We start from the raw sequence: 51110 nt of genomic DNA on the forward strand, positions 1-51110 counted from the left end.
GGCTTGTGCTTCTGCTCCCGGCCCTTTACGCCTTAGGAGCCTTGGCGCCTGCTAAAGCCATCTCCTCACCGGCCGCGTCTCGCTGCCGCCACTCGTGTCGCCTGGCGTTGAGTAAGCCAGGGCATCTGTGGGGGCAGAGGCAGGGAGCAGCCCTAGTGTTTCTTCTGCTGGCCCTGAGAACCCCCATGGCACTCCTTGGGCAATTCAAGTCTCCTTGTTTTGTCAGCACGCCGATGAAACTCTCGCCCAAGTAGCGGTAGTAAGGAAGTGCTCATTCCTCTAGCAGAAGGATGAGACCGTATCAGCCACAGATCTTTCTGCAGAAGAGGATAGGTGGTTTATGAAAATATTTAAAGCTGTTAATGTTTCAGGTTGTAGATAAAGTGTATTTAATAATTGATACTCCTGTAACTGCTAATTGTTGTGTTTTAGTTCTTTAGGAACCCACATAACTTTTGCATGATGGTGTTTAGTTATGAAAAGTTTGTAGAGGTTCAAAATAAAGGAAACAAAACCACATAGACGTGCTAACATCAATTATTGTGTTACATATCCACTTGAAAAAGCAGAAATATCAAATCACTTTTATTACTGTTGTGTTAATCTGGATTTTACAGCTAATTAATTTGTGGTCATGCTGAATAGAAAATGGAGTAGGAAATAGAGTGGCTGGGCCGGGTATGTGAAGTAGTATGTTAGGACCACTCTAAAAACTTTCGTTCAGATATCATTTCAGTAACTGTGGTACATCAATAACCTCTTTACTGAAAAGAGGTGAGTTAGTGAACTGTGATGGAAAGTTAAACTTTGAAATTTTGAAAAATCTAGAATTTTTCAGGTGCATTGGTATAGGACTGCCAAAGACCCAGAGAAAGTTGTACTAACAGCCACACTGTATGAGAAAGACTTGATTTGATAGAATAGAAACAGCAAAAAGAGGCTATCACTTGTGCTGTTTAACTGTTTGAGGGCTCTCAAATAGGCAATTCATATTGGAAATAAGAAAGATAAATATTTATATGTAAAAAAAAAAAAAAGTACTTTTCTCTGGCTTAAAAACTACAGGCATTTTACTGGTTTTCTGTTTCTTTTTCTTTAGAGTCATAGTCAACTGAGTTCTTAACTTAGATAAAAACTTAATATTAAGTTCTGAAAACCTCCAATCTTTCTAGGTTGTGAGTGAAGAAACCCCTCTTGATCTCTCTTGAAGAATTTATCTAAAGAATTTATCTAAAGTAGCAAGGTGTCTTATTCAGCTGACTTCATAAGGCAACATACTTAGATTCTTAAATGTTAAAAATTTTCATAGTACTTTTTGAGTTCAGTAAATCTGTGGCATATTATGTCAGATGATGAGCTCCCCATGCTCTCAGGTGGATGTATTAAGTTAAATCCCAGTGTGGTTTAAATAACTAATCTTAATCTGGATTTAAGTGAGTATATAAGGACTTCTAAATTAGCAGATGGGTGAGAAACTTCAATAAATCCTTCTAAAGTTTGTTTTAAACATTTCTTTTTGTGTGTACAATGATTGCTCTACTTACAGAGGGACAGTGGTCTCAGAGGTATTAAGTTTATTTAAGCTTTATAAAAGACCTCTCTTTTTCTGTTTGTTTGTTAATCTCCTGCAAAAACAGAGAATTAAGTGGAAAATCATATATAAAAGCAACAGATTCTAGGGGGCGGGGGAATATGAAAACTGCAGATCCCAGAAAAGTGGCAGATGCACCTTTTTGGGCACAGGAGAACCATCTCTGAATGTTTGCTGCATGCTTTTGCCTCAGCTTTGAAATAAATCTCCAACTACCTTATCTGATATTGTCTCATGGTTAAATTGGTTTTAGGCTATTAACATCATTAGCATTCTTTCTTTGTTTGCTGGTATGTACCTAAACATTGTCTAAAACCAAAACATAATCATATATATTAAAGATTTTAAATAGGTTACTATTTGAGACTGTAATACAGCACTCTGTTCTCTTCCTACCCATATCCTTCCTTCAAGTTTACGCTCACACAAGTTCTGTTGAGTTTCTTAGGCTTTGTTAAAACTCCACTCAAGAAAATGATCACCTTTTTGTTTTACTTTGTCATCTGACTTTCTGCAGTACTTTTGTACTTTTTTAGGATCAGAAGAAAATAAAACTTAAAGGGCACTTTCTTTTTGTTACAAAGGCTGCCTTCTTCGTACTTCTGATTTTTGATGAAGTTTACAAGTCTACTACAATCTTCTGTAAAGTCTAAGTTTGAAAAGACAAGAACTTTTTCATGTAGAATAATTCAAAAATTAAAATATACTGCTACAATGCTGCTTCCATATAATCAATTAGCAAAGCATGGGACCATATGTTTCTTTTCTTCTACCAGTACAGCTCATCATTCAAATATTTATCAGTGATTATTTTCTTAATCTTTAGTAACTTTTACCAAGTCTAAAATTGAGAACAAGTGTAGCCTGGTCATGTCACTTTGAATATAGTCATCATCCGTCAATGAACTAGTTAAAAATATTCAATAGATTAAAATCCCTCATTTGTTTTTGTGATCTCAAGCAATAGGATTTTTTTAGTTTAATCTATTTAGCAGCACTCAAGCAGTTAAGGGCAGTAACTCTGCAAATGAGGATAGAAGAAATATAATCTATTTAACTAGGGAGAAGTCTAGTGAAACAATCTCCATGTATGCTCTTATTATTTTCATGATCCTTTTCCTTTTTTCTTCAGTGCTACATACAAATATTTCATTTGGCAGTCAACTTACATATGTAGTCAGAACCATTTTAAAATATTAAGTGACAGTTGATTGAAAAGTCATGCCAGCATTTTTTGAGATGCTGGCAATTACTAAACCAGAAGCTTCCTTAGTTCACTTGAAATGCACAGTAATCTATTTTTAACTTTTAGTGTTTAAAAATCTAACAAAAATGTGTTGTGGCTGTGTCAGATCCCTGATGATGAAAAAAGAAAAAAAGGATTACATTTGTCATGGTATTTTTAGATTCACTGCTTGCCCATGTTATTTATCCCCTGAAATGTCTTACAGCTGAGTTTGGGGTGGCTCAAATTATATGTCTAAGGAGAAAATACTGTATTTACTGTTTGCCATGTGAATGGGTTCTGTGAGTGGTTCTGCAGAAAAAGGATCTGGGGGTCCTGGTGGACAGAAACTTGAATGTAAGTCATCAGGGTGCTCTTCAGGTGGTTACGGTTAACTGCATACTGTTTATATCTATCGTGAAGACCATAGCTAGCAGGTGTAGAACTATTCTCCTCTACTCGGCACTTGTGAGGCACTGTCTGCAGTCCTATGTCTGGCTTTAAGGCCCCCGGTAGTAAAGAGATCTAGACTGAGGCACTGAGATGGCTATGGATCTGGAGCCCTGATGTATGTGGGAAGGAAGCTAAGGAGCTATTCAGGCTAGAGGAAAAAAAAAAAACCTAAGAGAGGATCTAACTGCTGTCTTCAAGTATCTAAAGAGGATCTGTGGAAAAGATGGAGCCAATGTAAAGTGAGATGTACAGTGAAAGGACAAAAGGTAGTGGCCCTAACTATCAGCAGGGGAAATTATGATTCGGTATACGGAAAACATTTTTGATTGAGTGGTGAAACCCAAGAGCCAGGTTGCCCAGAAAAACTCCAACCTCAGGCATATTAAAACCTCACCTAAATAAGACCCTGACCAGGACTTCGAAGTTAGATCTAATAGAACAGGAGGTTGAACCTAATGACATCGATACATTGATTACTTTCCAAAAGTGGCCTGACTGTGTGTACCCATTTGGTCTATCATTGGAAGACCAATTTTAAGTCTTCCTTGAAGGGCCACACTGTTATCCACCATAGGCACTGACCTCAAAATTGGTTACCATGTGTGTACAGAGCTGGATAACCTAGTAGAAGTCTGAAGCCTCTTCTAGGTCCAGTCAGATCACGTGCTCTGTAAGTATACACATTAGGGCTAAATTAAATTAATGTTTACATTACACAATTCAGTGGTACTTGCCATATATACCTTGATCCTTTCCTTTGAAAAACTATTCATTGTTAGATGATTTACTTCTCTCTGCAAATTAATTACTCAGTCTTTTGCTGTCTTTTCTGTTCTAGAGAAGAACGAAAGAAGATACTTGGAAATCAGAAGAACTTAGGAAACATCTTAGGGTGACTTTATTTTATTTCTACTAGTTTTGATGTTAAGTTACCTTACAGCAGTGGAATTTATTGACAGTCTAAACATAGCGGGTTGAGTGCTGATTTTACTAGCCACTCTGCCTTGTGGGATCTGTAATAGGTCTTTAAGGCTTTTTGGTACACCAGACACTTTAAATCTGCATCACTGAACACCAGCAATACAGATCTTTAACGTGTAGCTGCTAACTTCCTTGCCAGAACTGACTGTTCTGGAATCTGTCGAGTCCAAATGTGTCCAGAGGCTGGCCCACTCAACTGTTTCTAGCTACAGCAGTCATATAAGATTACTCTACAGATTTCTTGATTAGGTAAATGGAAGAAATAACATTGTTATGGTAATTACACAACACACAATGGAGTCTGATTTGCTGACCGCCCAAATCCAAGTTACAGCTCTGCTTTATATATACTTACTCGCTTTCCTACATTTATATTATGTATTGTATTTGTTATCATCATCTATCATGTTTGTCAGGTGCTTTTAAACTGCTTAATTACTTTATCTGCTGGTCAAATAGGCATTCAGGCTACAGTCAGTTACACCATTGATATTCATATTAGTTTTATGCTATGTTTTTTAAAAGCTGTTTTCCAATATGTATCTTCTTTTCTATGTCTTGTGTAGATCTTCATTAGTCCTTTGATAAACTAAAGCATCCTACTTGTTATCTATTGCCTAGCTTTCTATCAATTACATTTCAAAGCTCCCCATTATTTCAGTGCCAGTGCTACAGTATAAGTACTTTGTATTTTTTAGACATTCAGTAACATTTCCGCTGCTTCCATGTGGGCTAAAGCAAACAATTTTGAGTTGAAATGCTTTAGTTCCAACAGAAGTGGTGTGGATGGACTTTCATTTCTATGAAACAGATGGTTAAAGTTTAATTCACTTTACTCATTGACTGTAATCAAAGCAAGTTCTGTTTGTTCTGCATTGAGTAAACAGCTGAAATCGTGGATGTAGTGAAATCAGTGGGAGTTGTGCTACTTGCTTCAGGTATATATAAATCTCTTATGACTTTAGAAAAATATAAGAATAGTTGCATCCTCAAGGGATCTAGGCCAAAAACTTTCTTTCACAGTTTTTATATGCTGCTTTCTGTTCAAGTAAAAGCTAATCTTCAATTCTAAAGGCTGCAGGATGCCCAGTTATCTGTCATTATTGTTTATATCTGTAACATATTTTACAGGATAGCACAGTTTCTGTCTTCATGAGCTAACAACTTCAAGGTGCTTAGTTAATTTTTCAACCCAGCTCTAAACAAAATGCATGGTTCCACAGTAAATTTTCTTTTTTTACCAAATTCTTTTCAAATACATTGAAAATGCAGCTTATTATTTATTTCATTTAATCATTCTTTTTACAACAAGTACAAACATAATGTTAGTAATTTTGCAAAGTAAGCCTGGAAATAGATCAGCATTTTAATACAGTTTGGGAAATTAAATTAAATTTTAGCAATCCACTGCTTTTTTTTTTTTCTCATGAATATACTATATCAAAATAGATTGCTGAATTATGATAATAGATTTTTAAACTTTTTTTTATTCCAGGCATCACAACCAGATAGTCAAAATGAAGACCAAAAGCATAGAGAAAAGAAACTGCAGAAAGAGAAGTCTGTTCATGACACAGATATTCTTAAACATGAACATAAAGACAGAGGGAAGAGCAAGGAAAGAACGAGAGCGAGAGAGAGATTTAAATCTGGTGAAAGAGACAGGGATAAAATGAGAGAGAGAGAAAGGGGGAAAGAGCACCAGAGAGGAGGAGACCGAGAGAGATACAAAGATAAGCTTCAAGAGTCAAGTTTGAAGAAGGAAAGATACAGTGTACCAAAGGATAAAGACAGGGAGGGCGATAGAGAACGAGACAAAAAGCATAAAAGACATGAGATAAAGCAAGTAGATACACAAAATAATCTGAAATCATTTGAAGGGAGAGATAAAGAACATCACAGAAGAAGAGAAAGCAGGCATCATTTGGGTAAGTTGCTTTGGGTTGCTGTTGTACTTTGAAATACTTGATATTTAGATGGAAATACTCTGAAACCATACCCCATCTGTACAGAGGGGATAAAGACAGGCAGGTGTGAGTACGTACTGAAATGTGTATCTTTACAGAATCTTGTGGTAACCTAGTTTTATTTTGTTGCTTTTAAAAATTTTGATGCTCGTTTCCCTTCCTCCGAAGAGAGGGTGAATGTCACTGCTTTTGTTGGTCAGTTGGTCTGTTGACTTGAAGAGAGTAAGTGCCTTCCTGCCTAGACATTCTCTACTGAGTGATCCACTTGAATCCCCAAGTTGCAGGGTTATTGCTGAAGTTAGCAGCATGTGTCATTACTCTTACCATTACACATTTAAGAACAGAGGGATTCATTAGGAAAGAAAAAGGAGTAACCAGCTTTGGAGAGAGAATTTCAACAGAATATTAAGTTGTTTTTAGGAAGCTCTTATGTTTTAGAAAAACCCATGTCACTGAAATACTATTTTCTACTTGCTAGAGTTAATTATGTACAGAGTTTGAGTATAATAAAATTTGTTCATTAATTTATACATTTTCTAGAGGAGGAGAAAACAAGAAGTGAAGAGCGAGAAAGACGACATACAGAAAAGAAGGTAAAGGAAGGGAAAGGAATGAAGTATTTCATAATGGAATAAGATAAAATTGTAGAATAATGAAGAAACTGGATCAGACTCCAGTTCCCAAGAAGTCCAAGAGATGCATAGATAGTAAGGTCCTCAGAAGTGTACAAAACACACAACATAAAAATATATCTAAGCCATTCTATTTTAAGGACATAATTAATTCATTTTTTAAAGTAAAATTAAATTAAAATTTGCGTAGGAAATAGTACTTTATTTTTGTACAGCTATATCAAAATTTTCCATCTGCTATTTATGGCTTATTACAAGGATATTGGTAAGTATACATCCTATTTTATGTTAGATCACCTAGTAAACAAAGAATTAATTTTTTGTGTGAAGAATACATAATCCGAAGAATTTTCTGTGGCAAAGTACACAATGTCCCAGAAGAAATATCAGAATCTCAAGTGATATGATAATTTGAAACTTGCCATTGTAGGAGATTAAAAAATGGCTGGAAGATCCACATGGCAGAAAGAGATTAGGTACTTACAAATCCATCATTCTAATGGTCAAAAATGGATGTATTTGTGAAAATAAAACAGTCTTGGAGGACTTTCTAACTTTTTTATGTTATTTTTCTCTTTCCAGGATAATGATACCAAAAAGAGCATTGACAAATTTTTAGCCTACAAAGTTGAAGAAGGTGAACATGTACACAAGTTGCAGAAAGATCAAGAGTTGGATAAAGAGGGAGAAAGAAGACACAGAGAAAAAAAAGAATACTCTGTTAGGCCAGGAAAAGAGAGGCTTTCAAAAGAGAGAAGTCATAAACGTTATGAAAAGGAAGAGGAAGAAAAACATAAATCAAAGAGATCTAAAGAGGGATCTTCCCATGAAGATAGAAAAGGGCAACCAGCAGAAGCTAATGAGAGAGTAAAAAGTAGAGAAGATGAAAGAAAGAAGCGTGATCTAAAGGTTAGTTTTGTTAAGACTTTAAAACATTACCTTATAACTTACTTTAATTGTTGGTGTATCATCATTGATAAGGTGAATAAAAAAAATACTAGGATTGTACGTCAACATTTTCTGAAATTTGAGGCTAAAGTGGTAGATTAAAATACTCCATCTGCATTTAAGTATCCTAACGCAGAGCTGATTCCGTCCATAAAATTTAAACTAGAAACTTGTCTATGTGTTAGAAACGTCTTTTGTTCATAAAATTCTTCGTTGCTCTGACTTTTGAAATTTTTACTAACACTTTGAAGGGGAGATGAGATTAGGCTAGAGGTCCATTAAATGTATTGGCCTTTATAGAAAAAAATAGATTTTAATAGAAGCTATTTTTGATGTTGCCTATAAAGGGAGCATGGATATCTAACTCACAAGTAGGCACGTGAGTATAGATCCCTTATATTTATGGTTTTTGCCTCTACTTCTGAAGCCATAGTATATCTTTTATATTTCTAATACAGAGCATGATGTTATATCCTAGAGACATTTTTTACTGTTTTTTATAATACAAGTACTCATTATACAAGAATGAGAGAAGCAATAAGTAATTTGTAACTCTTAAAATCAGACAAGTTTTATGGAACATAGAACCATTCAGATGGCCTAGGGTAGTTTCTTCTGCTGCCTAAAGAGTGAAGATGTATAAGCTTCTCAAAGAAAAGTTCAGAAATATATTTTCTAGTGAAAATACTAGGCATCTTCAGTGTAGGGGCCCACCACAAATGATTCCTGTAACTGACTTTCTGCAGCAGAATTCAAAAGCCTATCAGGAGCTTGCTCAATGTTTGACTTCCTTGGAAATTTACTTAAGTAGCTGTTACAGAATATACGCACTGATGCCGATGCATCTGTCTCAGTTATGTTTCTTTTTCTGATGTTCATAAGAAAAGCACCTTTATCTTAAACAACCTATTGAATACAGTTCCAAACTTAGGCAAACCTTCATAATACAGAATTTAAGAGTCAAGTCCCTATACTGGGGATTAAAAGTGCCTGAGGATATTCTCTGTCCCTGGTTCCAACTGGTGTGAATTGTTGCAGTCCATACTGTTAAAATCTCATTCTTTGAAACAGGCTGGCCGCAGCTGACTGAGGTCAGCCCTTAGTCCCTATCAGTTTTTCAGCCACGCTTACGGGTTATTTAGGAAAGTGCTGTGGGCTCACAATTTAAGCAGTATACACTGGGCCCAGAGCATTTTTTAACCATTGTTACTAATATACTAGTGTGAAGTTATCCTATAAAAAGCTGGAATTTACTCTGGTAAAGCATTATAAGGTTTTGTTAAAAAAAGGAGAAGACTCAAGATCCCTTCTTGTTTCCTTTGTGAAATGCATTGCAGAAGGGGATGTAGCCAAACTTCACTCCCAAGTACTTAGTATTTTTGGGAGAAGCTCATATTACATGTATAGCATATATTTTATGGGTATTTATTTTCTTTGCTTACCATGTCTGTAAGGAGGAGATTATTCTGACATTAGTTCATACACAGAACTTCTTACAAGCAATGACTGATAAAAAAAAAAGTATCTGTCATTGAAATAATTCTCTAGAAACCTTTCTTACTGTTTAATATCACTACTACTAATACAGGTTCATATACATATTTCCTCCCAGCATTTCTGACACATGAATATTGTGACTTCTTTTACAGAACAGTGAACACAAAAAAGAGGAGAGGATTCAAGAAGAAATGAGCCATCAGCATGTAAGGTAAATTCAGAGATTTAAAATAAGTATATACTCTATGGTATCTACTAAGATTCAGTCATCACCAAAACAATAAGCATGAATTCTTGATCTCAAATACCTAGGGTGAATATAATTTTTTTCATAGGCCCTTTGTACAATACTATAGCAAATAAAAAAAAAAAAAAAAAAAAAAATCTGTGTTTTGCCTCTAAGAGGATTCATATAAAAATGTATGCATTTGTATTCCATTTTTTTTTTTTCCTACCCCAGGATAGCAAGAGATATTTTGCAAACTACATATATATTAATCTGGGCACTTCGTTTGGGAGACAGAAATGCTGTCTTGTACCACCTGGAAATTCACTATGCAATGACATGGACACATGTAAGGTTCATGATGAACTACATAGGACTCTTTTATATTGTTGATTTTAATTTGAATATTTCCATTTAGTTTCTACTCTGAATGGTGTCTAAAACATTAGATATATATAGCAAGTTTACTGCTGTATGTGAAAGGGAAAGGTCCAGGTCATCTTCAGTAGGATCAGTAAAATTTCAGTGTGATATGTCTAAGTTTTATTACTAGCAAATATAAAAACTTACAGAAGTTCTCCATATATTCTAGTTCTCTTTGCATTCTTTAATGCTTCAGCCATGTGAAATTCTTATACAACTTTTTGAAGTATAACTCTCTGGGTATGTTGACAGTCACAATTTTCATTCTTAAACCCTAGTTTAGCTTCCTAGCTAAATAGAAGACTTGGCATGCTGGCTTATGGGGACACTGACAGAGATAGTGAAGTCACTACTGCTATTGGCTACGTATTACTACTGTTTCTTAAGCATGGGACAGATCACTTTAGTTGTAGTGAATTTGTCATTGTGGAAGTGTAATCCTGTACGAAAGAAAAAACTGAAATATTTCAGAATGCATATGTTGGGATGCTTCCTAGCAGCAGCACTCAACTGTGTCAAGCAGTGCCGAATATACAGGTTATATTTTGAAGCTGTTGCTGATGGGGTTTTGTGGGAGAGTCATTGCTTGTGCATAGCTGGGAAAAAGGAGTTAGCCATTTCTGAATGGCAAGGAAGGCAATATGGTTTATTGGCATGTCCCAAAACCCTCGTTCAGCCTCAAGCGCTGTCAGTGTTGAATCATTCTGATTTGTTATGAGAGGATCCAGCCAAATTTTTATTTTTATTGTTGCCTTTTCTTACATTCGTCAGTCCCAACAGCAGTATATATAAACACCTCTTACTCAAGAAGTCAGAACATTCTCTTCTTGAAGTCCAATACTCTACTTATAAAATAATCAAATAGATTGTTAAGGAGCAGAGCTGGTTGTTGATTTTCTCCTGCTCTGACTCTGATTGTCCTCATAAATAAAAACCCCTGAATGAAAGACCAGGTTTGAATCTCAGTCTATGATTTATAGCTTTAGAGAACATTACACCAACCTGATCTTGATCTCCAGTTTGCTGCAGATATTAATATAACTAATAGATGTGTGGGCTTAGTAGTTTTTTTCCTCCTTACTTTTTCTTCCATTTTGATGCAATTATAGGCATTAAATTTGGACAAGGTTTCTGCAGGTTTTAGCTGATTAATCACTTGGCTGTTTTATTATAATTTCGTATCATAAATAGAGATCTATGAAATATTTCTACAAATACTTTTAGTTTATTGGAAATTTTCAACTGTCTCTTCTTTTTAGGAAAAAAGACATATTTTTTTTAAAACAAACAAAAAAACCCCCAGAAAACAAAACCGAAACAGAACTAGTGCTTTCTTCTGAGTTAACCAATAAAATTGATGTTCTCTTTTTCAATAGGACTGTAAAAGATAAAGGAAAACTCAATGAAAAAGAGGAAAGGGACACAAGACAAGAGGTAAAAATATTTGGTTTTGGAACTTAGAATATTGTGTTTTTCTTGGGATTAATAACAATTACAATATGTATTTCAATATAATGCCATTCTAAGATAAGAAAAGATTTATGTATATTGGTCTTCAGGTATCTCCTAACCTCTTTTTCTGGATACAGCATTAGAAAATAGATTGATTCTGTATAAATTTGCTAAGCATTGAAGGTAGCCATCTATTTCAGTATCTTCTGTGCTTGAAAAAATAATTCTCAATAAGTGGGAAGAGTTGAGCCATGTAATACAAATCATCTACAGATACCTAAAGTATATTATTTCTTTCTATAAACAGCTGACATAGGCAAATAATATGTAGTGTAAGCCAAGTAAAATGCAGCTAGCAATGTAATTCATATATGTCTCTTAAAACAGTTGACATAAGAAAGAGGAAAGTATTTTTATATGTTTAAATGGACAGGTGCAGAGAGAACCAAGTTTTCAGCAAGTCTGAAGTGCAAGCTCTATAGACTTGGGTTTATTTGGACCAGTCTGTGCAGATACAGCCTAACTTTACCATAAAAAGTTTTAAAATATTTTGTCACATTTTCAACCGTTAGTAACTATCCCCCAAAATCAAAATTCTGATTTGGAATGTTGTAGGATTGTGGTCCTGATATAGGAAAAAGTAGTAGTACCTAACAAAGACATCTTTTTCCATATTCTTGTGTTATGGGCAGCTGTATATCTTTCATATATCTTTCAGCCATGCATCTTTCAAAACCATACTAACTTCAGTTAAAACCTGGCTGTTTTCGTGCCAGAAAAACTTCTCTTTCAAGGATGTTTTAAGACCTCTGTTATTCTTTTCTTCTAATTTCCAATACGTTTCCATTATTCTTGCTTTAGTGCTGGCATTTAGCTCAAATACTTTTTTAGGGTTTTCTTCCCCTAATGAGCTTATAGAAAGCATATTTGTCTCTTCTCTGACTTAATTTTGCTGACCTATACAAGCCAAGTTCTTCATTCCTCTCATGATTCTAGCAGCTGTCTGTCTGTTTCAATTTGCATCAATTTTTCTTGAGTATGGGTGACCAGAGTTGAACACAGTACTGAATGTGAATTTTCATCACTGCCTTGTGTAATACTGTACATGACATAAATACTTACCTGTTCCTGAAAGAAGTAGCTTTCTGACATATTCTTAGATTTAGTCTGCACTTTAGCTCTTACCACTGTGGCCAACAGTCATCCTGGATCAACTAGTATGTTCAAACTGTTCTCTTCCTCTATTGTTTCCAACAGCTGAGGTTCCAGGTGGCAGCTGGCATTGATGCTAATCTTTAAGGCCCAGATTCAGTTCACCTTTAGGTGTGAATTGTCTGTGGTGAGGACCTAAATTTCCCTCAATTTCCTTTGTAGTTTGTGGAGAGGAATAGGCAGTTCAGTCCTTTTATATTTGGTCTCCTTTTCCATTATATTTTCTGTGTTCATCGGCAATAGGAGGCAACCTATGAGGGTGAGATTCCTACTTAAGACCTGACTCAACAGGGCTAATTAAATCAAATTCCATGGGTTTGCACTTTATGCAAATATTTCTTCATATATTTGTTACTCCAAATGCCACATTCCAGCATGACTTCCTAATCCTGCTTTGTATGGTTCTTATGAGGACAGTAAGATTTTGAGAGGACGGTAAGATTTTGACAGCTACTGACAGGTGGAGGTTTTTAGTGTGTAAAAACTGCATGTGTAACAGATGCAATGTTATAAACATCTATCTGTAATTAATAAAAATGACAGTTCTATAGGCATATTCAGAGATTATTGTAGTGGGGTAATAAAGACTATAGCCATCTTCATGGGTGTATTACTACGTGTGTCTTTGACTAAACAGAATAAGGATTTTTTAAAAATTCTATATGAATTCACTACTGTTGGGTACCTGCAACCTTGCAGGCACAACAAATTGGGGAAATTTTGCCCAGTTTTGGCCAGTTTTGCCTGGATGGCCAACCTGACTAATAGAATTTATTCTTGATCCAAAGATTGATCTGAGAAATGACAAAAAGCGGCAACCAGAAAGAACGAAGTACTGTAGTCCTAGTTCTAGGAGTCTGATGACTCTGAAAAGTAAGGTATCCATAGAAGCTGTTTACTGCTACATAATGTCCTTAATACTTTTGAAAGTACTATGTTCTGTGAAACTCTAGCTCTTGAAGAGTCGTGAAAGGATCAAAAGTGTGCCTAACTTTGCGTTTGACAACCAGCTGCTATTTTTTGGTTGTAAATGTAGAAGCAGGTAATAGGTGTGCTGTTACATTGGATAATTTTCATAAAACCTGACATTTATTTCCATTTTGAAATCTGTTGAAATCCCTTACACATGGATAATTTAGTCTATGAGTTTGAAGAGGCTATTGAAGGAAAAGGCTGACTAAAGATTGGATAGATCGGTGTGTGTTGTTTTAAGCTTTATGTTTGTTTGGGGTACATGTTGGGGTGATTAAATGCATTATTTTAATCAAGTTCAAGAAGCTAGAGAAAGGCAATTTCTTTGAAGTTATTTCAGGGATGCCATAAATCTTATGCCATGTAAATACAGTAGAGGATTCAATGTTAAGAAAATCATTTATGTATAAAAATATCTTATTTTCCTGTTGAGTCTATGTCTCTGTTTTCCTGGTTCCAACATCTGCACTATTTTATTAACAGATTGAGTCCCTCAGTGTAACTTAGGTATAGGGATAATTTTGTCTAATCCTTGAAAAAGTAGAACAGTTTCATTTTGTTGTTACATCATCATAAGAGCTACTGTATACTATTGAAATTATAGGCAACCCAGCAGTTTTTATGTCTTTCCCAGTAAAAATACTGGTGGGAAAACAGTTAGTTTTCCCAAGATAGAGTTGTGTTCTGTTTTGTCTTCCTGTGTTATTATTTCAATTAAGTCATTATCACTTGTTAATACACTTTTTTGTGTTTCTAAACTGAATTTGTCATATGTTTGCTTGAAAATGTAGAAATATCTGGGAAGAACAACAATTCATCTATCTTTATGCTAAGATTTGGCAGATAAAAATTTAATTTTTTGGTAGGATTATTTAACAGTTTCATTTATTTTTCTCATTTAGGAAATGAAAGATACATGCATCTACAATTCAGACATGGAATTTGATAACTTTTCAGCAAATTATGAAGATGATTTTGAAGTAAGTAAAAAGCATACAATTGTCCTTTTGAAGTAATTCTCAAGTATCAAAATAGTGATTAACTTTATTCACAGGAATAAAAATTACAGGATGTTACATTGTTTTTACTTACTCTTTTTTGGTGACAGTGACCTTAACTTGGCTAACAGTAGATAATAAGTAACTAAAATGTTATGTAGAAACTCTTTGCTATATATTTACTTAGTTTTCATCAGTGGTTGGGAACCAACTTTTGGTTTTGAGTTGAAGTCTTCACAAGATGCTCTTTCTGTCTTCCTGGATTTCAATTATTTAAATGATTTTCTGTGAAAAATGCTGAATTTTTAAAATAATGGGAGCAAATGATGAATTTCAGGAGGAAAAAAAACCCTCGTTTTTCATTAGAAAAATATCGTAGAAAAAAGTATTGACACACAGCAGTCCCTTCACTAATTTGTTTAATTGAACTCTCTTACTTTTAGCTCTCTTTTGTTTACTTTAAAGTTATTAAGACAGAAGAGTGTGTTGAATGTGCTTTCATTGCTAGCTGAACCAGCTACATCTTTGTTCAGCGAAGCTAGAATTCATCTCCACTTACATTAGGAGTGATGTCCACTGTTGGGCTGTTCATGTAGTAGCCCTTTGCCATTCAGTGGAGGGAAATGAAGGTCTTAAAGACTTGTTCATATCATTTGTGTTAGGTGATCATTTTAGCATGAGATGAATTGTCCATGAGCCTTATGCATGCACTTGCAGACAGATAGTGTGGTAGTTTAGTAAATTTGAGCCTGCCATTGAAGGGCAGCTTGAATTAAAACTATCAAATGCTTCATAGATATATAAAGTTGTTTATTTATGCCACTGAACACTGTCATTTTATTTCTCTAAAGAACACATAATTCACCTAAACATATAGTTATTACTTTAGGATATTTTAAAAAAAAAAAAAAAGGAATCTATTTTGGGCACTGAAGAACAACACTGTGGGATTGTTTTCTCTTGATTAAAATTACTGCACAATTAAGACATGCCTTTTTTTTTCTATCAAACAGTTATTTTAAAATGCCTTTCAGTCAGAGGATTTATAGCCATCTGTATGAGAATTTTATTTTTATTTTGACAGCATTTTATAGTTTCTTAAAAGGATGTTGAAAAATACATCTATAATCCATGTTCATTAGTTACTGAAAGTCCTGTTACTTTTAAAGGATTATGAAGATGATTTTGATAGTGATGAAGACAAAAGTGGTGAAGAAAGAGGTGCAGAAGAAAACCTAGGAGAAATTCCGTTTTCCAGAACATCAGAAATTGAAGAAATTCAAAGAGCAATTAGTGCAGAAAATGATAGAATTTGTACTTCACTGCCAAAGAAAATTGAAAATGAAAAAAAGGAACCAATCATGGGTATGTGACTAGACACTGGCCTTTTTTATTAAATGTATGAGTAGCACATACAACTTATGAGTAAACAGGCTGCTTTTTCTGGAAGTCTGGCTAAAGGCAGAAATCTGGTCCTCTGGATGAGTCACTTAGGTTTGTGGGCAAGTACTGTAACTTTCACATTGCTAACGAATGATTCAGAGGCATTAGTAATCATTTAAAATGTGAAATATAAAAATTTACAGACTGACATTTAATATGTCTTATTTTGGGTAAGAGGAGGATATGAGAGTCTGGATTTTGAAAACTGGAGGAGTGCTAGAACAGTTTGGGGCTTCCGGTGACATTAATTCGCCTTTTTCTTTTAAGCAAAGTTGAAACCACTGCTCTGGGTGCGAAGGCGAGAGAAATACAGATACTACTTAAATATATAGTTCTGTATCACTTTTAAAATGCAGGTTTTTTCTGAAATATGACTATGGAATTGTTGTCTTATATTCAGTTGATCTGATGCCTGTGAGTGCCAGATCTACTTATTTAACTAACTACAGCTTTGGTTCCCCTTTGCACTCTGCATTCATGTGAATAGCACTATAGAATCATTGTGCAAAAGAATCTTAAACAGCTTTTTACTCTAGTTTGTACAAAGTTAGTACAGTCACAGAAGAATAGCATGGAGTTTCTGTAAGTCTTTACAGGATCAATAGATTTGCAGTTAAGTAGTCATTGCAAGTCAGAATCAGTATACTGATTTGAATGTAGTATGAATTTCTTCTTGCAGAAGATTTATGCAATTATTATTATTTTTCTAATAAACAATATGGAATCAATAAAAGAATTCCATTAATGCTATAGATCTGCTGAACAGGATGGAATTCTAATACAGAATCAGATTTTTAAATTCTGAATTGTAGCACTTAGTGCTTTATTGAAAATTACACAACACTCTTTTTGATGAAGTTTTGATCTCATTTGGTTAAAATGGTTGTTGATCATTCTGGTAATGATTTTTAGAAGTTTAAAAGCATTTTACAAGTATTATCTAAAAAGGCAGTCTTCCTCTGAGGAAGTGAAACACCATTGGTCCTGACTGGGAGTTGGATATTTTAAGGTCAATTAGCTACCACCTAGCCAGGAAAGGGAATAAAATCAACATGACATCAGATATTGTAGTTGTTCCGTTAACTGTGGCTTTTAAAGCAACAGTTTTCAATGTTTTGCTTATTCATCCAAGGGCATCAGTTAAGCTTGTGTTGATGAGGTTCTCCACTAGCTGTAGTGATTAATTCTTATTTAGAGGTGTAGCATGCACATTCTGCATGAATTTGATATGATTTTTAGAATTGGTCATAGAGTGTTTTACTGTACAGGGGAACAAGGGACCTGCTAACGGCAGGAGAAGGAAAGAGGCACTTAATGGCAGGAGAAAGAGAGAGGCACTTTCTGCATCATAGTCTTCTAAAATAAAAATTACAGTGGTCAGTCATTTTGAATTGATTGGTAAAGGACCATAATAAGGGAAAAATGATGGCCCATTACTGAAGTTAAGAAGCTGATTGTGCTGATGTGCTATTGTGCTAGAACACGTTGTGTAATGTGCGAACTAGTAACTTAGTAGCTGTGTCATAATAAATCTGTTGCTTTTTAGACTTACTGCTTTACATTTTAATGCACTGTAAAGTGTGAATTATAACACTAACAATGCTTTATAATATCACAGAAAGGCAATACCCTTCTATCAGAAACTCTTTTTGTGGAATATTCATGGATTTTCAAATGGCAAACCAACGACAAAGTAGCCGAAGTATGGCTAGTAAGCAGAAGTAAGTATATTTTAAATAATCCATGCAAAATGGCAACTCACTGTGTGAGATGTAGTTTTTTTCATTGTATTTGAAATATGTGAAGTTCATAAACTTGAGGCTTTTAGAATCAAATATTATTTTGTAAGCTAACAGTAATTAGTTCTTAAGTAAATATAATTTACAGGCTTTGCTACATGTCATTTTATAACAGAAAGTTATCTATATATCAGTTTATGTGTATCATTTTATTACAGAATGAGTTGCCAGGATTGTCATTTCTTTGTGTGATTCTTCAGTCACTTATTTAGATATTGACTTAGAGGACTAAAGAGCAAGCCTTTTAGCTGCTCTCAGGGCTCTGCAGAACTGTAATTTCTCTATATGCTACATACTGTGGCCAAAATAGCATGTTCCCTTTCAGGGATAACACCAGTTGGTGTAAAAACGTGTTATTATTGATCTAGATTTGACACATCTAAGACAGCTCTGTATTAAAGAAACAAATTGATGCCTGTTTCTTGTGGAACTTGCCGGGAGCTCCAGATTTATCTGAAGCACTGTATATATTTCCAATTTTCTGTTACGTCAATTGGACGCATAAAGCAAGAATATTAAATTTTATTGATAATACTAGATTCCACTGCTTCGTGGCTGCACATCAGTGGCTAATCTTCATATAAGGGAGATTTTATTGTCTAGGCTGTCTAATTCACCTTGCTTAAATTTATATGCCCAAATTTTACATGAGTTCATTGTCTAGGCTTCCTCTCTAGACAGTGGAGATAGAGTAGCAAATTCAGGAACGCGTCTCTCTGGAGAATTGCCTTCTGAAATGTTTGTCAGTCTCTACTGATTCTATACTATGACTGATTATGACTATGTATATAAGTTTGTGTACATGCTTACAACATATAAAGCCTGTGAAGATAACTAGCATTTTCGTGGAAGGAGAAAGGGTTTGTGGAATTTAATGCTGTGATAATACATTGCTACCAGTAAATAGTCTGAAAGCATCCCATAAATGAGCTGTGGCACGTTGGAGTTATAAGTATTAATATGAGACTTATTAGTTTATTTTAAGGATTTGTCTGCATGTATCATTAAGATTTGTAACTAGGAAGCAACTTTCATGCATTTGAATTAGATCTCAGCAATCTGTGCCACAATGTTTGTGAAGAGGTGGTGTATTAGGAAATAGAATAAAAATTAAAATGTGGATAAGAAAATGCAATAGATGTCATTAAGTAGCAAAAAGGAGATGTGAAAATTGTCCCTATGCATAAAGAAGAATACAGCCTAAAATATTTGAGGAGCAATTCCAGCTCATGTTGCTCTAGTCTTTTCCCTTTTCAAAGACTATCTTACTGAGAAGAAATTGCAACTAGAATATGCATCTAGAGACTGTTTAGGTATGGAATTGCTACAGACCCATAATTGTATCTGGGTTGTATTTATATTAAGTATACTAAAAAAAATCTGAAAATGCAAGAGCGAGAAAGGGGAAAGATGACAAAAATTTTCTCATTGCCAAGAAATCTGTACAATAGCAAGAGCATGGAATTAACTTGTAAACTGATATCTGCATGTAATTCAAGCAGTTAACTCTTAAAATAAAACCTTAACAGTTTTATGACATTAAAGTAGATAGATAGTTGTGTAAATTGTGACAAAGATTAACTGTGTTTTCATTATCCACACATCCATACAAGTGAAGTGGTAGGAATCTCTTTGTGGTTGATGATAACAAGTAACATCACATAAATGTTCTTAGCATCCTGTCAGAGTAAGATACAGTATATGAAGGTAGACTTGTTTTCCAATTAAGAATCAAAATATAGTTTTATTTGGGAACAAAGATGAAAAAAGTAAGAATTGAGGTAGGGAGAAAGTAAAAGGATTGAGGGAAGCTGGATAAGGCAGTTGAGTTATTTTTTTGTCGTTCCAGAAAGGGAATTTGGGAAGGTGTAAAGATTTGGCATTTCGTAGGACAAAGAGATTCAGGTATCTCAAATACAGTCCAATGTGCTAATGCTATTCTAAACAAAAAATACAACTGGAAAAATACATAGTCTACCTCAGTCCTGAGTACTCATTTTCATACAATTTAGATTGAGTGCAATAGTCCAGTAACTGATGTTTTTTCGAGGCCTACTTTTTGGGGAAGAGGTCAGTATTCATGTCCACACGTTAGGAATCAGCAATAAATTCATTTCATATATATATTTAAAATATATTTTAGGACTGCTGCTATTTTTATTTGTTTCCCTGGAAATATAGAGAGGTACAAACTCAGGCAGTCTATTACCAATGGAGGTCATTCAAAGTACATTTGAGTAAGTCTAACAAAACCAGGATATTATAGATGATCTTTATAAAGCATGTACACATATAGGTGATGTAAGATAATCAAATGGTTTAGGAGAATTAGCCACCATCCTAACTATAGGAAGAAAGTGCCATTCATCTGTTACCTCACAGAACAGCTTTTGAATACTTAGGCAAGATGGTGGTGCTAGGCTTTGAAAGTTTGGGTTTGTTTTATAATAAAGCACATAAGTTTGCCACTTGCGACCAGTATTGCATTTTCAAATCTGATAATTATTTCAGTGTAACATTAAATGAGAATTCATAACAGTATTAAATGTACTTCTATTGATATATTTTTATCTATCAATTAGTTTTGGTACAGCTTCAATTCACATAGATAATGGATTGTTAGTTCTCTGATACTGTACAAAATCAGGTTATTTTTCTTCTGGAATACCAAACACTTGGTCTTAACCATTTTTTTGTTTCTCTTTTGCAATTCATTCTAAAGAAAACGCAGTTCAGAACTTCTGCCACTAGTTGATCTGGACTTCTCAGTTAGTTTTTCTTTACTGGATTTGCCTCCTGTAAATGAGTACGACATGTATATCAGGAATTTTGGTAAAATGAACACTAAGCAGGTGCGTAACAAATATGTAGTAATATTTAAATCCTGAAAGGGCTGATTCTTGCTGTGGAAAATAATTTTCCTTCCAAAAGAAAGTTACTAAAGCTAATAGGACAGTAATGTAATAAATTAATATTTTTCATCTCTGAACCTTAACTACTATAAAGCAGTGATATCAAAACTTTTGGGCCATACAGGCCATTCTGTGTTAGAAGAGGACTGTCTTGTGTTCCTTCCCCATATTCTAAAGGACTTTCTGCATATTTGTGGCTCACTGTCCCAGGTATGCAGGGTTTAGAGTTTACGCATAATGTAAGACATTCTGTATTTTTGCAGTAAGTTTAGCACTCTTGTGCGAAATGTGGTGAAATGTGCATGCACAAAATAGTGACACTGTCTGTGTCAGTATGCTTAGGTCTGAATTTACAAACAGAAGACATTGAGCACATTAGTTTTAAAATGAGTGTTTAAGTTCTATCCAGTTATGTGCTGTCATTCTTAGCTGTGTCATCCATATATTGATCACTTTATCTTTCTACTTTAGGCATATGTTCAGTGTAACGAGGACAATCTTGAGAGAGACATTCAGACTGAGGAAGTTGAGACATTGGAGAAATGGACACAGCATCCAGGAGAAAGTGCCCTCGTATCTGGAGGTTAAGAACATCTTAATCTTACTCATTTATGGATGTATGCATGTAAACTTTCTCTTTTGAATCCATTAATTGTCAGAATTTGTAATGTGGCAGGCTGCATCAATAGCAAACTGCTACAGGTGCTCTGAATCCCCTTGTGGAGGGGATGGAGAATAAATGGCAGAAATAGTTTCTTCCTTCTGGATTGCTGTTTCTGTTGGCAGCAGATATGATTCCCCAACAGATCTTGTTCTTCAGTACTGTTATTTCTGCTGAAGAGAAGTTGATTCCTGCCACTCTCCTTTTGCTTAAAAATTACGTTGTTCTTATGGTTTTCTTAATTGATTCCCTTTTGAAGCTTCAGGTTTGGTTTTGGGTTTTGTTTTTTCTTAGGTCCCATAAACAGCCAGGATATGCCAGTGAATGGAACTCTAACACCTAAAATTGATTCACAAAGATTAGCAAATTTCCTCCGGTCTGCTTGCCAGGTACACTTATGTACTTAATATCCCTTACGAGTTGTGTGCATCAGTATACAGTGTGATAGATCATTTACACTACTTGTTCTGACTAATTTAAATAAATTACTTAAATAATACTCATTATCAGTGAGATTCATCTCTCTGCAAAGGAATGGAACCAGAGCTGTGCAACTTTTACTTCTGTAAAGTTGTACTTGCAAAGATACAAAATTAATAAGAGAGTTGATAAAGGTTTATTAAATTAATCCACATACTTTAGAAAGCTACAAATAGCAACACTGAAAGATAAGACGACCCTTTTATTTCTATAAATGTAATTATGTTTGAAAGGTGATTGCTGTTTTGCTAGAGGAAGATCAAGTTGCAACACAACCCAGGTGGAAACTAAGATCTCGACAAACCAGTCTGTCTATTAGTGATAGCTGTTTCCAGTTAAATGCTAACCAGCCATTCCTCCATGGTAAGGGAACTTTATTCTACACCTTTTAGTATACAGTGTGAACTCTTCTTCCTTATGCAAAATGCCATGCTCTTTGTCATGACTGAAGTGTAAACAGCACATATTAGGATATATAGATGATGTAAAGTCCACTTTTTTTTTAATTGTGCTAATCTTGCTCTAACTCTGTGCAGATTGCTTTCATATAGGGAACATCAGAGCATCCTAGCTGCTGTGAAACCAGAAATATAGGATTAGCATGATATAGGGGTGCCCTGGATGTAATTTCTGGCCCCTGTTGTTGAAAGGCCATCCCAAGAGTTGTCATTTCATTTAGGTTCTTTATGCTGACAGAAGAGCCAAAGTTGCAAGTAAAGCAAGGTTACTGAACAGGGAGAATATAGCTTGATATATTTGCACTGCAGTTATATCTTCCACGTATAAACAGTAGATGTCCAGATGAAGAGAAAAATGAAAAATAAAACATCTGTAATTATGTTAAGAAGACCTATTATAACACAAAACCATACATATTCTAACATGAACACGTGACATGAAGCAGAAAAAGCCTGATCTGTGCTGTTTCCTGTTTGAGACAGCTTAATTTTCAGTGTATATACTGGCGTCAGATCAGATTGGCTTGCTTATGCCCAGAACGATTATTCTATTAACTTCTTGGCTCTCTTCCTTTTTGCTTTCTACTTACTTCTAATTTTTTTGATTCCTTCTCTAGTCCCTCCTTTTTTCTTGTATAGCATCAAAAGCCACCCCCTATTAATAGAAATATTCTTCATAATTACATTTTAGCTGCTTTGGTTGTTGCTATAGCAGCTAAATAAGCTTTTTCATCTGCACTGAGTTTACTTTTTTACTTACTTCTTTTCTTTCTTGATTTTTTTTTTTTGATGGTTTAGACCGAAAACTATCCTGCCTATATGTCTCTCAAGTTCAGAGGCAGTTGCTACTTTCTGTTCATGGATTACCTAAAAAGACAGGTGGTATTTTACTGAACAGAAAGAGCATCATATGCGTTTGGAACATCTGGCAGCCCTCCAGTCCTCAGAAAGTTTTAACATGTGACTCAGAGGTATGTTTTAATAACATTGTATATTGCACATTGAATAAATGGCTTTATTATGTGTATTTTGTTTTCTTGTCTTGCTGCAAGATATGTTCTCTTTTGAGATACACGTTTGAGCCTACTGAGCAAAACACTACCCTCATTCCATTTTGTGCTCCAGTACTAGAATGTAGTGATAGTCATAGTGGTTTGGTTTTCTTCTAAATTTTGACTCTATTTCATGGCTGAAGAGTGAATGGAAGTAAAACAGCTGGTTCAGATGTTGTCAGGACTTCTCACTACCCATCACTATCATACAATTGAATCACCCCCTTCAGCTTTGTGCCAGTAGATGCAGATTACACAATTGTCTTGAAAAGGGAAGGCCTACTGAAAGTCTTGTATCCTACTTCCGTTTTAAATAAATTGTCCTTCTGCCGCAAATACCTGTAATCTGTCTTTTCTGGATTTGCATGCCTAGGAAAAACAAACATGTTTCAGGCTTATCAAATCATTGGCCTTTATCCTAATATCAACTATGCGTATTTTTACTGCTTAACAGGTAGTATGTTGCTGCTTTAGTCCCAATAAAACAACATTAGTTTTTGCTGGAACAATAGATGGTTCATTGTTGGTGTGGGATCTTCGAGAAGATTCAAGAATGCACCCTCATATGACGATCAGTGAAACTGACTGGACATTTAGAGTTCCAACATTTTCCACTGGTTAGTATCTATGCATTCTGATTAGTCATTTTGTGGGCAGTGAAACAATTCCACTACTAATTCTGCTAAGAACCCTCTTTCTCAGTGGCCTAGTTTAGCCACTTTAGAGATTATATTTAGTCTAGTAAAAATTGCCAGTCACTAATAGCTGTAAAGAAATGTAAGCCAGCTCAATATGTATCAAGCAGCGAGAATAGAGAGGTGGACCAGATGTAGAAGGAGCATTGTAATATTAAAATGGACTACTCAACTACTTCCTCATCTGAAATCATTAGCTTAGTCAATTTTCATCATTTTATCTCCCTTAATATAACCTACATTAAACACACATATTAAGATGTATTTAAAAAAAAATCTAAGTAATTTAAGACTGTAAACCACAGTTTTTCAAATGTCATTTAAAGGTCGCAATGTGTACAAATTGTCCCCTAAGTCTTGATGTTTCTATAAGGTTGCATGCAAGATACGTATCCAAGCGTATACATGCATAACCTCTGTTAGAATCAGTGCAGTGCCACTCTGTGGGATCTAGAGAGCTATTCCTCTCATTCTAATGTAGATATCTGTATATGGTTAGCTGGATTGATTGTTTTGACTAGATTTAGTTCATTTACAGATATTATACAGCTGTCTTATATGTAGATACCATTTTAAGTGTCTTAATCTTTGGTCTGAATCTCACCCTTATGCATTTCTAAAATTCCGCTTATGTAACTTTATCACTTCTGGATTCTATCTAGATACACTAAAAGTTGAGTCAGGATTGTATATTTTTATTGCCAATTTATCAATTATTGTAGTAATGTAAGATCTAGGAATTTATCATATTTTCATTAGGTATACAACTGTCTTTTTATGATACTATTGGTTCAGCATATATGAATAATTTTGGGGATCACATCATTGGAAACAAGTAGTGTATGAAGACTAAATGTCAGATGAGATCTATATAATGGAGTAGGTTGAATTCTAACTTCCATAGTCAGCAGTCAGTTACTTTTAGTCTTTGTTGAAGGGATTCTGAAGCTGTGACTAAACTTTGGGGCCCAAAAGCACTCTGGTTCGATGTCTCTAGAAAAGTATCAATTGCATGTTGGAGCAAAACCTGGACATACATTTTTCTGTTATCCAGCTTGTCACATGAGCAAAATCTTTCCAGGTTCTTAATGGCAGAAAAGCACAGCTGCAAAAAATAATGTGGAATTAATTTGTTGCATTGTTTAGATATGGCCTAAATTAGTGTTGCATATGTATTGGGAAGCCAGAAGAAAGTTTACTTTTCAAAAGTGCTTATGGGTGACCTCCTTTCATCCTTTGAGATTTTCTTGTTATTGCATTTCTCTTTTTTTTTCTACACTTCTGATCCCTTAGTATATGATCAAAATAACGTAGGCTTTTGTAAATTTTCTTATAATCCATGGACGACAAATTCAAAAAGTACAGAAGTTTATTTAGAGCATATAACTGACATACTAGAAGACGCAATCCAAAGTACTTCACTCTGCACTTGAATTGGTGTATGAGATCCTACAATTTTATGAATCTGATGGAAATGAATGGATCTTTATGCCCATTACCAATGTTTGTCATTTCAATTTTAAATAGAGGAGCAAGTCATTAATCTTATTGAAGTTTTCAATGTATGTAGTTGTATGTAGAGAGATTGGGAATGAGGTGTACATACCAGCAGTTTGACCCTTAATTCGTCTAAATCTTAATTATAAATTGGTGCTATTTTTCTTGGCACTGTATTGAACCCTAGAGTGAAAAATAACACATAGCGATACATCTTAAATAATTTTATTATTGCTAAATAAGTCCTTCTTTATGTATATTTCCTCTTTTTGTGTGTAGGTGCTACCATTTAACTTACACTGAGGTATTATTATTTTTCTAAAAAAAAACCCACCACACATGCACAAAATCCTCTTTTGTTCACAAGTGTATCTAATTGCAGTAGCAATGTTAAAGAAAACATTCATTAGTTGTTGATAGACTTTTAATTTTTCTTAGTAGATCAAAGATGCTTGGTCTTGTGTTGCACAATGGGCTAGTAGTCAAATGTATGTATACAGTTTCATGTAGTTGCTTATATAAGCAAGCATTTTTTAATGCTATATATCTTAGGAAGCTTTATGTCTTTAGTCTTAAATGAGATTAAGTTCAGTGCACAGAGCAAGTCCAGAAAACAAGAGTATCTGACAAAGAATGCATATTGAAATTGCTCTAAATATACATTTATTTTTCAATTACGTTAAAGGGTAAATACGTATTTTCTTGTGGTGAATTATTTGTTTCAGCATAGTTACTTTCTATTAAATAATACTCTGTAAGAGTAATTTTTCTTCAATTTTGTCTTTTCTATAGTATGCAGTGATTTATTTCTACCTCTACTGTTTATGGAGCTTGAAATTAACATAATTCTTTTCCTGATAACCCTGAAATGGCAGATTTTAATGAAATGTCTCGTACAATGGCACAAGTGGTGCAGCAGTCATTTGGAAAAAGAGAAGTAAATACAAATGGTGAAACATTGATTTATCTAGTAGTATTTTGTTAATTTAGGAAACAGTTTGCAGTATTGTATTTGAGACTTTTACAAAGTAATTCTTTATGAAGTTATTATTTGCCATTCTTTCTTTGTAATCATCATTCTCCCATAAGCTGAAAAGCGATTGGGGTTTTGTTGTTGTTTGTGTTTAAAATAGTATAGTGTTTACCTTTCATTATCCTTAATTACAGATGGCATTCTAAATCCAGTAAACCACACCTGTCCTATACTAGCAGTGGAACCTGTCTCAACCTCTCTCTACACTGATCAGAATTATGGGCTCTCAAGCCTCTCTTATCAGGAGGGTATGTAAGCTGCTCTTTAAAGCATCAGTACAGCTGAGTCTTTCTTTAGGTATCTAGTGAAACAAATATATCACAGCCAAAATCCAGTTTATAATTCTATTCTGCCTCTTGTCTATAATATCAATTGCATACAACATTCATGTTTATTTTCTGCTCTCATTTTTATGTAATGTTCATTCAGTGCAGTTTCACATCAGATGTAAGTGTATGCTTGTTATAATGTCTGTTTTCAAGACAATATTTTGTTCTTCCATGATAAAACAAGTTATCACTCAAAAACTGCCTTTGGAGAAGTCTTAGTGCTTCTGCAACGTCTTTAAAGAAATCAGAATGCCTGTAGAGAAGTCTTAGTGCTCCTATGATATCCAAAAAAAAACCTATCTAAAAAAGTGGAGCAACTTGCTTCTATCTGAAAGCACTTTAAATATGTGACTGTACTTGGTGGTTCTTCCTCTGCCTTTTGCCTAACTTTTTTATGACCAACCTTTGCAAAGAAACTTTAATCCTCATGCCCCCAAATTCTCAGGGAGTGTGCTAGAGGAGACATTATTACTTTCATTGCAGATTTTCACTTTGAAATCCATAGTAGTCCAAAAAAATGTGCTGCATATTGCAGGTTTTACAAGATTTCATCTATTGCACTTTTATGTTCTGTTCCAAAGTCCATGTAGAATCCAGACATTTTAAAAGATGCAGACAGAGAACATCTGCCTATCTGGTAGGACAAACTGAACATGCTAGTTTCATGCCTTTTTCTTCTTTGGTAGAATTAGGGCACTTTGCCTTTTTATGCAGCTGAGAGGATCATAAAAGTTTCAGAGAATGTATTAACCTAGGAAGTGTTTCAAATCCTTTGATATTGTTCAGGATGAAGGTCAGTGTATGAATATAAACTGTTACTATTCCTTCTATAGAAATTTCAGGCCCTCTGTTTCAGATAGCTTCAATGGATGAAAATGGAATCCTCAATATGTGGGTGAGTAATATATGTATGAAAAGAGAGAGTATCACATGTCAGAATAATAAAATACTTCTTCAAATATAGCAACCCAAATCCAGGATTTCTGATGAGAATTTCCTCTCCCTGAGAAGTACAGCAACACTAGCCATTCTGTTGGAATTCTCAAAATTTTTGACTCCCTAATGCCATAATGTTATCCTTAGGCAAAACTATTAACAGCTACATGAATTAATGAAAACAGGCTATCAGTAGTTCTGCTTCATAGGAATATGTTCACATATTTCTATTAATTGAATAATAGACCTTGGTCCTCTTTCACCCACCTACTTTATTTTCTTTGAATCACAGTAGTGTCAGAGACTGCACTGAATGTATGTGAGAAATGACATTCATAATTTATATAAAATAAATGTTCTAGAGGCAAAATGTGAAAATCTGTGCATAAGATTACCCTGCCTAAAATATGACAGGCCGGTAAGCACCAGGTCTGTTGCTCTTAATTACTGTTCTGACAACTCTTCTTTCTATCGGATGTTTTCAGTCTTTTTCTGATGCAGCTTTGGCCCAGCTGCTGAGCCTGTTGTTTGCATCTGAATTGATCTTGCTTGAGGAATTGAATGGCTCAGTGAATAATAAGGGGATAAAAGTATTTCCGTTCTGTATCACTAGTCAAGTCCCTTAAAGCTCAAAGTAACTTTAGTAGCCACAGATTCAGGCCAAATGATCTACGCTTTCTATTTCATGAATAGTGAAAAGCACAGGAAATGTGTTACAATTCCTTATTTGGGCGTTTAGGGTATTTTTTTTGTGACCGACCAAACCAACAAGATGCCAGCTAGCGATTAAGTGTAGAATGTAACTTCCCATATTCTGCTTTCCAGCAGGGAACATCCAGCAGGCATGTGAAGCTATTTTTAATATTGCACACATTGACAGGGCATAGGGAATCTACCTGTAATCGTTGTAATGTTAAACCTACCTATCTAAACCTTCCTTTAGAGTTATGTCATATATTATTACAACTAGTTAAAAAACTTTAAAGTCTGGTAAATATTTATTGCTTATTAATGTTAAATATTGAATTTTCAGGTAGTTGTTGAATTACAAAAAGTGGATTTAGCTGGTTCACAAACTGATTTAGGTGAGTACTGTACATTAGAGGTAGAATAAAGTGCTTGAGTTTTGAGATTATGAAGTTAGAAGAGAGAGGAAGAGTCAGTGATGACAAATAATTTAGAAAAAGGCAAAATTACTAAGGAAAAAATTCATTCTCAATAGGACATATATCTGATATTGGGGGTTATTGGTTAGGTATCGTGAGAGTTATTTTCACTGCTATCTGAAATACCACTGCTATCACTGCTATCTCATCTGCTAATTCTGTGTTGGTAATTGCCACCACAGACAACCGCATTTCTTATAATGTCAAAGCAGATTTCTGTGTCCTCAACAGCTTTTTTTCAAAGAATATGAGATTTTATGTCCTTGTCAGTCCTCCTGTTCTTTCTTTAGTGTTAACCAAATCTGTTATAATGCTTTTGTTGTTGCCTATATCTCCATTTTGATAATTGTCCTGAAAGTTCTCTTTTGGGTAAGGTACTTAATTCAGTGTGAGAAAAAAGTTTCCATGAAAAAGGTAAAGAAAAAAGTCCATTCAGCCCTTTTTGTGTTATGTGAACGAAGAAAATTACATTTTTTTGTTCTTTGAACAAATTTAGTCTTACATACTTACCTAACTGGAAAAGGCTGTGATTAAAATCCTGATACATTTTAAAATACATGTATAAACAATGAAGTAATGCTAACAAACTATAATTTTTGATTCATTTTTTAATTTTTGGTCAGTTTTCTAATTTATAAGCTCATGTGCAATGTCTGGCTATATTAAGCTGCTAAAGCCAGGTATTATGTCTGTGGAGAGGGACATTTTAAAGATATGGTTGTGTGTTGGCACAGTTTTACTGCCACCAGCATTCATTTTTTTCCTTTTCAAAAAATTCTTGTGTTTGAAGGATTTGAATTATTTATGTTAATCTCTACTAACAAGTAACATAGATCAACTTTATGGAAGCATTGTTATAGTCTCTCATTACTATAATTCATTGTCAAAGATCCAAGTGACATAAACGTGCATTTTCACCATTGATAGAATTGGGTTTTATAGAATGATATTACAGGATGTTATATAACAACATAGTTGTTGTTATATATACATATATATATAGCATACTGTAAAACTAAAACAAACGTAATCATGTTTCCCTTTGTCCTCTGTCTTTGATTTCTGTCAAAGATTACAACTCTTCAGATTTGAATTCTGAAGTAAATAGTTCTAAATGATGTAAGATTCTTGCATATCAAAAGCTATATCTACAATAAACAATCTAATTATGAAGTGTCCTTTTATTTATTAGCTTAGGTTTTAATTTGATGATAGCACTTTCTTAATGCAAAGTGCTTAAATCAGTTTAAATAATTATTTTATATAATTTTAGGTTTAATTCCTGGAGGGAAAGTGAAGTTAGTACATAGCTCTACTATGGAATTGAATAACAGGTAAGAAAACAGGGGCATTTAAATTTTACATGTGTATCTCACAAAGCTAATTTTTCCTTTAATTTATTAATTTGCTGTTATGTAAGATATATTTAACAGTATTTTCATTAGTTATTTGTTTTTTTTTTTTAATATACTCTTCTTCCTAGAGCTAGTCATCGACATTTTAGATCAAGAGTTTCTGTATATACTTGCATAGCTTTAGGAGACAACTTCCTGTATTTATGTCATCTTTTACCTTTATGTTTTTCCTAGCCTTTTCCCAAAGGATGTGCGCCAGAGAATGCCCCAGACACTGACTATTAGATTTCTGTCTTCTAATCCTAATCATTTCATTGTTGGAACAAACATTGTGAGTAATGTGCTGAAATTCATCTCATTGTTATTTTTTGTTTTGGAAGCTGCCCCATTTACTTGGAATTTTACCAGTAGACTGTATGTAAAATTTATAATTTGAGACTATTATTAGAATCTGTTAGCTATTAAAATTTGTTAGCTATTAAGGACTTTTACGGTAGCAGCTCTGTGAATTATTTAACTTTTTCTTGTAATACTGACAATGCAAATTTTTTTTTGTTTAATTTATTTTCTTTATATTATTCGTAGGGGCTAGTAGGCCATGGTACGAGACATGACTTAAAAGTTCGTCCAAAACTATTCAGACCCCAGGAGAGCAGACTGAGATCAATAAGCATCAACGCAATTGATTTCTTCCCTTTTGGAAAGCCACTGTTCTTGGTATGAAAACATTTTAATATAATACAAGTTTCATTTTTTAAATTACTTGCTGAGGGAGGATTTCTAATTTGATGTATTTAACTAGATGTGATAGTTGATTTATCTCACTAATTCCAATCTGCCATGAAGGGTGACAACAAATCTTGTGTCCTGGTGTCCGAACTTTGCTTATGTAAAAGGTGGACCATCTGGCTCACAGAAACAAATGGCAATCTCGCTTCAGCCTTATAACTTATTCTTTGTTTTTACTGAAATTCAGCATTGCAAGCAGGTCTTCTGCTGCTAATGAAGCCTCATACATCTCTTAGTGACATAATCATTTTGGAGGCAAAATATCTGTATTGCTGTGACTAAAGGTCTGTGGGGCAGCTCCCTGCTTTCCTTTCCTCTCCACATTAGGCACAGCCTTGGGCTATGCCTGGCAGTGTAGCGTGTGGTCAGGTGTGTTCACATCTGCCCTCAGCAGTTCGTATTGACACACCCATTGTTTTTATTTGTCTTCCTTATGAAAGTTTATTCAATGCAAGTTGAATCTAACTTCGGTAGGATTTTCCATCTCCTTATCCTTGCATATATTTGTACTTGATCCTCACCACTGCGCAGTCAGAACTTTCTTTTACCAGTGTGGATGTTCTTACCTTTTTCCCAAATGCATTTATTTAGAGTGATACTGACTTCTACAAGTCTGTGTCTGCAGAGTCCTTTTAAATGTAAGCACAATTTGCAGAATCACTCTAAAAAGTCCTCATAATTTGAAAATTCTGGGAAGTCTTCCTGATCTAGAGGTGGCCCAGTAAGAATAAGTTATTTTCTGGTTTCATAGAATAGTTTCTTTTGTACCTGGATTAGAGCAAACCTGTAAATGATATACTAGGCAAGACAAAGGTTATAAGAAAATATCTGGAAGCAGTGATATCTGCCTGTCTTTGGATTTAATTGTTCATGATGAATCAGTTTAATATCATTTACTATTAAGCACAGCCTGTCCTACTGAAAGCTATTCTTGGTTTTACAGATTACATGTGTCACTAAGTAGCTGTCTGAATTGGTCTCTAGGCTCTGACCTCGCCCCGATTCAGACTACTATCAAGTTGTGCTGGATCATAGTATTAGTGAAGCTGATAGTTTGAGAACTTGTTTTAAAATAGGAAATTAGGACTTCGTCCTAGGATTAGTGGATTAGATTACTCTAGTATGCTCAGTACAGTTACTGCTTTTGAACTCAAAATTACATTAAAAGTTAAAATCTGGATAGTCCATAGAGTGAGGTATGAGAGATGTGCGACTTGAGTCAGATAACTAATTTGATTTATGTGCTTGATATTCTCAAGAATTGAATTGTAGTTTTTATCCTGCTTAGTTTGTTTTGTTCCCAGGAAGTATTTTCTTCTTGACTGTATTACAGGTTGGCTGTTCAGATGGAAGTATTAGATTACACCAAATGACATCAGAGTATCCCCTCATGCAGTGGAATGACAGCACAAACGGCCAGCCAATTACTGCCCTGCAGTGGGCTTTAACAAGACCCGCTGTGTTTTTTGTCCTGGATGCATCATCTAATATTTACATTTGGGATCTTCTGGAAAATGATTTGTTGCCTGTGGCAAAGGAGACTATTCCATCAGAGAAGTAAGTACATTACATTACATTACTCTATTTTTAACAAAATATTAATATTATTTTCATCTTCATTTTGATTACAGTTTGGATGGGGTTTTTTGCTTGACATTAAATGTTCATTAGAATTTGCTTTTCTAACTGTATTTTTTAAACTGTTGGAGGTGTGGAAAGAGACTATAGCGAGCTAAATTTTAGCTTATCCTTATTTACTTATTATTTTCTACAGTCTGATAACGGAGAAATAATGTTAGTATAAATCAAATCAGGTATAGTGTTATCAGTTGGGACAGATGTCTGTACATGGAGCAGTTGCTGTTTATATGAAGAGAAAAATTTTGTTCCCACTAAAATCACTGGACTGCTTAAGTTCAAAGATAGCTTTGCTGGATCAGGATCAACCCCTAAAATATGCAAGATGTTGGACAACATTTTAAAATGCCTATATATATATAGTATGGTTGCCAACATAAAGAAATATATTTTGTTCATTGTCACAAAGTCAACAAGAATATTTTTGGCTAGCACGTATTCACCAAGACTCACAATACTGTTCCTGTAGTCAGTGTAGAGATTTGGGTTATCCCATAGATTGATGCAGAAAAGGAGTTTAATTTAGCCTTTCTGAATTATAGTCTTGAGGATTCTCTTTCCTCCCTGATGGGAGTCCTACTGGGAGACTCTGTCTTCCCTAGGCTTAAGTTAGTCTTGGTGAATATCCTTCTAACTGGAAATTTTCCTTGTAGCCTTGTGAACTATAGCAGTGCTGCTAGTTTTGGGAGAAAATAATATAATTTTTAAAGTTGCTACACTGTACTGGAAAATACCATAAAACCAGTTCATTTTTACAAGCTTGAAATAATTTTTAAGTCAGGATTAAAAATTGATGATGGAATCTGTGAACAGGGGAAGAATTGCCTATTATGTTTACATTAAATGATTACAACTGGTGAAAAGCTAAAGAACATGCTGGGACTTGAAATAGTGAGGAATACCACACTGTAATGAGCAGAAAAAAGGAATCATTTAGTTAACTATAAGTAACCTGCTAAAAACACATTTGAAAATACCTATTTCTATTAATTTTGCCTCAGTTAAAAACACTCTCTGGTTCTTTTGATTTCAGTGTTGTAACTATGTCTCTACTGGGAGAACCAGAAAAAACAAACGGATTGCTAGGCATTGCGCTGGCCAGAGAATCTGGACAGATAGACATTCAATATGTAAAGAAAAAGTGGGCGGTACCTCAGCCTGAGGAATCTGAAAAACTACATTTGCTTTTATTGCAGTCTTTTTAGAACCAGTACACCTGTCTGGGTGTACAAATTATTGCAAAATATTTAGATTATTTTTCACTGCGATTAAAAGATTTATAATATAATTTTGTATTTGTGTATAACTTGTATATATTTTAAAGAATATCAGTACAGTATTTCAGCTGAAACCATATATTTTATCACAAAAATGGCAGAACCAAATTTAGCATTATTGTACTCAAAAAGTTAATGAACTGTATTTCATTATTGAAAGTACTCTAGATGTATATATTTTTAAAAAAATACTAAAAATATATTCCCATAAATTATGCTGTTGTTTCTCATTATTCTGCTCTGAAGTAAAAGATAGCAACCCTTTGTCTGGTGAGCATGAAGTTGTGCCTCTGTATAAGCAACCTGAATGTATGGAGACTTCTACCTCTGGGCCTTTTACACATTAACACTTGGTAAAACTTTCTTATATCCACCTAAAAACATTATGCAGACGTATCAGAATACAAATTTACATCGCATGATATCTTACTTCTGATTTTGACCCTGAAACTTTGCAAAAGGAATACCTGACTAACTTGAGTTGTCCTGATATGTACACTACCTGTTTGGATCAAACTATGTAAACAATATGCTTGTGAGATTTACTGAAATTCTAAATCCTTTGGGATTTCTGATGTAAAACAGAAAATACTGACCTGCTTAATCCTGCAAATCATTCCCAAAGCTCGTGTAGTGAGGAAGAGCATAGTTGTCTATAATATTCTAATTTTGGTACACTATTGGTAAAGTTTGGACCAAGACCAACCACAGAAAATGTCTTTAACTTTTGTAGCCTAACAACTTCTGATTTAAAGATCATGAGGAAAACCATGATTAAATGAGGACAGATTCAGGGAAAAAAAGGACAATTGGAAGACAATGTGTTCAGAATTTAGTGAACGTATATTTAAGATATGTACTATCTCCTTCTAAAGTAGAGTGAAACAACTTATAAATTCTAATTAATTTGTTGCAAACACTTTCCTATGTAAATTGTTACTTAATTTGAGCAAACTCAAAGTGGCCACATGATGGTGCCAAGTCACAGCAGTAAAAAATGAGTGCCTTATATAAACAACATACACCACTTTGGAAATGAATTTGCTGTAGTCCATTGCCTTTCCTCAAAAGCAGTGGCTGCAATCCAGGGAGCCTGATGAACTGTCGGAGGGATGCATATTTCAGAGACCATTTTCACTATCCTAGTTCCCTGGTCAGCCATAGATTTTTTTATGGGCATAAACACAAATGGCTCTTCTCATCTTCATTGTTGGGTTTATACGGTAATAATATACACTACAAGTATATTTGTAATTCTTTAATAATTCAGATAAAGAACAAATGGCAGGTACTTTTTTGCAATAAGGTAGCAGAGCATCACTACTGAGAGCCATAGTAAAAAAACAAACCCAAATCTCTCTCTCTTTCAGAGAGACACACACACCCCACCACTCCTTCCCTCCCCAATTTAAGGTCAAAATTAAGCTTTGAAATTATACTAGTCTTCTGAAGGAAATCTCTTACTTATTATCGTTTCATCACTTTCAGGACTCACCATCCTGAATTTTCTTACTGCAGCCACTTCTGCACTTGGAAACTGTAAACAAAGGGTTGAGTTTTTTCTGCCTTGTGCTGTGTGCACTGGTGGTGGGGTTTTTTCCAATATGCAAAAACAAAAAAATAGTATCAACCTTCACACAGAAGTACCTGTTGCTACTTTTGAGCTGCTGTTGGTAGGTATGCTTGAATTCAAAGATCCAAATATTTTAGGCTAGTTATGCTTGTACTGCCTGGAGAGTTGAGTGAGAGTCACTTCCCACATTGGGCCTGTGTTTCTTGCCTAAAAGATGAGTTTTCTCTCTTGAACTGCAAACTAATGTAATAATATAAATGTTTCCTGTGCTGACAGTTGCTGTTATGAGAATGTGAGGAAAAAACGTGTAGAAGTTGCTGCTCTTTTGCGTGATCTCTCACTGGGTAAATGCAGACCATTAGAGTCACGGTCCATGTAATCTCAGCAGTTGGGCGTATTGATGTAACTATTTTTGAGCATGTTTCTGATCAGAATACTCATGTTTCTGGTCAGTATTGGTAGGCTGCCATACAAGAAAAGTCCCATGCATAAGGACTTACAAAATTGTTTCAAACAAAAAAATATTTAATTTTCCATTAGCTACTTCTAATGATTGTCAAGTTTGTATTGTTAACATAAGATACTGGATTTTGCTCATGTTTCATAAGGAAGCAACAACATGACCCTGTATATGAAAGAAAAAAGAGTTCACTGTTCATTCAAAATTATTTTCATATCCCTATCATTTTTACTGGTAGCTCTGGTATGTGTGCATATGCACACGTATTCTACTGAATGATCTTTATATAGGAGGTATACACTACTATCGTGAAACATTTAAAATAGCCCCAATAATATCTATTTTTTTTAACACCTGTGGGCAAGTTTGGAATCCATATTCTTAACAGAATGAACTGTAGTTAAAATTAACTGACCCATATAATAGAAACTTACCATTTAAATGATATAAAAGTGGAATCACTATCCATCCATATTAATAACTGTTACGAAATATAACCTCTTGCTCTTAAACCAACAAATCCTGGCAGCAAGGCTGAAAAATTTTAAATATGCAAAATGCCAGAAAGTTTTGGATAAACTCCTGCTTTTATTTTCCACTTTATGAACGTGCTTTGAAAGCCTTTTCTATTTAGAACATAAATATTAATAGCGTTTTCATTGGATTTTGTCATCTCACAGATGGGAAAATGAAGTTTTCAGTAGCTGAATAGTAAGTTAACTGAGGAACAGAATTCTTGAATCAGATGGCTGACTTCTTACAACTGTTTAGAAATGCTTTTATTAACCTGTCAGCCTATATTTGCAGGAGAGCTTGGGAGAACAGGAATAGCATGATTCTTCTTTTGTACCAGAACATTTCTTTTTAATTGTACTGAAGGTGACCATCCTAACCAAAGAACTTTGCCTTAATTAATCATAGCTGTCATTTAGTTAAGAGGTGTTGAAGGATACAGGAGCATTGTAGCTTCCATAGCAATGAGGGAATATTCTACTAGCTGGAATATTTTAGCAGAACACAGTTAAATCATAAAAATAGTTATTCTTTTTAAAGACAGATGGTTTTTTTCCTGATGGAGTTAGAAAGTCCATCTAGGTTTGTTCTAGGTGTAGAAATTGGCTGGACTAAAGGAAATACTAAAGTGTCATTGGTTTACACAGACTGTTGGAATAGGCCTATCTGTAAAATTCACTTAGGAAATAACCAGAATTTGGCCATCAGTGGCATGCTTGGTGGCACGCAAACCAGGAAAAGTTATGAGGATATGCGACAGGAAAATAGATAATGAGCCATGTTTTCATTGCTAGCTTAATTTCCATTCAGGCTTATCAGGATTCTATTTATAGACAAATGCTCGTTTGTCCATGTGCTTCTGAGCCTCCTTGGCTGAGAGAAGGAGGATGGCAATTCCATTTACATCTCCCTTTAAAAAAATCAGCTAACTTCTCTTTTACTAGCAGTTCCTGAAGGTTTCAGAAAGTATATCAGTAGAAAATCTCTTACCCTAATTCCTGATGTAGGCCTTCTCATGCATTATTTAAATGGCTATAGGAGGCCCTACATCTTGATGTTACAACATAGGAAGTGGTGATTTAGGTGCTGCTCTGTGAAAACTGAGTAGCAGATGGAATTATTTATCCTTTTCTTTTTTTAATGCTACATGAAATATCCCACTGGAGCTATTTAAGTGTGGATTATATTTCAGACTCAGAGCCTCTTAGCATCAGTACAAGTTTTCCTGCTCACCTCTCACATGCTAATCATTGGCATGAAAGCTAGACAAGAGATGTGGGCTGCCCAGTCCTGGAAGCTGGACATTATTCAGGCTGTTCTGAAATTGAATAAATAGGATACCTGCTTGCTGCTGTGGCGGGATACTGAAGATATCCTCCACCAAGCCTTCCAGTTACCAACTGTGTCCTCTTTACGAAGGGAAAGAAAAATACATTGTCAGTGTCTGATGCTTCAGCAGTTGCAGTGTAGTTCACAGCATTTGCCATTCTTTAAGCTGTTAAAACCAAAGCAAAGTTCACTTGACATAGTAATGGTTACATCCCACAGGATTTTACAGGTGGAAATAGAGTGACAACAAACCAAGCCAAGCAAAAGACAATCATATCAATTACTGAAATTATACTTCTGATTTATGTTTTGCAAAATCTTAGCATGAAGGGGGAAGTGTTTACATATACTCTTAGTGGTAAAAATAATAATTTTTATTTAGATCAGCCATGCCCGACATTAGCTATTTTTACAGAAGTCAGCAAATGCAATTATGCAAATAGCTGTTGACTATGGCTGGGAGGAAGGAGATGCTTCCTTCCCTTCTTACAGTATTTTCCACAGCCTACTGTGATTCACTTAGCCTTTCCTTTTTATATTCTGCAGCCACTGGTACCAAGCCCACTATACGGGGGATGAAAAGATGCCCCTTAATCAGATCACCCAAATGATCATCTTGAATGGTTTAAAGTGTTTTGATAGCTCGCACTGGAAGCTGGAGATTTTTACCTCCACAGCAGATGCTGCATTGGCAGTAGCAATGCAGACTTCTTTTGTGTCTGACAGTTCCTTTTTATATTCTGCAGCCACTGGTACCAAGCCCACTATACGGGGGATGAAAAGATGCCCCTTAATCAGATCACCCAAATGATCATCTTGAATGGTTTAAAGTGTTTTGATAGCTCGCACTGGAAGCTGGAGATTTTTACCTCCACAGCAGATGCTGCATTGGCAGTAGCAATGCAGACTTCTTTTGTGTCTGACAGTGTGCAACAGTGAACCAGTCCATAACGAAATCATTTCTTTATACCTCATGAAGCCAACTGAAATCAATGGAAATGTTTCCATGTATATCTTATGTTTCTCCTGTACAGGCTGTGAAAAGTAACAGAAAGTAAATTTCTTGCTGCAGGTCTTTATTTTTCCTGCATTTATATAGATGTATTTATCGGCACTGATCAGCCCCCTGCTGCCCGCCCAGCCCCCAACACACACTCTTTTCTCTCCATTTGCTTTGAGAAACTATATTGTTTTTTCTTGGATGGTCAACATTAATATTGGTTTGATGCCAACAACTGCCACTTGAGAGAGGTAAAAACACTCAATCTATTTTCAATAGTTTAAGGTGGTTTAGGTGGAAAAAAAATTCTCTGAATAAGTGTTGAAGAAAGTAATTTGTAAATCCAGTAAAATGCTTAGAATTAATTGGATGGCACAAAATGAGAATTCATGTGTGAGATCGATGTCCAGCTGCTAACAGCAGCCAGACCTGGCCACCCTGCCTCCTTTCTGAGGTGCCAGCACTGCACTCTGGAGATCCTTCTTTCTTCTAGATGCAATGGTGGTTTATGCTAAACCCTGAAAACTATCACATACCTGTGTTGTTAGGATACTGACACGAGGCATGAGGACGTCTAGTGGTCTACGAGATCTGGATTCAATTTCCATCCCTCTCAAAATTTCCAGAGCACTGGCTCTCCCTGGCCAGGCAGGGAAGAGGTTATCCACCGCTGCTCTTGCCTGGCTGCTGTTCGGTGTCACCTTGGTGCACCTGAGCGTTTGCAACAAGGCCAGCTCAGAACGTCCTGCTTTCCATCAAATCTGCTTTTGGGACAAGAAGGGAACATGTGAAATACAAGTTTAATTGTACCTTCTTGTCCTCTGTGATGATGCTAGTTCAGACACTCCAGCGGCTGTGTTGTGTACACCTGTTACGTTTGTAATCATAAACACATTTTCTTCACAAAATATGGTTTATCAATCTCAGTGGCTTTGTGCAATGTCCTGAGTTAAACTGACCTTAGACTGGCATGAGGGCATCAGACCAGATTTACGGAGGTAGATTAGAGTCCGATTGTTTGGTGGCATTAATGGGCTTGATTTTCAGCGCAAGGAAATCGTTCTTTTTTCTTCTTGTTGGTTGTTGACATAGTGTCAAATACAGACTCAAATAAAAGTACTAGCACTTGTACATAGCTAGAAAAATCTATATTTTTCATGGATGTAGCTTAAACTTTTTGACACTGTGCCATTAAACTGATGGAATTTCAGCTCCAAATAATTTATATCCTATTATAAATTAAAGCAGCCTAAATGCTTTTGTTTTACACTGGTGCAACTCAATTGAAAACAGCGACGATACCCTAGTAGAAGCAGGAGTAAAGGAATATTGTAATAGCCTATACTACCCATTGACATTTATAACATGATAATTTTTCACCTTTAGTTGAACCCTTACTTCTATTGGATTCATTAAATTATTTAATACATTTGTTGCCCTTTTCTCCCAGATGTCAAGTGGTTTTTGCTTTTAGGAGTCTGAAATATAACAGCTTCATTGGAAACTAATCCCGTGCATAGGTCAGACAATCTGTTGCTGCTGAATAGGTTTAATACAATAAATAAAAAGTAGATAGAATATATTATTAATCTTTTTAGTCAAGCCTTGAGGTGGCTACAGTGTTCTTTAAGAGGTCTTTCCTCTTAGCCAGAAGTTCTGCTTCACCAGCTGATAATTTCACTGCTGTTCCTCTTTTATGTTGTCTGTCTTGTGACCAGGCAAAACCATTCAACCCATCTAGACGACCGTTGTTGCACATCAGGGATTTAATAACTTGCCTCTAACTCAAACTGCAATGTTTTTTCTCTCTGTTATAGGAAAAAAAGACATAACACAGCGGCTGGTTAGACACATATTTTGAAAGCCACATTTTTAATCCACTTGGTTCTTCTTGGAGACAGAAGAACGGAGAGCTGGGTAAAATAGAGTTGTTTAGAGACATGGAGAAACTCCTCCAGAGGCTTAGAGAATGGATAGTCCATAATCAGATATTTGCTATAATTTTTAAATAGCAGAGTCAAGCAGTGAACCCTTACAATGAGTTACATAAAGATGTGAATTACCATGTGTCATGGCAGGACACCATGACTGCACTCAGTACTGCAGGTTTCAAATGCCATATCTTAAGGGCAAAGAATTAAGAGAAAAATTTAATAACCTTTCCTCATCTAGAATAATTTTTGACAACCATTCGGGAGTCAAGTTCTATTGCGCTGTTGAAATAAGTGACCAAGAAAAGAGTCTTTATCTCACAGAGCTTATATGATGTAGGTGGAAAAGATTTTTTTTTTTTGATTGCTGCCTTTATTTGCAATGGTAACATGACACTCTTAACGCCCATGCAGTTGAGCCAAAGGAAAGAATTAATTAATACCAGAAAAGTAGGATAAAGAAAAGAATGAATCTGAAACTGCCCTTCTAACCTTTATTTAGAAAATTAATGATTACTGATGTTACTTTAGATATCCAACCATTTTTCACGTTATAAGACAGTGTCAAAGGGCTTCATTTAAAGATTAATTTATCCAAAATGATGAAATTCACATTGAGAATAATGAAATTCCTTCACTAGGGGTTGGAACGCAGGACCTACGTTACAGAAAGACAGTACATTACTGTAAATTCCTTAAGTTTCCTTAGGCTATTAGTTTACTTGCTCAATACTTAGCATTTTGGCAGTTCAGCAAGGTTAATTCATTAAGCAAATACATTACTAATTATGTCGTGGCTGCATGGGATCCATGCTGTACAGATAAACTGAAAACTACCTACCCGCAATCTTCAAAGACATTAAGAGTAGTTTACATTTATTTAAGCTCCAATTTACATTCTTTTCATATTTTACAAAGATAAGGATTTCACAATATACTACATTTCATATCCTTGCATCCATGTTTTTAAAAACAAAAAACTTCACTTCTTTAGTGTCTTTACTGATCCCTGAAGTTTAAGGTCTTTCTAAAAAATCTATCCATACATGAAAATAGCCATGTTCAGACAACAGGTCGATCTTGTCCCATCCACACGGGCCAACAGCAAATGCTGAAGAAAGAAATACCGGATAACACAGGAAGCATGCAGTGATACTTTTCTTCCAAGTATGGTATGTCTTCCAAGCTTCTGGCAGTCTGTGGCATAGGAATATTCTGACTCAGATGGTAGCAGATCACAGTGTTTAAGAGAAAGAGAGGCATTTTTTCCCATTAATTCATCCAATAGCTTTTAAAAACTATTTTTATTTTGGCCTCCAAAAATTTTGTGGCAATATATTCCACCAAATAATCACACTGTGTAAACAAATACTTCTGTTTTAAGCCTACTGGCTGATCAGCTCATTAACTATGTCCTAGATCTTGTATAATCTGAAAAGGGAAACTTTAGCTGGGAAATAAATAGGGAAATTATTATTTCCCATACTATCTCTGTCTATTAATGACTCCTCCTAGAGAAACTCTTACAAATATTCATCATTCATCGCTATGTTGAGGTAAGTTGCATTTAGAGCATGATTTAGGCTCAAATGATGTTTCACTTTCAACTACTAAGGTGTTTTCTGTAATAGTTGCACCTGGGAATACCAGTAAATTGCATCAGACCCTGCTCCAAGGACACTTGTTTAGATAAGGAAAGTAGATGTGTGTTGAAATTAGCCTCAAGCAGAGCCTGGGAGCTTCAGCCTTGCACAGTGTAGACGTAGCCTATTTCACTCCAGTAAAGCTCAGTAATGGAATACATCATTACTCTTAAAGTGATCACTTTTTAAAATAAGGAATCCGTATTTTGGTATAGAATAAGGCTAGTGATGTGGTAGGTCAACCAGTTTGATCCCAGAGAAATGAGAAAGGTAGCTTTCATTTAGAGACTGAAGATTTCCAAAGCAGAGCAGAAAGGAAGGAATGTTGCAGGGGGCAGGACAAGTGACCACTGAAGCGAGTAGAGGGGTTACCATCCTTAGACAAAGAATCTGGCAAACAACAAATGCCCTGTGATCAGTGAAAACTTTGGGCTTGTGAACTCCAAGTTACAGGATCCAAATCTGCACACACCTCAGGAACAGACAAACTCCAGGTTCTTGTGACTCCTGATGGTCCTTGGGCATGGCTGTACATGTATCCAATAAGCCTCATCTATTAAAGGATGGACTATCTTTGCCTTAGGTGCTGACTGCTTGGCTGACCACTAGAAAGATTTATCATTTTGACAATAAGTGTGTGTGTCCTTTTAGTGTTTTGATTTTCAATGTCTCCAGAGAGACGTTCCATTTCAAAGTGCAAAAATAAAACCAAACGGATATCCAAGACTGAACTAGTTATAGGAGAGCATTATATGGTAGAGTCCGCTGCATAATGCAGTGGAAAAGCTGTGGTTATTTAGAAAGGAACAGATTATCTTTGACTTTAAGAAGACAGTAATTCTCCTTTTCTTAATCATGCCTCAGTAGGCATCTTTTTAATGTAAATAATATTTGTTTGATCCATAATATTACTGTTTTGAATCTTTTCAGGTGGAAATTAGACTATCAGAATGAGTCAAGGTGTAACACATTAGCAGCTGACAGTTATTGGATTAAACTGGCTTTTACCCCATTTGTAGGAAATTGTAGGAAAAAAACACAACTTGTTGATCAGTATTGATCAATATTGATCTCTGAAGTCAAAAGGTCATGGAGAAAGTGACATCATTCAATTCTTAAGAAAGAACCAAAGACAAAGTATAGTTTTCTTGTTTTTAAAACACACTTTCAAATAGTAAAATATTGACATGAGAAAGGAATATGGGAAATATCAATCAATGGAAGTTTTAGATATAAATGCTAATTAAATAATATAAATGTATTTCTCTGTATCTAAAACTTAGACACCTGATATCTAGATTTAGGTAATTTAGACATCTAATTTAGATTACAAAGCTGCTTAGATTTAGATTAAAAAGCTGCTTTGTAAACGTAGGCACCACCTGCTGTGTGGCCATTACCTCCTCTCGCAGTCAAGCTTGTCCTTACCCGAGGGACCTCAGTCCTGGGCCAGGGACAGGCACTACTGGTGTCTCTGCCAGGCAAGAGGTGTCACTTATGCGTAACAGCAAAACAAGCCAGATTTAGGATTCAGCGTTCTCTTAGGTTCCTGGAATGTCCCAAGATAATGGACTTTAGGGTGAAGTATTTCAAAGAGGGAGAAAAATGTTCCTCCATGACATTTCTGGGAGCTTTTTCTGGCACAGTGCATGAATTATTGACATGATTCAAATGAAATGAAGAGAGACTGAGGCAATATTAGTCACTGTAAATCTCATAAATCTCTTCATCTATGTCAATGCGGATCCGAAATCTACTCTCCCCAACCCACCATCAGTCTGGCAGACTAGGGGTTTCATTATAACAATATAATTTACCTCCAGATCTCAAACAACAGACACAAGACACCAGTTCCACAATAAAAACTTCATCACGGAAAGCTACTGAAACAAAAGCGTCTGAAACATTGTTTTAGTAGTTTCTCCGCAACACATTTCTTAGAGATAAAATATGTAATATTGCAGTGTAGAGCAACTGGCACTGCCTCAGAAGGGGCTACGCAACTGTTCACTGCTCTGCCTTTCAGCCAGCTTGTGCTGAAGCCAATACCATCCCCAGGGGCTCACACTATAGGTATATATAGCAAATGGGCCATAGGGCATCTAAAAGGCTGACAGCTGACATAAGGAAAATCTGCAATGTCAGACTTATGCAGCTCTGGCTGTTGATTTTAGAGTAATTTGCAATATTTCTACAACTTGCATCATTCAGCATCTGAGTGAGACTTAGAACATGCTCTCCCAGGGGATCGCAATATCTCATCTCCAAGAATGGTTGTGAAAAGTTTCTAGTAAAAGTGACTTGATTCAAATGAAATGAAACAGCGAGGCAAAATTAGTAGGTACATATATTTCATAAATGTCTTCCTTTGTGAGAATGTGGATTTGAAATCTTTATTTTCCTCACCCCCATCACTAGTCTGACAGACTGCATTAAAAAACATGGATTTTGCGGGGCATGACAAGGGAGGGAAGTGGTGCTACTATGTCCCAGAAGCAGAATAAAAAATGAGCACAGGTTTGGGGTGTTTGCATTAGAATCGCACTGGAAAACACTTCAAGTGATCTGTGGACTGCACCTTGGGAGTGTTGAGACTGAGGACCTCCGTTCAGACATCTGGCAAAGCTTTCTTCTGAAAGCGCTACCTGAAATACCGCTACTTTTTTACGGGGAATCTCAGGAGGCCAGGTTGGCTGCTGGGGCCACCGGTGTCTGTGATATAATTGCAATGGCTGCTGAGAAAGCAGATAAAGACCCCAATGGTATAACAGGGATATGCCTACAGACTGTATCCTAAGGCATCTGTTCTGCCTCTTTAATCTCTTTCATCCCATGGTGAAGGTGAAGACCAAAACTTCCATACGGCATGGCAGGAGGTAGTGAGAGGAAAGGCGCCGTGTTGCTGTAGAAGGGGATCAGGATCGTAGGGACTTTCTCCTCCTTACCCTCCTCATGGGCTAGAAGAACCCTGGGGAGCTGCCACTGAAGGAGGAAGGGCACGAAGCTAGGAGCTCATCCACGTGCTGGGGAGGAGGAAGGAGCAGGAAGGCAAGCCAGTGCTATATGGAGAGGATATGTTCATGCTGCACATTCCCCCCTTTCACACCAGATGTTTCTGCATCTTGCCCATATGCTCTTAACTGCCCAAACTAGAACCCACAAATGGTTAACTGATGAAGCTTTCCAAATTTCTGATTTGTTCCTTTGTAGAACCAATGTTGCCCAACCAGATCCTGCAGAAGAGAAATCAAAATAAAATTGAAAAACCAAATCTTGCTCTTGAATGACTTACAATATCAGGCTGAGAGATCAAACAAACAAGTCCCATTTACTTGAAACACTGTTGAATGCTTCAACATTTTGTGATCCATGATCACACCATCTTCCGGTATTTGCATTTACCAGAGTAAAGGGGGTAAAAAAATCAGCCCACACTCAAAGTGCCTAGTAATTGGCTTCAGAGCAACAAATGTACAAGTTCAGATCTAGTGGCAGAATTCAGAAGGAAGAGGTGGACCCTAAACCCCACTTGTATTATCTGGGACATTTAGAGATACTGGGTTAGAAAAAAAATAAATTCACCAAGCAACTAGAAGTACCCACAGTTAGACTTAAAGGGGGATTGTTTTTATATTTTGTTTATTAGTGTCTCTTTGTTGTCACTTTGTAATAAGAAATCTGATTGCTCATCCAGCCCAGATGAATCATTGCTGGTTTGCCCTTGCCTAGTGTGTGTTAATGGTGACTCTAAAGGAGAAGCTCGCAAATTACTAAAAACACTATCACACTGTGTAACAATCCCCAAGGGATCTACATGCCTCAGCAAGTATCTAGGGAGTCCTTAGGGCCAAGAAGGTTTGAGAAGGAGTCTCCTTATGGATATACAGCAGTGCTACCACTGCTCTGAGCTCCAGTTAAGCCTTGGGCAGTTACCATGTGCCTTAACAATCCTGGGGTTTTACCCTCTGATTTTAAGGCAGGTGCAGTACTTCACTTGGGATATACAGAAAAGGCTCGCTGCTCCTTGAACACAAGCTCTCCAGTACTTTCCCACAACCTCATCCCTTTCCATTTAGGTACATGCAAACTATCAAAGCAGCTTTTGGGTACACAAGTCCATGTTTGGTAAGTTATTTTTGGTTACTCTATCTACTGAAATTCTTCCAGAATCTAATCTACTATACCAGCAATGTAAGGCATGATGGGAGTAGTGCTTAAGCATTGCATTTCTGCTCAGCTTGTATTTCAGAGCCTCATATTAAATTCTGCTATAGGGGTTTTTTAATAATACCATTATTTCTTTGAGCGTGTTAAAAAATTCCACGGTATCTGTAACTCCACTAGAAACAATGGGTCTCTGTTGTCTCTCAAAATTAAGGCCCTTCTAAGAGCTTAGCTCTCACTGATACCCAACCCGAGGTTGTTCACTTTCTATCAGAAAAGCATTCACATCTTTGATTTAAAGCGCTTCCATATTTTGGTTAATAAATGTCTTCACTCATCATTTTGTCAGTCTGTCACATCCATTGCATTGAGGGCATAGCAATACCCAAAAAAACAGGTTAGTGGGCAAAATCTGCAGAAAGTTTGATGCTTGACTTAAAGACGACTATGGCTCATAAAGCTCTGCTGCTCCAAAAGTATTATCAGCTGCTGAAATCACTTCAAAGTAATTTTCTGTTCCAAATTAGAGTGCATCTTTGCAGCGTAATCAAGTAATTTAGTTTACAGCCATAGTTATTATTTATGGCTTATCATTCATATATTATAAGTAAGTAGTTTGCTGCAAACTACATTTATAATGTTGATAGGTGCATTAACATACATAATTTAAATCAATACATTTTGAAAACTTGAACATCCATAATGGCCTACTTAACAATCACTTTATGTAGTCAGTGCACAGTGATTGTCCCACAGGCTGTTTGCATTATACCACATATATCAATTTGCAATAGTAGCAATAACATCATTTAACATTTTGTTAAAAAATGCTTCTGACATAGAATAAAATCATGAACAGAAGGAAGGAAAGAAAGGGAAAATATTTTATGCAGGTTGCTTAAAGGATAGGCAGATATATCCAAATGTAAAAAGTTGGAGTTTAGTGAAATGTGTCTTGACATATTCATAGACTAAACAGACTAAACAGCACTACAGTGCTGGATCATGCATAAAAACATCATGGATTTACTAGCATTTGTTTGCCATTTGCCTTAAAAGGTTTTGAGCATCATCTGAATGAAAGTTCTTACATGTTTTCAACTCCTAATTGCAGTGACTGCCCAGCAGCCTTGCAAAGAGCTGCTGGAATCTCACTTACTGTATTTAATGCTTAAACACCATGGAAATAGCTGCCTTAAAAGACTATATAGAACAGCGTAGTCATCCCTGCTGATTGAATCCAGTTTTCCATGATGACCATCCAGCTGTGAGCCTGTGAAAATAATTAAGCACAGGTGTTAGAGCAATACTGCTATGCTGCTGCAAGGATGTATACCAGAAATCTAAGTATTGCACCTGTGGAAAATAAGTATAAAATACCTACAAGTAAGTAGAAAATAAGCATAAAATTCTACCAGTCTCTCTTCCTCTAGTTCTGCATGAATGCACGGGACGAGACAAGGTGCAAGGCACTGACAGATCAGGACCTATGATTGTTGGTGGCCCTGAAAGGACATGAGTTCTGAGAGGGGCTGTGTGCTGGGCTTGGCAGGGTTCAGCTCTTGTCTAATTCCTCAGCATATCATTATGGGCTGGTATCTATTATTCTCTCAACTGGACAGCAGTTTTCTTTGTTCACACTCACAGTTTTGCCTCCTTTTTTGGATTCCTCCCACCTTTCACTCCCTCAGCCACTCCCTTGCACCAGCACGTTATGTACCACCATCCCGCCTGTCAGGCTGGCCCCAAACCTGGCAGTCGTCTTTCCACAGCATCCTCCAAGCATCCTCACAATCAGTCTGTCTAAATGAGGCCAACAACCCTCTGAGATATGGTCTGTCCTCTTCCTCCATACAGCTACAGTTTCAATAATCCATCCTCTCATTATTTTGGATCTTGGTTATTTCAATTCCCATTACTTTGACCTCAATAAAAATGAATAGATGAATAAATTAAGTTGTTCAAAAGGAGGAAAAGTCTTCCTGAGAATGTGGATGATGCAACATTTGTGAAGTAAATACTTTCTGAGAATATAAAAAGGGAGAAATAAAGCAATTTGCAAATGGCACATGGACAATTTCTGGTTTTTTCACCCCATTGAAAAGCTGGTGCTTTCAGCCTGCTGCTGAATTCCGTAACAGGTACCTAACTGTAAAGAAAACACATCCATGTCTCACTATGCATCACTAGCAAACCCAGAATTTTCTAAATATTAGTGTTGATGCCAAATAATTCTTTGAGATTTTCAGTTTTCTGCCACTTTCTCTTCCCCAAACACAGTATCTCACAATCTTCTTAGCACTGATAAAATGTAACTAATAATAATGCCAGCCATGGAGACATTAGCAAATACTACAAGACACACTCTAATACAACACCCTTTATTCCAGTGAGAAGAGTGTGGTGGATGCCCACATCTGCCTGAAATTAGGTGGTAAAATACATTTTTATTCTTAAAGAGAATCAGTTCCTAAAGAAAAAAAACAACCTCTGGCAGAGACAGTGTTTGCAAAGCCTTGAGATCTCCAGCATTTTATTAGAGCTCAGTCTAAAAGCATTGGCCACAAATATTTATGCCGAGAGTGCTGAAAAAAAGCTTAAGACAAGAGTAATAGTACCATAAATGATAGCACTGTAACAGTCTGTCTGATACATTCAGTTGGCAGTGGTTTAGAAAAGTAATGAAAATAAGGATTGTACCATTCACCAAAGTGACACTTGTTTATCTTGAAATAAGCGGTGACGATAGAAGGATGAACGATGGGGTGCAATCCTCGTGTAACGGGCTGGCGTCGAAAGCAGGCAGTTTGGAGCAGAAACTGGGAGATTTTTGCTGTGCGAAGCACATGCGATGTTTCATTTCTCTGAGTTTTAGCTGTGTCACTGATTTACTTTGCTATGAATTAGGAACCGGAGACAGAGCCAGTCCTACTAAATGTTAGGAGAAAAAAGATTTGGGATCTGAGTCCCACCTTCATCCCGCCCGGGGTTTGATATTTTGATATCATGTAGTCTCTGCTGACCTTTTAGGGCCTTAAGTACCTTTCTGCTTTGCCCTGAGGTTACAGGTATCTAACTTTTAGGCATTCACACAAGCTCACAAGCACCCGGCTCTGGAGTGAGAGCTATGTCCCACCTCAGATCTGCTATGATTTAGCTCTGCCTCATGCCTGAAACTTTAGCTATGGGCTAGCAATGGTGGTAGCCTTTTGCATCTGGGCCATTGAACAAAGCTTGAACGTGACTTTTGTTTGAAGTTCACAGTATATGCCTGTTCATTTTCTCCTAAATAATGCCCAGCAGCACTGAGTGAAGGCTGGCATGGGCTGCGCTCTACCACAGGAAAGCTCCTGCTGTGATACTTCAAGCTCGAATGGAAATAGTAAGCAATAGGTACCTCATGCAAAAGACTGGCTCTTGCCAGCTCAGTCTTACAGCCTCAGGAGATACGCATGTTACGGATATCACATAGATATCATCAGGATTAAGGGCTAGTTCTATAAAAGAGTGCAGATAAAAAAGTCCTGCCTAACACCTGTGAATTTGCCTGTGTTTGCACCATTTCCATTTATTAAAATGCTAATAAAAAATCAAAAGCATTGGGATAGCTGTAAAAATGTAATGAAGTGCCACAACCCAATGGCTTATCAGTACTGCAGGTCTTACTGACCTTTTTCCACTCAATCTGCATAGAAGTACCCGCTGGTATTACATTACCCACTTGGGCATCCGTGGATGATGGACCGCGCTAGCTCTGCCTGCACGTCTGTGCTGCTGGAAAGAATGCAAGGCTTTGCGGGGCAGTGCCCCTCTGAGGAGGTGGTGGAAATACCTTTTGTATTAGTTAGACCCCAATTCCCTTGCCATCCTTTCTTCTGTATCCCTGCAGGATTTTCAGGGATAAAAGACAGTCACAGGCACTTTCACTTATTTTTCATTCACCAGGATGATTTGGGTGAAGAGAGTGGCCAAACTGAGGTAATCACTTCAGCTTTCTATCTGTGAGAGAGGGGAAAAGCCATAATCAAAGAGCAAATGCGTAGTCTTTATGAGGAGATGGACACTTATTGATGATAGGAGCAGTTAAAGAAAGCTGATATGAGTTGTGGAAGATAAATATCCCAGTAAAAAACATAAGGAACAAGTTCAATGGAGGGAATGTGAAACTTCACAGGAAAACCTGAGTCCCGACAGGCACTAAAGAAATTAAAATCAAAACTGGCACATGGGTGTTTGCTTGGATCCAATTAATTTCTTGTGATATCAAGAGTAAAGAAAGGCTAATTAACAATTCTTCGTAAAAATAGTTTGTGCTTGTAAGTTCCAGCTATTAAGGTTCCTGGAAAGTTGAATTGTAAGTATGCAGTGCGGTGAAACAAAGTCGTCTCCGAAAAACTCTC

At 35.9% G+C, this 51110-nt stretch overlaps 1 protein-coding gene across 1 annotated transcript; it reads left to right on the forward strand.

The window, feature by feature from the left end:
* Positions 1 to 5745: 5745 nt before the first annotated feature.
* On the forward strand, positions 5746 to 34176 carry WDR60 (WD repeat domain 60; the record flags this gene model as incomplete). The annotated part of the gene is made up of 23 exons (XM_009577578.1): positions 5746 to 6178; positions 6758 to 6810; positions 7432 to 7758; positions 9447 to 9505; positions 11320 to 11377; positions 13396 to 13485; positions 14482 to 14559; positions 15747 to 15942; positions 17639 to 17741; positions 20542 to 20671; positions 21203 to 21314; positions 21687 to 21781; positions 22106 to 22235; positions 23129 to 23301; positions 23837 to 23999; positions 26742 to 26855; positions 27770 to 27831; positions 28906 to 28957; positions 30312 to 30372; positions 30628 to 30724; positions 30979 to 31110; positions 32516 to 32739; positions 33854 to 34176. Coding segments are annotated over 23 exons (3114 nt in total), but the record flags the coding sequence as incomplete, so codon positions are not given.
* Positions 34177 to 51110: the final 16934 nt, after the last annotated feature.

The sequence above is a fragment of the Fulmarus glacialis genome, unplaced genomic scaffold, assembly GCF_000690835.1.
Source record: "Fulmarus glacialis isolate BGI_N327 unplaced genomic scaffold, ASM69083v1 scaffold24835, whole genome shotgun sequence".
Taxonomy (NCBI): domain Eukaryota; kingdom Metazoa; phylum Chordata; class Aves; order Procellariiformes; family Procellariidae; genus Fulmarus; species Fulmarus glacialis.